The sequence below is a fragment of the Ambystoma mexicanum genome, chromosome 1p, assembly GCF_040938575.1.
Source record: "Ambystoma mexicanum isolate Mex_15411 chromosome 1p, UKY_AmexF1_1, whole genome shotgun sequence".
Lineage (NCBI taxonomy): Eukaryota > Metazoa > Chordata > Amphibia > Caudata > Ambystomatidae > Ambystoma > Ambystoma mexicanum.
In genome coordinates, this window is record NC_090921.1 from 832,231,409 (window position 1) to 832,303,497 (window position 72,089).

Here is a 72,089-nt window from a genome sequence, read left to right on the forward strand (position 1 = left end):
TATCAAAGATTTTATTGGTTTTCAAAGTTAAAACATCATTACAAACATCTCTCAACATTCCAGGGAGAGGGAAAGGGAGGGAGGAGGAAGGGAGAGGGGAGGAAAGGGGGAAGAGGGAGAGAAGGAAGGGGGGGGACGTGCCAAGAAAGGGGTGTGGTGGGAAGAGAGCAGAGTAATCAAAAGAAACAACAGTAACCATTACGAACTCAGCTTCAGGGACCTTGGTCCAACAGACCGTCAAATATCACATAGGATGATTTCATGGCACATGGTGCTCTTAACAGAGTTAGTATTACCTTTTCAATGGGTTTCACACAGTCACAGCGGATAAGTGCCAGTGTTTGTTAATCGTGCTCTTGATGAGGTTGCTCACTGGATTGAACGTAGTGACGCAGACAGTTCTGTCGATGGGATCCTTTTCTTTGGTGGTGAGACAGATGGAGCGGTCGGTATTTGACGCTCTTTTCTTGGCCGTCCTGATGGATTTATTAGGGTAGCCCCTCTGCCCTAGGCGTGTTTGAAGTTGCTTGGCATGTAGATCGAATTTTTCCTTGTCAGTGCAGTTCCTGCGGATGCAGAGGAATTGGCCGTAGGGGAGATTGTATTTCAGCCCTTGTGGGTGGTAGCTTGAGAAGTGCAGCAAACTGTTTCTATCGGTCGGTTTCCTAAATAGTTCCGTTTTCAACAGTGCTCCAGATCGATAAATGTGCAAATCAAGGAAATTGATGGCTTGGTAATCCCAATCTATGGTAAACTTGATGTGGGTATTCTGTGTGTTGAGCCAGAGATGAAATTCCAGTAGTGATTCTTTGCTGCCTTCCCAGATCAAAAGGACGTTGTCGATGTAACAACGCCAGATCTCGATGTGTGATCTGTGGGGTAGTTGTTGTGGTAGATGTTGTCGTCCTCATACTGGGCCATGTAGAGGTTGGCCACGTCTGGTGCGAAAGTTGCACCCATACTGACACCCTTAATCTGCTGATACATCTGTTGTCCAAACATGACAAAGTTTTCTCCCATGGCTATGCGAATGCACTCCAGGAGGAAGTTAGTAGGTATGGTGGTTGTGTCTGTCGTTTTCTCGAGGCAGGTGGCAAGTGCTTGTAGTCCTTTCAGTTGTGGGATGGAGGTGTACAAAGCCTCGACGTCCATGGTGACGAGGATCAAGTCGGTGATCAGATGGACGGTGTCCAAGATCTTAATGGTTTCTGTGCTATCCTTAATGTAGGATGCCATTATTCCGACGAAGGGTTTCATAAAAAAGTCTGTGTATAATGAGAGAGGTTCAAGGAGGGAGTCACGTGCAGAGACAATAGGTCTGCCTGGTGGTTTGGTGGCATGTTTATGTATTTTTGGCAGAATATAAAATGCCGGGATCCTGGGGTGCGTTTTGTTCAAAAAAGTCTGTTCGTCCTGGCAGATCCATCCCTCTTCTTTGGCATGTTTGGTAAGGTTATTGATTTCTTCTTGTAGACGCTGCGTGGTGTCCCTGTTAAGTTTCTTGTATGATGTTGTGTCGTCCAAGAGGCGCTGGCACTCTTGGTTGTAGTCTTCGGTGTTCATGACCACGATTCCTCCGCCCTTGTCGGCTGGTTTGATGGTTATGGTTGTGTCTTGATTGAGATCCCTCAGGGACTGTCTTTCTTCCTTGTTCAAGTTGGCTTGATAAAAGTTTTTTTGTGTCAAGCCGTTGGTGATAGTCTTCAAGACTATTTTTTCAAAGGTGTCAAACTCGCCCGGGATGGTATGCGGGGGAAGAGTGAAGGTAGACTTGGGTTTGAAGCCTGTCATATTGTCTAGCGGTGTCTCTGGTTCTTGGATGGTGATGTTTTCAGAGCCCTTTTTCTCTGGTAAATATACCTCGAAAAAATATTTGAGTCTCAAGGTGCGAAAGAATTTTCTCAGTTCAGTCTCTGTCTTAAAGGGATCAGCCTTGGTGGCTGGGACAAATGATAACCCTCTTTCAAGGACTGTATGTTCCGCTTTGACTAAGCCACTCCAATTGACAATTTTGTCTTCAATAGGCACAGGTTCCACACGTGTTGGCGTGTTGCCAGATGCAATTCTGACACCGTTATACACGTGTTGTGTAGCAGATCCACACACCAAATAATACATCCCCTGAGTGCATCTGGCCACGCGCTGCGGCAGTGCACCATCCGTACCATTTTTTTGGGTGCATATCTACTTGTCCCTCCGTTTTGAAATGTCTCTGAGTAGGTGTTCCATGAGTATGGGGCTACCTATCCCATGATGCTCTGGACGCCGAGTAGTCCAACTCCTGAGGTCACTTCTCCTTCCCCACCAACCAGCTCACGTATGATAGGCTTAGATATCAAGCATTAGGTGATTGGCTCAAGCGTTCGCCTCCCCTGCCTACCGCGCACCCCCATTGGTTGTCAGGTATCCTGTAGCAACGCTTAAACACCCGGAAGCAGGTTGATTTCCTACAGCAACCATTGTCAGCTGAGGACCCCGCGTTAACGCCAGCACCAGACACACTGCGGTAAGTTTTCACATCAGGGACCGCCGCATTTGTATTTACTTGTGTTTTATTAATTCTCCTTTCTAGTGAGTACCACGCACTTTTATAGTCGCGTATGTCCGTTTATCAAACAATCAGCCGTTTAGGCATTTTCACTTGTAAGAGCGCACCTGCCATCCCACTGTACCTATGCGCCACCCGCTCTAGACTCCTAGGCACCACCGCAGTCCGGTGACTAGCCCACCATTACCACTAGATTTTTCACGCATCTGGTAAGCCTTTTTTACCAACGTGTCCATTGTCATAGACGCTGCAGGGATCGATGCACCTCAGCACTGCATCCCGGATTCATTAAAGCTCACGAGCACCATGTGCAGTCAACAGATAAATGGACAGCACTGCCTCATCTGTGCGCCACCTCTCACACCATTGGCAACTGTGGACGCCGCACGACTCTGCACAGCTGCAGCATCCCGCTTGTAACTAATTGAACACAGCGCCTGACCAGATTTGGATTTACACCACCCTGAGGGGCTAGCTCACTCTACTTGCCGCCAGGGACACCACCACGGTCCAAACTTAAGAAATTGCTGCTTCCAATCTCACAAAGCCATACTACAAATATCCATCTACCCCACAATAGGTTTAGCTCACCTCACGGGCCTCCACGGATAACCACCACGGAGTATTGGGGTAACAGACCCCAGATAGTATTCTTTTTCCACCACAGAATCCATCACAGATAGACCACCATAACTTAATTGGATCATGCTTCATGGTCCACCTTTGTTTTCCTCTCAGATATGGGACCCACTCTGGCACTTTCCAGCTCGTGGGACCCTGAGAGATGTCGGGCTTCAGGAACCTACAGCCCACTCTAAGTGCATTTCGCACACGCAATCCAGCAACCATTTGAGGATTTTCCACAGCTTCCCACTGCTATTGCAGCAGCAGGTAAGCTGTACACCGATACACCACGTGATGTATCATCATGGCACCACTCAGCCAATGTTAAGTATTTTCGTGAATCAGTCAACTACCTCCCTAGATCCTCACAGCCTTCTCTAACCCACAGATTCTATGGACCACACCGCAACTGGTGTCCATCCTGATGAAGGCCAGCATATTGACAGGCTCCAATCAAGCCCAACCTGGCCGAAACACACCCGTGTCGATCCCCCCTGACACAACTGTACCATCCCCCTCTCGTATATGTTTTGTAAAAACTGTTGTGTACACCTTGTGTGAACCACGCCTGGGACCACTTTCAGTCCCGGGCGCACCCTCTTCCAACTGTAGGTCCTTCCTACCTCATTTTGTGAATGTGCCTCTATGTGGAGTTTTGACCTCAATATTTCTGAGGTTGACACTTACCTGTGTCACCACTGTTTACAATCACTCTTGTCCGTTTGTCTCAAACTTTCATGCTTATCGAAAGTACTGTAAAGTAACTATTGAGTCACCAAAAATGTTCTGTGTCGTTTTCAAATAAATATAAACATTCAGAACCACACAACCGCCTGTAGGATCTTCCATCCTGATTATTTTTCTTATGTATATATGTACCCACCTGGGTAAATTAGGACTCCGCCAGGTGCCCTAATTTTCTATTCGTTTTTGCTACTACTAGATGCATGCCTGCTGCAAACTCGCCATCCCACTGATCTCCAGTCTCCAGAAGGGCCAGTCCAGTGCAGTCCAGTGCAGTCCGGTGACCTGAACAGCACAGATGATCCTGTCCCGCCAGATTTGCCCAGCTGTCCTTGGTTATACCCGATCCGTGTGATGACCAGAACCCTTGACGGTCCAAAATCCTATATTAAAGTGGACTGTAAGTATTAATAGGAATCATAGAAAACCATAGCATACCTTGCTTTGCTGTGTCTCATCCCAATCTCTCAACCATCCTATCATTGCCTTAATAACTTGTAACATTGTCAGAATCCTTATTGCAACCCTGTTCTTGATTTATCTTGCTAAGCACCATTTAGTCATTTTTATCTTGTGTAAATCTTAAATTATCAATCCTACTTCGAGTGATCCGACTGGTTCCGCCGGTGCGGGCATTGGGGATCTGGTGTTGAAGTCATGAATCAACTCTAGAGCTTACTGTGTCCCTTCTTGGTATTCTGGCCAGAATGCTTTAGCATAGAGTAAAACTTTAGTAAATATTTTCTTGTCCAAACTGAGTTTCTTTTCTGTTTTCACTGACCGATTTTTCAAAAACCACCTCTCATTCAACCTTGCATATCTTCCTCAGTTTAATAGCTAGAGACTTCATTTCAACTCTGGATTATAACTAAGACCTATAGCTACATCCCAACCCAAAAACCGCACTCCAAATCAGTATGTATTAGTAAATGTATTTGACCCGTTTTTCTTAAAAACCGTTTGGTTAATTTTCGACGGGAATCCACAATTTTGCAGTTTTACATGTGTGATTTTCATTCTGAATTATTTTCAACCTTCGATTCAGATTCAAAGTGTTTACGTTTGCTCAAACTATAGCTCACGATTGTTAGGATCTCTTCAATGTTGCTCCCATAGAGATTTGTACTGATTTAAGATTTTTTTCAGACATTCATTGTTTTATGCAGCCATTTCCGAAATGCCTTTTTAAGTGTAACATTTCAAATCCGTTTTTCTCTCTTGTTTGGGAAGGGAAGGTTGTATTCCAATTCTGTCTTTCATTCCTTATTCCTGATTACCGGCTGCTTCCTTATATCTATTTAGAATTGTTTATTTGTGGGCTGAGGAATATTGCTGGGGGAACTCCTAACTTAAGTGCTATCTTTCCAAACAAGCCAAAAGTGTTCTTTTCTCTGGTGTTTTATATTTTGTGTTGCTAGAGAGTGAATTCAAGTGCCTTGCCTACCTTCTTATCTGTTATTGTCACCACATTGGTGATTGCTGTTCCCTATTAAAAAGTATATGTTTGATTTGAATTTTAAATAACTTTTACCTTTACCAACCAGCCTGATTCCTGGTCCATTATGACCTGGGTATTTGAGAAGGGGTGTGATATGAGTGGTATAACACTCAGAATATTTAACCTATATATATATACTGCATACTAGGCTGGGACCAGGGTGTATCGCCTGATTGAAATACTTAACAGTACAGAGGGAAATGGCGATGCTCGAAGGGATGGATGGTGAGGGTAGACCATGAAGAACAGTAACAGCTCTCGAAGAAGGGTACAGATTGACTGATGATGATATGTTTAGGGAAGACCAAACAGACAATGAGGTTGTGTTCTTTATGAGCATCACATATTGGATAAGAATAGAGAAAAGGGAGGTCCCATAGCAAATGGCGATAATGCGGCAGCGTCCAGCATTTTTTCAGGAAGACTTGGAGAAGGTGCCAAGCATCCTGTGGACCACAGACCCTTATGATATAGGCCTATTAAAGGGAATAGGGGAACTAAAGATAAAACTGAAGCCAGGAGCGATTTTACCTCGAGCAAGACAGTACCCCATGTCTCGAGAGGCTGATGAGGGAATATATCAGACTATTTCAGCACTGATGAAACAAGGTATTTTGGTGCCATGAGAATTATTGTGTAATACTGTGGTGTATCTGATAACACATCAGAGGGAGGGTCATGCAGATTTATACAAAATATGAGTGTTACGCTCACCTGGTATCCACAGGGACGCCACCCAGCCGGGTTACTCGCTGGTATGCTTCTCAGCTTTGCCCTGATGTGGTCTGCGGGGAAGGTTCTGCCTTGTGGTAGAATTAGGCGTGCTCTCCATCCTGCCTTCTTTGCAGGAGCGCGTTGTCTTTCATTGGCAAGTGCGGTCCAGTTACTTTTTATTGTTTTTTCGTAATAGTACTGTGATTGGGTGCACAACCTGAGAGAAGTCTGAGATGAACCGGCGGTAGAAGTTCGCAAAGCCAGCATGCTTTGTACCCCTTTCAGAGACGTTGGTGAAGGCCATTTCAGAATGGCATCTACCTTGTGCACGTCCATTCTGATGCCTCCTGGAGTAAGGATAAAACCAAGAAATTCTACTTCGGTGACGTGAAAAAAACATTTTTCAAGCTTTGCAAACAAGCGATGTTGACGGAGCTTGGTGAGGACTGAACGAACGTGCCTGACATGATCTTGTTCCGAGGCTGAGTATACTAAGATGTCGTCTATGAACACTAAGGCGCACACATCAATTAACTTCCTTAAGACGTCATTCATGAAATATTAGTGTGCCGCAGGAGCGTTGCATAACCCAAAGGGCATGACTTGATATTCAAACAAGCTGTACTTAGTACGGAAGGCGGTTTTCCATTCATCTCCTTTTCTGACTCGGACCAGGTGGTACGCTCCTCGAAGGTCCAATTTGGTATAAATCTGGGCATCTTTAACTTGGTCTAGCATCTCAGGGATAAGTGGCAAGGGGTAGCGGTTCTTCACGGTGATCTGGTTCAATGCGCGGTAGTCAATACAGGTTCTGAAGTCTCCTTCCTTTTTCGGTACAAAGAACAAAGGACTGGCTGCGGGGGACTTTGAAGGACGGATAAATCCGTTTGCAAGGTACTGGTCTAAATAGGATTTCAAATGAAGGTTTTCTGGTTCTGTGAGAGCGTAGATCCTGCCGCAAGGGATTTGTGCACCAGGAACAAGGTCGATCTGACAGTCATAGGGCCTGTGCGGCGGCAATGTATTGGCTTGGTCCTTTTGGAAAACATCCTGGAAGTCATGGTATTCACTTGGCAAGGTATTAGTTGCTCCCTGGGTTGATACTGTCGCTCCGGGAGTCATGGGTATACAGACGTCGGGTTTCTCCTCTTGGTAATAGCAGGCTTGGGAGCAGTCACCCGGGAAGGTTAATTTTCATGCCAGCCAGTCTATCAAAGGGTTGTGAGCAAACAACCATGGCATCCCTAGTATTAGCCTGAACTGAGGTGCCTTGATGAGATCGAATGAAATAGACTCCCGATGTCCTTCCTGGCACAGCAAGGTTACCCTGGCTGTGCACTGGGTTACTGGTCCGGAAGCGATTTCTGTCCCATCCACGGTGGTTACCTTGTCCATAGTTGGCTTAGAACACAAAGAAAGCCCCATCTCTGCTGCCAGTTCTTGATCAATATAATTTCCAACTGTTCCGCTATCGATGTATGCTTCAACGGCATGCATTCTTGACGACTGTTGGTGGTTAATTAAGATCACTGGTATTGCAAAGTGCAAGGTCAGCAACTCTTTCTTCTCACTCGACAAACTGACCTCTACGTTTGTCGAGCTTGGTAGTTTTCCGATTCCTTAGCTTCATCCTTCTCTGTGGCCCGACTGTTCTTCTTGGGGGTTTTACTGGACAGTCCTTCAGGAAATGTCCTGGTTTCCCACAATACAAACAAAGCTGTTGTCTTCTTTTGTCCCGCTCTTGTTTTGTTAATGGAGGCCATATCCCTCCAATCTGCATGGGTTCTACAACATTTTCAGGTACACAGGGTGTGTTTTCCCTTGGTCGAACATACACGGTCCGAGGGTCCGTCTTAGACCAGTCTGCCTTTCGGTCCTGCAACCGGTGGTCTAGCTGCACAACCAAATTTATGAAGTCTCTGGGTTGATCAACCACCTGGGCTAAGACGTCCTTTAATTCGCCTCGTAAGCCTCAATGGAATAACGTGGTTCTTTTGTTTTCTGGCCACCTAGCTTCGGCAACCAGTCTGTTGAAGGTAGCAATGTACGTTAACAAGTCCTGATTCCCCTGTCGAAGGGACAAGAGTTCATTGTCTACTGCATGTTCCTGGGTATGGCGAGCAAAATGTTTTTCCATTTCTCTCTGGAACCCCCCAAAGTCATGTAATACAGGATTGTCATGGGTTACCAATGGCACCGACCAATCTGCTGCACTACCACTCAGGTATGATAAGACAAAAGCTACCCGAGCTTGGTCATTTTGAAATGCTCCAGGCCTACAAAGAAAATGAAGGCGGCACTGATTGATGAATATCGCATACTTCCGTGGGTCGCCTGAGAACCTTTCTGGTGGTGCCAGGGGCACTGTTCTAGGTAACGTGATCTGTACCAGAGTGGGTGGTATGGCGGGGTTTTGCATCATTGGATTGCTTCCAGGAAGAGGCGTCTGTCCTGCCTGTGATTGCAAGTATTGCCTGCTAATCTCTTCAGTGCGTTCTTTGGTCACTGTTAGGTCTCTCCGGAGGGCATTAGTCTCTTGTCGGGCAGAATGAACCTCAGCACGAAGCTCTCCTAGTAATTGGGCCAATTGGTCCATTTCTGATGTCTTCATGGTGCCCAGGTGGATTTGTTATGGTAGGCTTCGCGTTCTGTTATGCTCACCTGGTATCCACAGGGACGCCACCCAGCCGGGTTACACGCTGGTATGCTTCTCAGCTTTGCCCTGATGTGGTCTGCGGGGAAGGTTCTGCCTTGTGGTAGAATTAGGCGTGCTCTCTGTCCTGCCTTCTTTGCAGGGGCGCGTTGTCTTTCATGGGCGAGTGCAGTCCACTTACTTCACTGACGCCGGCCTGTTTGATATTGTTCAGGTAGGTCTTATTGCTGTTCTTTAGTTTTGTTGCTATCCTTCATGCCTTTCTTTGTTTAAAATGTCTCTTTTTCCTCCCTTAGGTATGCAGAGCTTCAGCGCGGCGAACTGGCTTGGTTGAGCCCCGCTGGTAAATGATGGCGCATTAAGAACGCTATGATGCGGTAAGTAAGCACTATGCGCAGCGCTGCGAAGTCTTGCCTTTGCTAACCTGTGTTTTCCTTCCTTGTAGGTCGCAGTGTTCTTCAGCGCGAGTGGACTGTCCGCAATGGTGCCAGCCGAGAGGCGACCAGCCAGGTAAGCCTTTTGAGCAGTTGGTAATTTATATATGTCTCTACTGCTTTCTTTAATGTTGCCTCTATCTTTCTCTTTCAGGTCGTTCTGGGGAGGCATGCAGATTCGAGGAAGCTGTTCTCAGTAGCTGCAAGTGTTTAAAGATGAAGACTGCAGGTAAGATGCTGCTGCTAATGATGTTCCTTTTGTCTCCTTGCAGGTTCTGCTTCTCCGAGGTTCGAGGGAATAGCTGGACACGGTGAGCGTCACGTTGCAAGCTGCAAAGTAACGCAAAGCGTGTTGTCTTGCTTGGGTGTGGTTTAAATAGCCCCAACAAAATAGTCCAGGTAAAGTAGTCCCTAGGCTACCACATCCAAAATACTAGACCGCATAGCTTGGTTCCATGTTGGCTGACAATGCAATAAAGTAGTTCCCAAGCACATTGTTTTTCATGGTGTATGAGCCTGGCGCCATAGGTGCCAGGACTGGCCCCATCAGGGTTTTTGAAGAGGATGCCAGGCTCTAGAGGCCCGAGTCCTGACTCCACCTGGCCAATGGGTTTGCCAGAGGGGGTTTTGGGCAAGGGTCGTGACAATGAGACCGATTAACCAGATTGTAGAAGCAGATTTTCCTCTAGATCCCAACCCAGCGACGTACTATGCAGAATTCCAGTGGAAGCTTGAAATATCACAGTGATCAATTTGAAAAATGCATTTTTCTCAATCCCATTGCATAAACACTCACAAGACTTGACTTGTTTTACGTTCTGCCAAACTCGACTGAAACCTATTCCTTTGCCCCAGGGGTACTGAGAATCCCTATAAATATTTAATAGAGTCTTGCAGATGTACTTAGGCAATATTGATCTTAAGAGTGCAGTGATACAGTACGTAGAGGACATTTTAATTTGTAACACCACAGAAGATGAGTGCAGACAAGATTCTATTCAGTTGATGACTATTCTAGCAGACAAGGGATACAAGGTAGGTAAAGAGAAGTTACGATACTGTCAAGAAGCTATGTTATACATAAGGCACTTGCTTTCACATGAAGGAAAGAAGGTGAAACCTGAAAGGGCTGAGGCTATTATGAAATCCACAAAGCCAAACACAGTAAAACAGATGCAACAGTTTCTGGGGCTAGGCAACTATGTTAGTGCTTGGGAGTTTGATTACAATTCATACACAAGACCCATTTTGCAAGCTTTACAGAAAGCACAAGTAGATAAGGGGAAAATAGAGTGGACTGAAGAAAAGGAGGTAGGGTTTTGGGAATTCCCAATTATGCGGAGGAATTTGATCTGTTTTCACACACGCATGGGACAGTCTTGACAGCAGTGCTGACACAGAGAATTACATTGGGGTACAAGCCTTTAGCATATTACAGTGCAATTTTAGACCCAGTTATGAAGGGACACTTTCCTTGTGAACAGTCATTGGCAGCTGCTTCATTCACAATTGAGAAGTCTACAAGTATTGTCATGGGGTGCTCTATGACTCTCTTTGTGGAGCATGTTCTGTTTGCCCTTTTGCAGAAACCTAAGGGTACACTGATAGCCCAAAGAGCTCCAGCCTATGAGGTAATGATTTGAAATCTGATGATTAAAATTGTCAGATGCAAAATAGTGAATCCTGCCACGTTTGTAGTTGAGCCAATAGCTGGCGGCGATCATGTACATGACCGTGCTAATTATGTTGACTTTTATGATGATATATCCCATGTGAAAGAAAATGCTTTGTCAGGAGGGGAAATTCTCTTTATTGATGGTTCTTTGAAAATTGATCAAAATGGTGGGGAAAGGCATTCAGGCGCAGCTGTATTAAGGCACAAGTTACATGGGGAATTTGAAGTTGTAGCAAGTGCAAGGCTACAGTCTCACTTTTCAGCACAAGCAGGTGAATTGGTGGCGCTTATTGTCACGCTTGGAAAACACGAAGGGCAGGAAATGACTGCGTACAGTTACTCCGCCTATGTGACGTCAACCGTACATGCAGAGATAGCATGCGGACGGCACTCCAGAACAACACGCATCCTTATTGGACAGGCTTATTAAGGCACTACAACTTCCAGTGGCTATAGCGGTCATTAACTACCCAGCTCACACTAAGCAAACAGATTTTCTCTCTTGCGGGAATGGAGCCGCAGACGTAAAATCCAAAAGGTTTGCAGATTCTCCAGATATTTCATGTTTTGGTACTCCGAATGTTAAGGGAAAGATTTTCACGACTATGGTAATACAAAAAGGGTCTAATAAATTATTGATGACCCAATTAATGGAGATTCAGGGAGTGCATCAAAGGAAGAGCAGAAATTATGGAAGCGAAGGGGATGTTCTTTATCCCACACTGAAGCATTATGGCGACAAGATAGCAGTGGAATGCCGGTGATGCCAGTAGCATTGTTAAAGGTTGCGCTTGGATAGCTGCATTACCCCGCGTATGTAACTAGGGAGAATCTTCTGCGTATGTAACTAGGGAAAGTCTTGCTGCAATGATTGCGGAAGACTGGTTAATTTCCGGATTTGTTAGAACACGTTGCATTCTTTATGGTGAATTGCATTGTATGTCAAACGTTTACTGCTGGGCATACACTGAGAACAATTAGAGGGGTAATACCTTAACCGAATGGTCCACTTCAGCATTTGCATATTGACTAGGTCGATATGCTGCAGGTATGTAATGGATATAGGTATCTATTAGTGGTGGTGTGTCCCTTCTTTAGGTGGATTGAGGCAGGTCCATGTACACACCCTGATGCTGATTGCACAGCAAAGATTGTAGTGTGCAAAGCCTTTCCAAGATGGGGTGTGTGTGAGGTGCTGAGATCCAACAATGGGCCACATTTAGTGAATGAGCTATTTGAACAGATAGGGCAGCCTCCTTAAAGAAAGGATTGACAAGATTAAATTAACATTGAAGAAGGGATGGCTATATTGCCTTCCCTTAGCTTTATATGCCCTTCGGAATCAGCCTGGTTCGGACAACCACCTCACCCCCCATGTACTAGTGACAGGGCGAGAATGAGAACGACTCTTACACCTCTGTCTAGGAGTAGAAGTGGTGCCCAGAGTGTAGCTAAGACTTTAGGTAATGCACTGCATGATTATTTGACATGTATGACCTCTAGCATCTCTCTCATTTCAGATCAAGTCAAGTATCAGGGGAGACGGTCTCAGAACACAGATGAAGACAATTCCACAACCGGATCAAAAGAACTTTTATCGACACCCAGGTTGTTTGTTGGAGATTCTGAATTAGTGAAAAACTTCACCAGAAAGTGGCAAGAACCACATTTTCATGGGCCGTTGTCATAACCACTGTGAGGGGGCACAAGTTGTGCCACAAGCAGGCTCCCTCCAGAACCCTGAGGGCCTTAAAACCACTGCAAAAGTGCTCCTGGAGCCAGTCCTGGTGCCTTTGGCACCAGGCTCATATGTAGGAAGGAAGGGCTGTTCAAACTAGGTCCCATTTATGTACATGGGACTTTAAATCCAAAATGGAAGCACCCACACAATCTAGTTCATAGAACCAAGCCATGCGGTTTAGTGTTTTGGGTGTGGCAGGCCTGGAACTACTTTCCCTGGTACTACTTTACCTGGGCTACATAAACCACACCCCGACTGAAGAACATGCTTTGTGTTATTCTGCAACCAGCAGCGTGACGCTCACCGTGTCCAGCTCCTGGTCTTCAGCATCTTCCTGTAATCCCGCAAGCACAAGATTATTCTGTTTTACCTGAGAAAACACCATCCAGCACTCAGCATCTCAACTGGGCTGCAATCTGTGGAAACCGTGAGAAGAATAAACATCACTCACCTGTGAGTACTAGCTTAAGGACTTCCGGCGAACCGCTACCACAGCTGCTGTTCGAACATTGCGACCTGCAATAACGAGAAAGGGAAAAACAATATTAGAATGCGCGCTTCCAAAACATCAAATTCCATCAGTCTTACCTGAATTCCATTGCGCTACGCCACGTTTCCATCCGGAGCACAACAGCAACATCTGCAAAGGAAAAGAGACATATTCAGGTTTGCTTTCAATATTAAACAATCGCACAGCACTGTACTTACCTTAACGGATTCCGGGGGCCTGTTTTTCATCGCGCTCTCATCCACTCGCAGCACCACAGCGGCCTGTGAGGAGAAGAAGAAAACACAGGTTAGCTTTAAAAGACAATAAAGGCGCTGCGCTTCACGCTTTTTCTTACCTAGAAATGTGCCTCTGCATCCGGCACGCCAGCATCAAGACCTTCGCACCTGAAAAGAAGGAGATAAAGACATTAACAAATTCCCATCATAAACAGAACAAAGACTTAAAATGAACAAACCTATCTGCCTACCAGCAGATTCGGGGTCACAGCAGGCCTGAGCCCAAGGAAGGCGTACTGCACCAGTGAAGCAACTCGGGCAGCTCGCCAACAAACGTCAAGCATCCCTGCACAAGAAATGCAGGACGGATAGCTCACCCTACAAATAACTAAGATTCATTATTCAGCACTGGGCAACTACGGATCCAGGGTTCCAGATCTCAGAGCCTTCCAGACGGCCCCGGGGATATCAGGTGAGCGTAACAGAACACAAAGCCTTTAAACCTTATCCACCTGGGCACCATGGAGACATCTGAAACTGATCAGTTAGCCCAGCTTTTGGGACAATTACGGGCTGAGGTACATGGAGCCCGGCAGGAAACCAATGCCTTAAGACGAGAGTTAATAGTCACAAAAGTCTGTACTGATGAACTAAGGAAACAGCTACCACAAACACAGGCGGGGCAGGCTCCATTGCCCGGATTTGCCCCATCCCTCGCTACACAATCATCAGTCAATCCAGTACAGATAACGTTGCCGGGAGCAGTACCCCTGGCACCACCAGAATGGTTTAATGGAGACCCCAGAAGGTACGCAACATTCATGAACCAGTGCCGCCTTTTACTCAAATGATCAGGCGAGGGTGGCCTTCGTGTTATCATATTTGAATGGAAGTGCCGCAGACGACCCATTGCTGCAAAACTTCAGGGGTTTTCAACAGGAGATGGAAAATGTATTTGCTTGACACTTGCATGGACAAGCTCTTGATAACGAACTCCTGTCCCTCCACCAAGGGAATCAAGATTTGCTGACTTATATTGCCACCTTTAATAGACTGGTTGTAGAAGCGGGGTGGCCACAAGATAAAAGAACCATGTTGTTTCATTGGTGCCTACGAGGAGACCTGAAGGATGTCCTTGCTCAAGTGGTAGACCCACCTAAAGATTGTGCAGAGTTTATCAACCTGGTAGATCAGTTGGACCACAGATTACAGGATCGAAGAACAGACCGAAGTAGACTCGAAAATCGTGCCATGTACGTACGTTCAAAAGATAATGTTCAACGTCCATCAGAAAATACCACAGAACCCATGCAGATTGGAGGAGTACGACCCCCTTTAACCAAGGTTGAAAGAGACAAGAGGAGACAGCTACATTTATGCCTATACTGCAGTAAATTGGGTCACTACCTCAAAGAATGCCCAGTGAAACCTCCAAGGAAGGTGGTAGGCGCTACAGAGAAAGAAGATGATGGAAAGGATTCGGAAAACTACCAGGCCCGGCAAGCGTAGAGGTCCACTTGTCGAGCAAGAAGGCTGAGTCGTAGACCTCACATTTTGCCCTACCAGTAACTTTGATTAATCACCAATGACCATCACGGATGCATGCCATAGAGGCATATATAGACAGCGGAGCAGTTGGTAATTGCATAGATTGAGATCTAGCAACAGAAATGGGACTTCCCTTATGGACAAAACCAACAACTTTGATGCCATCTCGTTGAAGTGTTGGCGCGGCTATCGGACCGGGATCGGACGGTGAGAAAGAGGGCCCCTTCTTGGATGAGACGCAATACCTCAACAGTACTGCACGACCCAATCCCTGAAGGGTGAGCCCGCGGCCCGAGACGGCATCTTGACGAGGGTCCATATATCGAGGCGGGCAGTTTTGCTGAAATCACCAACCACGAGGGTCCTTTGCTGTCCTTTGTAATCCGATCGGACCTCCTTTAGTTCTTTGATTAGTTGAGTCGTGACCCGATTCTTAAGTATCCGGATAATTTATTTTGGCGTATTGTACTTGCAAGCAGAATTATTGACCAGGTAACACCAGGAATCTGATATGCCTGCAAAATTGTCTGCCTGCTTTAAGGCATTATTCCGCAGAGACAGACAATCTTTGGAATTTGGCCGTCCGGCGCCACAGGAGGGGTGGCCGGCGTGTACTATGTACTGTAAGCACAGCATTGGTCGTATAGTGTGTAATGATATTTGGCACAGACAAACTAGACATGCTTCCAAACTTCAGTGGCCAACCGATGGTAGCTTTGAGATTCCTCCTATAGAATATTTAGAGTCTATAATGTTGAAGAAAAAAGCGAGACCTGCAGGATTTGATGTATTACAAAATTGGAAGAAAGAAACTATGCAGCAACTTAAAAGTAGAGAGAAACATGCGCGCCGACATATGTCCAATGCCGAAAAATCGCTGTTGTATGATCAAAGTAAACAGTCAGAGTCAGTTAGAAATATGGATAGGGCTTTTCAACTTGGCATTCAGAAAATATATCCGTCTAAAGATTTTCATGTGTCTGATGAATTTATTGATAAGCTTCTAAATGAATGAAGGCCTGGTTCCACTGCGCTACCTCCGTATGTACCTATTCCTGTTGTTTTACCTCTTCCTGCTGTCGTTCCTCCTCCCGTAGTAATTCCTGCTCCTCCTATCATTCCTCCTATTGCTCCCCTTCCTCCGGTTATTGTTCCTCCTCCTATCATTGCTCCTCCACCTGCACCTCCGCCTTTGCCTACTGCTACGGGTCTGGTAGATTTTTCTTCTGCACCAATGATAGCACCTTTGTTACCAATTGTACAAGATTTGTCTACTCTTCCTCTTCCGAATGATTCTGTCCCACTTGTAGTTGATAAGGGAGCGGAATCAAAGATTGTAACTCGCAATACTGTGTCTAAAGAGAGAAAGCGCGATTTGACTGCATGGGCTAGACAGTGCATGGAGAAGGGTGAACAATCTGATGTTTTTGCAACACTCTCTAATCTAGAAAGTTTTCCTGAGAAAAATGTTTTTATCGAAGCACTCGGAATTCATTTATCTGTAATGTGGAACAGACTGAATTATGTAGACCTCCCACAAGGGTTGAGGGATTTGAATGTTTTAGCATATTCAGAGATACTGCGGAGAAAGTATATGAGCACGTCGAGAGGGTTTTCGAGTATAGAAGGGAGTTGGAAAAGTTAAAGAATGAAGAAATTGATGGTGATAGTTTGAGCGCTATTTTTGTACAGAAACGGTTCCTTCCTCTTTGTAAGTCGATGAGTGAGGAAACCCGAATTTGTACAAAAGATGCGATTAGATGGATTTCAGACATGTCGATATCTCCCGTAGAAATATATGACACGTATAGTCAGTATACGCCAGAAGTGCAGAAGAAAGTGATACAGGTTATGGTAGAAAACCTACAGGGTGAATGTATAAATAGAAAGATTTGTTGTCCCGCAGAATTATTGAATATTTATAAGAGAGCTTTTTCATCTGGCACTCCTTCAACTTCTTTAGCGCTCGATTTAGCTCTGTTGCTCAGTAAGCGTTCGGAGTTTCCTATCTCTCAGTTGCCTATGAGAGAGGCTCCTCTGACATTTGTCCCAAAGGTTGAGGTTCCAGCTAATGTCGTAGCAGGAACTGCTGCTCATGACATTCCTGCAAATTATGTATCACAGTTTGTTCACGTCCCATTCTCAAGACAGGAAGTGAACACCATCAGACAATCCATCCCAGATATTAGAAAGAATCCGACAGGGTTCATTAAAGAGGTAGAATCTGTCTTGCAGTCGTCAGTATTCACTCTGAGCGATATAGATTTGTTATTTCCCAGGCTCCTACCCATTGAAACAAATTAGGACTGTAGATGATGCAGCAGGGTTAGGGGACACATGGAATAATATGGTTAGACAAGATAGAGATAGATCAGCTGGCGAGAGACCGCCACAGGTAATACTGACTTTGCCTGATGAAATAGTGACGAAACTAAAAGCCATAATTCCTTAGAGACGGATTGTTTGGGACAAACTTACTGCTTGTGTCCAAGGGAAGTCTGAGGGTGCTACCGAATTCTTTAATCGGTTTGAACAAGTGTTTTCAGATTTCAGTGGATAAGATTTGAGCACAGAGTCTGGAAAACATTTGTAGACAAATTTGTGCGTGGATTGCTACCTGACATCCAGTCGCAAATTATGACCCCTGAGAGCGCTTGGCAAGCTAAGTCTCAGTCTGAAATATTGCACATGGCTCAGTGCTATGAAACCAAGTCAATAATGAAAAAGAGAGGGTCGAAAAGAGAAAGGGAGACCTGAAAACTAAGGTTTTGTTGCAACAGATTGTTAGAGGTTCTAGAGGGGGTAGTGCACAGTTTAGGGGACAGTATGTTACACAGGGTAAGGCCGTTGGGTCCTGTACACGCAAACCAATGTGCCTATTGCAGACAAGAGGGTCATTGGAGAGCACAATGCCCGATCCTCCATCAGAGGTCGAATAACACATTTGGTACCATGGGTAGACGATCCAGAGGCCGCCCTGGGCTAGGAGGTCCTGGCAGAAGCCAGTTTTCTCAGAATTCACAACCTTTTTCACAAGACAATCAGTCACTGAGTGTGGATAATAGAAACATTTTTGATCATCCTTCTACTGCATATCTCTCTGAAGACCTCCCTTTTGATGATATATTGTTTCGTTAGGATTGCCCGAATCAGGGTTTGGAACCAACGCCTATTCTTGTTAATCAGAAAGGTCCCTACGTTGAAATGATAGTGGGAAATAGCAAACATCTGTTCTTGATAGATACAGGAGCGCAGAAGTGTTCCATTGACCATTCATGGCTTTCAAACATTCCATTGTCAGGGCAAACCAATGTTTCTGTAGGGTTTTCTGGTACACCAGTGGTTACTCCGGTTTCTTCGCCGGTACCGATTACACTGGGTCCTTTCACGGATCACTGTCCATTTCTTTTGACAATGATCTGTGGAGAGAATTTGTTGCGGTTGAATCAGTTGAAGGAATTAAATGTGGTAATTCATTGTTCTTCGGATGGAGTGCGTTTGATGATTTCACCACAGCACTTTCTGCCTCACAGTTCCTGACTAGACCTTTGCCACCGGAATTTAGTGATGTTCCAGAGTGTTTATGGGCAATTGATGACAATGATGTCGGTGTTCTACAAATTGAGCCTGTTAAAATCATTTTGAAACACAGAGTAAAGTTGCCACGTATTCCTCAGTATAAGATTTCGGTTGATGTCGAGCAAGCTTTGAAGTGTATAGTCTCTGATTGTGTACACCGCGGGTAATTGAAGAATTTGCAGGTAGTTTGTGCAATAGTCCGATTTTGCCTGTGTATAAGAAAGGCGATAATGCAATTCCTTTCATTTCATCATTGATTTACGCGCTATCAATAAGATTGTTGCTCCAGAATTTCCTATTGTGCCTGAGGTAACGACGATACTATAATCCCAGCTTCTGCTACTCACTTTAGCATTCCTATACACAAGGATAGCAGATATTTGTTCGCATTCACCTAAAGGGGACGCTCATTTACATTTACCCGTGCGCCACAGGGGTACACGGAAAGTCCGAGCATTTATGGTAGGGCTTTGAAAGAGCAGCTTGATACACTCGAGTTGCCTACCACTTGTACATTGCTTCAATATGTAGATGATCTTCTTTTAGCTGCTGACTCAGAGAGTGCCTGTAACGAGCACCGTGTTTTTGCTTATTCACCTAGCAAAACATGGACATAAAGCTTCACTGAAAATGTTTCAATATTGTCGACAGGAGGTCGCCTATTTAAGCTATATCCTGTCAAAGAAGGGAAGAAGGTTGACTCCTGAACGGATTAAAATCATTTCTAGCATGTCTGTCCCAAATGCACAGGAGGAATTCAGAGCCTTGATAGGAATGGCTTCTTACTGTAGGCAGTGGATCCCCAACTTCTCACTAGTGATTAAACCAATGTTGGCTTTGACAAAGAAGGGCATTTCTTTGCCATTGCCGTGGAACTTGGAACACCAGAAAGCATTTGATCTGCTCAAGACTGCACTATGTTCAGCACCAGTTTTGGGCACACCAAATTATGAAAAGGTCTTCGAGTTGTATGTGCATGAACGTGATGGATGTGCTTTGGCTGTATTAACGCAGGAACATGGAGGGAAGAATATGCCGCGCGGTTACTTTTCTTCCGCCCTTGATTCTGTTGCATGCGCTTTGCCAAGATGTTTGAGAGCTGTCGCTGCTGCTGCTGCATCTGTAAAACAGAGTAATGGTATGGTCCTAGGCCATGCTTTAACCTTGTTGGTACCTCACTCTGTAGATGTTCTATTAAACAGAACACAAACACAACACTTCACCTCTGCACGATTAACGAGATACAAATTGATCTTGTTTGCACCGCACATTAAAATTCAGAGGTGTTGTGTATTGAATCCGGCTGAACTATGTTACACTCACCTGGCTCCCACAGAGGCGTCGATCTGGACTGGACTGCTGCGGTCTCCACCAATGTGACGCATAGGGCCGAGATGACGGACTGGACTGGCCCACCTAGCTTCGTTTGCTTGGCCCGTAGGAATATTCTTCTGCAAGTAGAGAAAGGGAATTAACCACCCGTGGAGTTAAGCGTTAATCCCCCAACCCGCTGTTCTCCCCACTGATCACCTTGGATGTTCCCTCTTATAGTCTCACCTGATGATTTGAAAAGATGAGCTCTCCATCCTGCATTGAGCGCAGGGGCGCGTAGATAACCAGTTGCTTCACTGGCTCGAAGGAATTGGTGAGTTCCAGGGCAATATTGACTCCGATATTCCCGGCAAGATGCCATAAATATGTAGTTCGTAAGAGTTCAAATGCCTGACTTTCACGCTTGTCCGATTCCTTGCAGGTTTCAGCTTGACCCTACTGAAGAGTTCCTCATGGCAACCGGTAATGTTCTGGTAAGGATTTGTATTATCCAACACAGTTCGATAAAATAAAGTCCATATGTAACCTGTTGCTTTCTCCCTTATTCAGGCGCTGAGAGAAAGTATGAAGTCTCAGGGAATAATGCCTCCGGCGGTAAAATCAGGTAAGTCTTTTGTGGTGAGGAGGGTTCCCCTTGTTAGTCTCTTGTTTCACCATGCTGTCCTTTTGTTTCCCCTTAGGGGCCGGGGTTCGGCTAGGATGCAGTGGAAGCTGCGCCGACCCGTGAAGAAGAATAGTACCCCCGGTGGTAAAATCAGGTAAGTCTATGGGGGGTATTCCTCTGTGTATTCCCTTGGCTCACCTTGCTGTTCTTGTCTTCTCCTTAGGTGCTGGAGTGCAGCGGTAACATGCAGGAGGATGCGGTGAAATGTGAAGATGCTGCAAAGGCCGGTGAGTTCAGAGCGGCGCTGCAGCAGGCGAGGCGACGCGCATAAAATAACTTCTTCCTTCCAGCTCGAAGGCGCGATGGATCGGGAATTCAGGTAAGGATCAAAGATATTGCTCTTGTGCTAACCCTTTCTCCTTCTTTCTCCCTTTTTCTAGGAGCTCCAAACTCAAGGCGGGCGTGGCAGAAGACTGGATGCAGGCTTGCAGGCATGGTGAGCGTTACGCTGCTGGATGCAGAATAACGCGAAGCGTGTGCTGCTCTTTGGGCGTGGTTTAAATAGCCTCCAAAGTAGTCCCAGGTAAGTATTCCTCCCTAGCCCCACCCGAGTAAAAAAATAGTCCCTAGGTAAAATAGTCCCTTCCAAGCCTCGTTTGGCTTGGAGCTCTTGCAGCATGGTCTGCATCAGGTAAATTTGCAGCATGGTCTGCATCAGGTAAGTTTTAATCTATGAGCCTGGCGCCTATGGCACCAGGACTGACTCTCCATGTGAGCCTGGTGCCATAGGCGCCAGGACTGCACCCAAATAGCCCCTAGCGGGGGTTGTTGGGCTTGCTTGGGGTAACTTGATGCCTGCTTCCGAGGTTGCTGGACTTGGTCTGGGTCCCCGAGGGTAGACATCATTACAACTATTACCTTTCCCGCAAAATACTGCTTGCAGTGATGAAGTGTCAAATGACTGCCTTTACACCACAGAGCAAGAGACTAAAGGCAGGATCGACCTGAAAGATATGCCTTTGAACAACCCACAAGGGGAGCTGTTTTGCGATGGCTCCTGTTTCAAACTTCCAGATGGTACATCCACGGCTGCTTATGCCATCACCACACTGAGCACGATTGTGGAAACCAAGAGAATCACGCATAAGTCCGCGCAGGAAGCAGAGATTATTGCATTGACTCGAGCTTGTGAACTTTCCGAAGGGCTTAGAGTAAACATATACACTGATAGTCAGTATGCTTTTGGGGTAGTTCACAACTTCGGTAGATTTTGGGCAGAATGATGTTTCTTGACCTCACATAGAAGGAAGATTCAATATGGCTCCTTGATAGTGTGGTTACTTTTAGCGCTTGCACTTCCCACTCAGTTAGCGATCATGAAATGTGCAGCGCTTCAGAAAATCATTAATGATTTAGGAAAAGGGAACGCTTTCGCTGACCAGATAGCCAAACAAACTGCCATTGATCTCTACTCAGAAATGTACACTACAAGGGAAGCCACAAATATTTGTACCATAGATGAAGGTATTGAATCTGTAAAAAATATCCAAGCCGATGCCACTCTAGAAGAAACTAAGCAATGGGCTGAGGGTTTGGCGAGGTTGGATGATGATGGGTGTTGGGTGGATAAGTTAGAGGGAAAATGGATGCTGCCAGATGCATACATTACTATGATGGTTGCAATGGCTCATGCGCCCACCCACATCTGTGCAAGGAAAGTTTGCAAAATGTTAGACAATGTCTGGGTGAATGATAAAATCTCAAAAACAGCTGAGCGTTTTGTCCAAAGTTGCATGATCTGTCTACAGCATAATATGGGGAAAGGCACATCGCAAATGGAGCATTGTAATCATTTTAAATTCATTTTGGTTGTTATTTGCGCCTTTAGTAAATGGGTTCAAGCCTTTCCTGTGAAAGATGCCACAGCAATGACAATGGCGAAAACCATGCTTAAGGAATATTTTCATAGGTTTGATTTGCCAAGGGTCATCTGGTCGGACAATGGTCCGCATTTTTATCGCAGCTGTAATTCTGCCGATCTGCACGGGATTGCAGATCGATAAACGGTTCCATTCGGCTAGACATGCTCAGAGTGCTGCATTGGTAGAGAGACATAATGGAATTTTGAAAAACAAGCTCGCTAAGACGTGTGCCGGCACCAAATTGAAATGGCCGGACGCCTTACCGATAGTGTTACTGTCTATGCGCACCACCCCACAGACTAAGACTGGGCTCTCCCCATACGAGGTGGTCATGGGTAGGCCAGCTAACATTTGGAACGTCCCAAAGCCCGGGGTCCTGAGGGATATTGAATATGTACTTCTTTCTGATTACTGTGACCGGTTAACTAAAAATCTTTATTTGACTTACCAACAGGTGCGAGAAGCACTTCCAGTAAAATACGAGGGGCCAGGTCACAGTATCCGACCTGGGCAGTGGGTGCTCGTGAAAGTGTTTGAATGAGCATCCTGTCTCGCACCCCGGTGGAGAGGCCCACACCAGGTCCTCCTGGCCACACAGACGGCGATCCGGGTGGAAGGAAAGAGGCACTGGATACATGTGTCACATGTCAAGAGGATTCCCTTCCCTTTGCCACACAATACAGAAGATACAGAGAATCTTATCTGCTTTGCTCCCAACGATCACTCAGCATTGAGTAGTACTGAGAGTGCTTCGGAGATACTCCCTGAGCCTGTGGGGCCTGGGGAAACTGCTGCTTCATCTCCACACTCTCCTACAGATCCTTTTTCACCACTGTTAGGTTTTGTTGCAAATTCATCACTTCCATCAGGAAGCAACGACACGTTGATTGCAGATCACACTGTACCAGGAATTACAAGGTACAATCTGCATCCACGGAGCTAGACTTACTGCACGGTTCGGCTGTGCCACCAGGAAAATCATCATAGGGCTTGTCTTTTGCCCTGTCTTTTGCATACAAAGGAAAGTTGTTGGCTAGGGAAAGGGAAGGACTAAAAACGCACAATCAGGAGATCGCCATCAAATGATCTACGGAGCTTTTTGTTTTGAAGAAACAATGCTTGCTACCGCCTCCACCCATAGGGAACAAATAAGTAATTGTGTGGCCAGTATAGACAATGGACAATCAAATACATAACATATTGCTTTTCTTGTAATCATGTTAACCAGTTTCACAATAGTAATTGATTTAGGATTTTGGTACATGGAAGAAGTACGTCCTCTTGAAACACTTTTGCCCACCGAAAATGTACCCACTGTATCTACACCTTTCGTGCATCTGCACACTATCTCCTAGAGACTCTCAACACAGACAGAGTTACCACAATAACACATTACTGCTTATAATGAATGCAACACACGCCATTTTGAACAGGTCTAATTGTTAGGTCTGCTCTCATTTACAGCAACATGGAGGCAAGGGGTTGGGCTGGTATATTCATCCTTTGCCTCTGACTACTGCATGTTATGCTTCCCTAAGGGCACTATTCTTTGGCCGATGGAATGATAGCATCTCAGGGAACTTGGATGGAACAAATTTGAATGAGTTTGAAAGACGGGTTTTAATGCCCCTGGGATGCTCGCTTTTTGCAAATAAGAGCAAGCTTAATGTTGCTTACATTAGGCCTTCTGATAGACTGTCTCGACCTTTTCAATCTCTGATCTCTTTCAAGATGGCTCCTATAGGTAATAGGGATGCCACGCCACCTTCTTACACTGTTAACCATAGTCCCGATTCAGTTTCTTTCTGCATACCGAGGAATAGTACTCAGTCAATGGGTGATTTCAAGGGTTGCACCAATGTTGCAAACTTGACCAGTGAGGACAGACCTTTGCATGTAGGCGAACCTGTCTACTTTGTTTGCGGTAATAAAGCTTTCCCATGGATACCTAGGGATTGGCAGGGAACCTGTTATTTAGGAATTCTGCTACCAGGGGTATTTATAGCTAGTACCACAGAAATCTCTAAAGCTTGTCCAAGGCGGGATGAGAATGGCAATACTTCATCACAAGTTCTGGGTGACCTAGCGAAATCCTTTGTACCTTTCTGGGGACAAATACTAAACTCTGAGGATATTAGGAGACTAGTGAGAGTACTGGAGAGAACCATCAACCGGACCACTGACATACTCTATAACATGACTCTTGAACAGAAAGCGATAAGGTTAGTGGCACTACAGCACCGGATGGCATTAGACGTCATCCTGGCTGAGCGTGGTGGAGTATGTAAATTAGTGGGGTCCGCTTGTTGCGTTTTCGCACTGGATTCCCGCCCAAACATCTTTAAGGCTATACAGAAGTTGCACGTCCTTAGTTCAGAAGTGCACGTTCCCGAGCGAAATCGGGATCTTAGTGCTTAGTTATCGAACTTCTTACGATCTTGGGGATGGAAGCTACTTTCGGTCTTATTGATTATTCTGAGTATTCTGTTGTTCTGCTGTTGCTGTATACAATGTCTTCCTGCCATATGTTCAGTGCTAGGGGGATGTTGTGCACAGACTATAGGGACATTAGGACAAAAGGTATGCGCACCAGAAAGAATGACCAACGAATTTGTGTTGAAGGAAATTTCCGTCACAAACCTTATGGTGATCGATATCTCCGATGATTGTGATTCAGAGTGTATGGACATTGAGACGTGGAGTTACTCGTAAAGTGACTAATAGTAGTTTAGCGCTTGGCTTAGGCCAAAAGGAGGGTTTGTTAAACGGGAAATCATATTGTGTCTCCTTCTGATATATATTGGCCTAAGCCTAGTCGCTCTGCGAAGAAAACCGCATTGCAAAGTTCCGATTTTGGATCGACTTCACCGCCATTTTAGGATCAGCCGCCATTTTGATTTCTGTTCGTATTTGATTCTCTGTTCTAAAATGGTGGACTGTATTTCTAACTTGTATCCGAGCCTTCCCGGATGTCAGGGGCAGACCTGGGGGGGCACGCAAAAAGCATGCAGCGAAGCATGCAGCGAAACCTATAGTGAAGAAACTGGTGGGTGCCCTGCACTATGGGCCACGTGTTGTGAATGTGTGTAGTGTTCAGGTAGGATGGGGAAGGGTGCTGCCATACAGGAGACTGCTTTGTCCTCCCTGTAGGCTGCAGGCACTGCAAGTGCATCGAGACTACACTTCCCAGCATGCCTCGCGCACAGCCAGCCAATCAGGGATCGGATCGGGCGTGGTACGCCCCAACGCGCATGCGTGAAAACACCGGCACGGGGCTTGTGCTCGAGATCGCTGTGGAGAAGAACGTGAGACACCGAGCTCCGCAGGAAAACTCGTGCGAGGGGCCCCGCCCCGTCTGATTGGGAATCCGGCCCCTCGCCTATACTCAGATAAGTTTGGGACGCATACCCGGGGAATCGAAGCCGCGCAATACTCAGTCCTGAGAAAGCCCGTAGAAAGAGTTTTGGGAAGCGCAGGGGGCACAGTCTCCCAGTCCATATCGCTCGCCCCTGCGCCGGCATACGAGATAAGTACAAGCCCTGGGATAAAAAGTGTTTAGCAGCGCGAGTCATGCAGATATGAGGAACGCAACATTGGCATCGTAAAACGGCGAATACCCGCGCCCCAAGCCACGCGCGGCGAAGCTCGCGCTGGCATTTTTACTAACGACTTGTTTGCTAAAAAGACAAGCACGGCGAGTGACATAGTCCGTGGGGAACCGTATCATGCCTGGGAAGAAAGTATGAATGTGGCATGGAGTGAATGACCGTGTGTATGTGTGACCAAGAATAACACATATTCTTTCTTTGTAGCGGAAGACGTGACCAGTCTACACCGTTTTCAGAGACGCAGCACAGACTGACAGCTTTCCAAGGACCGAGCACTTGGACCGGACAATGAACCCAAGCTAAGTGTTGCATGCTAGTCTAACTGTGACAGTGGTTGCCCACTGCCAATTGAACTGCTCAAAGGGGTCAAATGTTGTTTATGCGATTCATACTTCAGAAAGCGTACTGTTTGGCCCAGCCTGTAGGCACTGCAGGAATTATCATGTGGTGTGTTATGACGATGATGATGAAGGTGTGCAGCAGTTGAGCCTCACCCAATTTCCCTCTACCTACCCATTACCTCGCCCTACTCCTTTTCCCGGTTTTCCCACAACCCCCCAACCTATCCAATCAACGAGACCCTAACCCTCTTTCCCTGCCCTGGTCGCAAAGGCCTGCGTAAGCTTCGTCTTGCAGGTATCAAGACCAGTGTGGGGGTAGTTGGTACATCCACTCCTGCGCCAGGTACCGGTGTGCAATCCTGACAGAAGCACAAGCCCACGAATAATTACGGCGCCTGAGTGGGTTTGATACCCTCCCCCTTTTCTCGCAACATGGAGGAGATTGCTAAGGTCCTGCAGGATCTGCAGAACGAATTGGCAGCATCTCGACAGGAATACGCTGCCTTATCGGTTCAAGTCCGAAGTCTGGCAGCGCAGACCTCGCCCTTACCTGGTTCAGCCCCGGTCCCCGTCCAAGTGCAAGTGTCACCAGAGCCCACAGTTCCTCTTGCACCCCCAGAGCGTTATGCTGGGGACCCTCAGAAGTTTACTACCTTCATCACTCAGTGCCACCTCCAGTTTCTTACTAAACCCATGGCCTTCCGGTCCACCCAGTCTAGGACGGACTTCGTCATTTCGTATCTCACGGGGGATGCTGCTGCATGGGCCAATCCTTTGGTGCATAAGGATGACCCACTACTCTATGACTGGGATAGGTTTCTGGGTGAGTTTGAGAAGGTATTCAATCGACGGGCAGCCACCCTGTATAAGGATAGAGAGCTTTTGGCGCTCAGGCAGGGCAACAAGGAACTGGTAACTTACGTTACACACTTCAACCGCTTAGTAGCGGAAGCTGAGTGGCCTGCCGACAAGCGAATATCTCTATTCTATCAAGGCCTGTGGGACGATCTGAAAGATCTAATTGCCCAGGTTGATCCACAGCCGGTGGAATGCTCCGACATGATCGATCTTGCCTTACGGTTGGATCATCGCCAGGCTGAGAGACGGGGCGATAAAAGAAAAGGTGAACCTCGCCCGATGGTCCGGTTAGATCAGTCTCGTGGACCTCGTGGGCCGGTAGAAAGGTCTGGTGGGGATGAACCCATGCAAATAGGTTCTGTCCGAGGACCCTTATCCAAGGAAGAGAAGGAGCGACGGAGGAAAGAAGGTGTTTGCCTTTATTGTGGTTTAGCCGGGCATTTCGTGCGAGAGTGCCCCACAAAGCCTAAGAGTCAGGGAAACGTATCCGCTCGGCGGTAGTGGGGGTCACCCGACCGAGCTTTCCGGAGATTAGGGCCCCAGTCACGGACAATCCCAATTATGCTCCCCATATTAAGATAACGGGTCAATTGCGCTATTCAGGGCACCAGAGGATGGTATCCATGCTGGTGGACTCGGGAGCAACGGGAAATTTTATTGATACCAAGTGTGTTGTAGCAATAGGGATCTCCGTTTACCCAAAAGAAACACCAGAGCCAGTTCAGGCGGTTGATGGCTCCCCTCTCAGTTCAGGTCCTATTACTCATTGTACCCAAGAATTGACCCTACAATGTGGGAAATCACAATGGGAAGAGATCATCTTTGACGTGATTGCCGCCCCACAGTTCGGGATTATTCTTGGACTACCTTGGTTACGTAAACATGATCCAGATATTCGGTGGCTTACTGGTCAGGTCGCATTGAACTCCACTTATTGCCAAACACATTGTAGACCAAAACCCCTCATAGCTTCGTGCACAATTGGTACTGAAGAGGACCAGCCGGCCAAGACATGTTTCACAGATCTACCCAAAGAATACTCCGACTTTGCGGATGTGTTCAATAAAAAGGCTGCAGAGACTCTGCCTCCGCACAGATCGTTCGACTGCAGAATAGATCTTGAACCGGGAGCTGTTCTCCCGTTCAGTCGTATCTATGCACTGACAGAGGCAGAAAATGAGCATCTTCGCGAGTATATTTCTACAAACTTGCAGAGCGGTTTTATTCGTCATTCCAACTCGCCAGTCTCTTCCCCCTTATTCTTCATTCCCAAGAGGTCCAGGGAGCTCCGGACTTGTATCGATTACCGCGGGGTAAACCGGATTACCATCAAAAACCGTTACCCCCTTCCTCTCATACCAGTTCTGTTAGACCAGGTACGAGATGCGGTCATCTACACTAAGTTGGACCTTAGAGGCGCTTACCATCTAGTGCGGGTGAGTGAAGGGGACGAATGGAAAACCGCCTTCCGTACAAAATTCGGATTGTATGAATACCAGGTTATGCCATTCGGCCTCTGTAATGCACCCGCAGCCTTCCAACACTTCTTGGACGAAGTCCTCCGAGAGTTTCTAGGCATCTGTGCAGTTGTCTATATAGATGACATTTTAATTTACTCTCGTAGTCCTCAGGAACACGTCCAGCACGTTCGCGCCATATTATCTAAATTGCGGGAACATCAACTCTACGCTAAGTTAGAGAAGTGCGAGTTTCATCGTACCACCGTTGAATTTTTGGGGTATTTCCTGACACCCACCAGGGTACAAATGGACCAGAAAAAGGTGCAAGCGATACTAAGTTGGCCATCCCCTACTAACGTGAAAGAGGTACAATCCTTCCTGGGATTTGCCAACTTCTATCGGCGCTTCGTAAAGAATTTCTCGGAATTGGTAACACCAATCACCAAATTACTACGTAAAGGATGTACCTTTGTGTGGGATCAAACCGCTGAACAAGGTTTTCGACTACTTAAGAGCGCTTTTACTAACGCACCTGTCCTGAGGCACCCTGACCTTGCTCAACCATTTATAGTGGAGACCGATGCCTCCAGCTATGCACTAGGGGCCATATTGTCTCAAAGGAATCCAGAATCAGGCCTACTCCATCCAGTGGCCTACTATTCGCGAAAACTGTTACCAGCTGAGGCAAATTACACCATTGCGGACCGTAAATTACTTGCCATCAAAGCCGCCTTTGATGAGTGGCGACATTATCTGATGGGGGCTCGGCACACAGTGACTGTAATAACCGATCACCGGAACTTGCAATTTATCCAGACTGCTAAAAACTTGAGCCCGCGGCAATTGCGTTGGGCCCTGTTCTTCGCAGAATTTGATTTTATAATTACATATAGGCCGGGCACTAATAACCGAAAGGCTGACATTCTGTCACGGTATCCTGATCCTGTCAATAAGACAGAAAGTGTTCCACAGACCATAGTTCCACTAGCACGCATAGTTGGTGCTACGACTGGACTATTTGAGATGATTCAGCAAGAATTATCCATGCAGGATTTGCACAAGTGGTGTGCAGAAGACCCGCAACATCAGGTAATTGCTGGACTCCCATATCACGGCCAGCAACTCTTCTTACCCGCTACCAAACTCCAGAAAAAAGCCATGTCTTGGTGCCACGATTCCCCTCTTGCGGGCCATCCAGGTAGGACAAAGACCCAAGAACTGGTATCACGGTATTTCTGGTGGCCTAATTGGCGGCGAGACGTACAACAGTATGTGAGTGACTGCGATACGTGTGCACGTAATAAATCCGACCACGGTAAACCAGCAGGGTTGTTGTGCCCATTACCAACCCCTTCTGCACCCTGGCGCTCCATCACTATGGATCTCATAGTAGATTTACCTGCAGTCCAGGGGTTTACCTCCATCATGGTGGTGGTTGTTACGTTTTCTAAAATGGCACACTTTATCCCTTGTATGGGAGTACCAACCACAGGTCAAGTCGCAGAGCTATTTCTTCAGCATATAGTACGCCTCCATGGACTGCCCTCCCACATAATAACGGATAGGGGACCACAATTCACCTCTCGCTTCTGGCGTGAATTCTGCAAAATCATAGGAATGGATGTGAGCCTGACATCGGGCTATCATCCGGAAACAGACGGCCAAACAGAGAGAGTCAATCAGGGGCTAGAACAGTACCTATGCTGTTTTATTGCCAGTCGGGAAGCAACTTGGTTGCAACATGTGTGGTTGGCAGAGCTAGCGTATAACAACGCAAACCATACTTCCACAAAGCAATCACCCTTTTACTGCCTTTATGGCTACCATCCCATGGTACTCCCTGTTGCATTGGCAGAATCCAAGCCGACCCTTCCAACCATAATAGGACGGAGGAAGTGCATGGAACAAGTGTGGAAAGAGGCGCAGGATAATCTTGTACAATCCAAGACCATCTACAAAAAGTATGCTGACAAACATCGTCGAGCCTGCCCTCAATATCAAGTGGGAGACATGGTTTGGCTCTCCACTCGAAATATAACTTTACATGGACCACGTAAATTACAACCACAATATCTGGGCCCATTCCCCATAGAACGAATCATCAATCCAGTAGCCGTGCGTTTAAAACTGCCCCCTCAAATGAGAATACATCCAACGTTCCATACCTCATTATTGAAGCCAGCCCCCAAGACCACCATGACCCAAAAACCACCACCTGTCCTAGTACAAGGAGAACCTGAATATGAGGTCCAAGCAATCCTAAATTCTTAGCGGGATAGGGCAGGACGGGTTTTGTATCTGGTAGATTGGGTCGGGTATGGGCCTGAAGACCGCTCTTGGGAGCCATCCGCTCATATACATGGCCCAAGACTGCTGCGCACCTTCCATCGCAACTTCCCAGATAAACCCCGGCCTCCACCGGCCTTCCGTGAGGGGGGGAGTGATGTCAGGGGCAGACCTGGGGGGGCATGCAAAAAGCATGCAGCGAAGAATGCAGCGAAACCTATAGTGAAGAAACTGGTGGGTGCCCAGCACTATGGGCCACGTGTTGTGAATGTGTGTAGTGTTCAGGTAGGATGGGGAAGGGTGCTGCCATACAGAAGACTGCTTTGTCCTCCCTGTAGGCTGCAGGCACTGCAAGTGCATCGAGACTACACTTCCCAGCATGCCTCGCGCACAGACAGCCAATCAGGGATCGGATCGGGCGTGGTACGACCCAACGCGCATGCGCGAAAACACCGGCACGGGGCTTGTGCTCGAGATCGCTGTGGAGAAGGAAGTGAGACACCGAGCTCCGCAGGAAAACTCGTGCGAGGGGCCCCGCCCCGCCTGATTGAGAATCCGGCCCCTCGCCTATACTCAGATAAGTTTGGAACGCATACCCGGGGAATCGAAGCCGCGCAATACTCAGTCCTGAGAAAGCCCGTAGAAAGAGTTTTGGGAAGCGCAGGGGGCACAGTCTCCCAGCCCATATCGCTCGCCCCTGCGCCAGCATACGAGATAAGTACAAGCCCTGGGATAAAAAGTGTTTAGCAGCGCGAGTCATGCAGATATGAGGAACGCTACATTGGCATCGTAAAACGGAGAATACCCGCGCCCCAAGCCACGCGCGGCGAAGCTCGCGCTGGCATTTTTACTAACGACTTGTTTGCTAAAAAGACAAGCACGGCGAGCAGCATAGTCCGTGGGGAACCGTACCATGCCTGGGAAGAAAGTATGAATGCGGCATGGAGTGAATGACCGTGTGTATGTGTGACCAAGAATAACACATATTCTTTCTTTGTAGTGGAAGACGTGACCAGTCTACACCGTTTTCAGAGACGCAGCACAGACTGACAGCTTTCCAAGGACCGAGCACTTGGACCGGACAATGAACCCAAGCTAAGTGTTGCATGCTAGTCTAACTGTGACAGTGGTTGCCCACTGCCAATTGAACTGCTCAAAGGGGTCAAATGTTGTTTATGTGATTCATACTTCAGTAAGCGTACTGTTTGGTCCAGCCTGTAGGCACTGCAGGAATTATCATGTGGTGTGTTATGACGATGACGATGAAGGTGTGCAGCAGTTGAGCCTCACCCAATTTCCCTCTACCTACCCATTACCTCGCCCTACTCCTTTTCCCGGTTTTCCCACAACCCCCCAACCTATCCAATCAACGAGACCCTAATCCTCTTTCCCTGCCCTGGTCGCGAAGGCCTGCGTAAGCTTCGTCTTGCAGGTATCAAGACCAGTGTGGGGGTAGTTGGTACATCCACTCCTGCGCCAGGTACCGGTGTGCAATCCTGACACCGACCTTTGAATCTTGTTAATGGTTAGACTGTCCGAGGGCTGAATGTTTAGACTAGGTCAGGGGTGCACAACTGATTTTGACAGAGGGGCGAAAGTACCTTACATGAGGGCTATAGTGGGCCGAAAAGTAAATGTGGGCGGGGCGGTAGGCGGGGCGTGGCAGGAGGCTTTTTAAACCCCCAATTTGTACTAAACACATGGAAAAAGAATGTTTTTGAGGGGTAACGATTTTTATTTGCATTTCAAACTTACATTTTGTACTACACATTTTCCATTGTTATAATTTATTTCTATTTAGTTATTGTATCTCGACTGTTTAATTAACTTATATATATTTTATTGACCCTAGATTGGACATGCCGTTATTTTGGACTGCTACAGTTTGCTATTTGGGTTGCCCAAGAGGAGTATGGCCTTCGTTGAGTCAGGTTTCCTCAAAAAGCCAAAGATGAACATCTCCTAACTGTGCCTGTTTTAGCTTTATTATTGGGTTCACTCTTGGAGTGCAACACTATGCCCCAAGGCCCCCTCACCCCCAACCAAACACTATGCCCCATGTCCCTCACCCCCAACCAAACACTATGCCCCATGGCCCCCTTACAGCCAACCAAACACAATGCCCTATGGCCCCCTCACCCCAACCAAACACTATGCCCCATGGCCCCCTCACCCCCAACCAAACACTATGCCCCATGTCCCTCACCCCCAAACAAACACAATGCCCCATGGCCCCCTCACCCCCAACCAAACATTATGCCCCATGTCCCTCAACCCCAACCAAACACTATGCCCCAAGGCCCCCTCGCACCCAACCAAACACTATGCCCCATGACCCCCTCACACACAACCAAAAACTATGCCCCATGGTCCCCTCACACCCAACCAAACACTATGCCCCATGGCCCCCTCACCCCCAACCAAACACTATGCCGCATGTCCCTCACCCCCAACCAAACACTATGCCCCATGGCCCCCTTACACCCAACCAAACATTATGCCCCATGGCACCCTCACCCCCAACCAAACACTATGCCCCATGGCCCCCTCACCCCCAACCAAACACTATGCCCCATGGCACCCTCACCCCCAACCAAACACTATGCCCCAGGGCCCCCTTACGCCCAATCAAACACTATGCCCCATGGCCCCCTCACCCCCAACCAAACACTATGCCCCATGGCACCCTCACCCCCAACCAAACACTATGCCCCAGGGCCCCCTCACCCCCAACCAAACACTATGCCCCATGGCCCCCTCACCCCCAACCAAGCACAATGCCCTATGGCCCCCTTACCCCCAACCAAACACTATGCCCCATGGCCCCCTCACCCCCAACCAAACATTATGCCCCATGTCCCTCATCCCAACCAAACACTATGCCCCAGGGCCCCCTTACCCCCAACCAAACACTATGCCCCATGGCCCCCTCACCCCCAACCAAACACTATGCCCCATGGCCCCCTCACCCCCAACCAAACAATGCCCTATGGCCCCCTCACCCCCAACCAAACACTATGCCCCATGTCTCTCACCCCCAACCAAACACTATGCCCCATGGCCCCCTTACACCCAACCAAACATTATGCCCCATGGCACCCTCACCCCCAACCAAACACTATGCCCCATGGCCCCCTCACCCCCAACCAAACACTATGCCCCATGGCACCCTCACCCCCAACCAAACACTATGCCCCAGGGCCCCCTTACCCCCAACCAAACACTATGCCCCATGGCCCCCTCACCCCCAACCAAACACTATGCCCCATGGCACCCTCACCCCCAACCAAACACTATGCCCCAGGGCCCCCTCACCCCCAACCAAACACTATGCCCCATGGCCCCCTCACACCCAACCAAACACAATGCCCTATGGCCCCCTTACCCCAACCAAACACTATGCCCCATGTCCCTCACCCCCAACCAAACACTATGCCCCAGGGCCCCCTTACCCCCAACCAAACACTATGCCGCATGGCCCCCTCACCCCCAACCAAACAATGCCCTATGCCCCCCTCACCTTCAACCAAACACTATGCCCCATGGCCCCCTTACCCCCAACCAAACACTATGCCCCATGGCCCCCTCACACCCAACCAAACACTATGCCCCATGGCACCCTCACACCCAACCAAACACTATGCCCCATGGCACCCTCACCCCAACCAAACACTATGCCCCATGGTCCCCTCACCCCCAACCAAACCCCCCACCCCCCAAATCAGCACACACAAACCAGCACCAATACAGACCCGAACCCCCACCCCCCAACTCAGCACACACACAAACATGCACCCATAAAGACCCGAACCCCCCACCCCCCAACTCCAAACCCCCCAACCCCCAACTCAGCACACACACTCTCAAGCAGGCACCCATACAGACCCGAACCCCCCACCCCCCAACTCAGCACACACACAAACATGCACCCAAACAGACCCGAACCCCCCACCCCCCAATTCAGCACACAAAAAACATTCAAATCAAAACATTCATACACATCCGACACCCCCCACCCCCGCACCTCAACATACACACAAAAAACATTCAAATCCAAACATTCATACACATCTGACACACATCCGACACCCCTCCACCCCCGCATCTCAACATACACACAAAATACATTCAAATACAAACATTCATACACATCCGACACCCCCTCCACCCCCGCATCTCAACATACACACAAAATACATTCAAATCCAAACATTCATACACATCCGACACCCCCCCACCCCCGCATATCAACATACACACAAAATACATTCAAATCCAAACATTCATACACATCCGACACCCCCCCACCCCCGCATCTCAACATACACACAAAATACATTCAAATGCAAACATTCATACACATCCGACACCCCTCTCACCCCCGCATATCAACATACACACAAAATACATTCAAATCCAAACATTCATACACATCCGACACCGCCCCACCCCTGCATCTCAACATACACACAAAATACATTCAAATCCAAACATTCATACACATCCGACACACATCTGACCCCCCCCCCCCATCGCAACATACACACACAAACATAAAGCAAAACAAACCTGACACACAAACACAAACAGACCACTTACCGGAGATGTGCTGGAAGGCAGGCAGGTAAGCAGCAGGTAAGCTGGAACGCTGGAATCGTACTATGGCTGGCGTGGTCCAAGGCTGAAATGTCTTCCGGCATCAAGCCTTATGGACCCCGCCAGCCGTAGTGCTGGCCCTCCATTGGTGCATCACACATGCATTACGTGGCTCGTAGGAGCGACGTGGTGCGTGTGTGTGCTGAGCCAATGAGGGCCAGTGTTTTGTCCGGCCCGGAAGACAACAAAGACTTTCCTAATGGAGGACGGCCGCGGGCCGCCCTCCATTAGGAAAGTCTTTGTGCCTCGCGGGCCGGACAAAAGAGCATGGCGGGCCGCAACTGGCCCGCGGGCCGTATGTTGTGCACCCATGGACTAGGTAATGAGACCTTGCCCCGAGCATGACTTGTGGTCATAGGATTGTCTGCACTAACAAGCCTCATCCACGAACACACATCGAGGGCAATGTAATGCAAATGTCAAGTGTGGACACTGGCAGAACTACATTGTGAAGGGATATGTGCTAAAGCTCACTGTTAAATCCAGGAATACACTTTGCCATTGTAACTTGTTGGAAACGCAAACCTATGTAATCCATGTGCATATTATTGTATGAGCTATATGTGAACTTGGCACAAACTCTAGACAGCAGATTATTAACCTGTAGAGGGGTTGGACAATATTGCAGGATATGTATAAATAATGCAAATGTTTAGATGTCCGGTACCTCTCCCTCCTCACTCTGACGGGCTGGTACTCATTGCGGGGTATCAGATCTGTGTTTCTTTGTAACTGCACAGTATTAAAGATCTGTAAATCTTTATAACCCGTGTTTGGTGTATTTCCTTTTGTGGTACTCAGCCTCGATATTTCTTTGCTTTTACATGCTCAGCTTTGCGAATTTTTATCGCCGATTTATTCCAGATTTCTCACGGATACTCCACCCAATCACATTGTTACTGAGAAAAAACAACAAAAAATTCCAATGGACTGAAGAGGCAAAATAGGCCTTTCAAGAACTCAAGAAAAGATTCACCTCTGCGCCAATTTTATGACATCCTCGCCCTGATCTCCCCTATGTAGTGGAAACTGATGCTTCCAGCATAGCTATGGGAGCAGTTCTCTCTCAAAGAGATCCAGAGGCAGGCCAATTACACCCCGTGGCCTTTTGGTCACGTAAATTCTCACCACCAGAACTTAACTATGCAATTACAGACAAAGAATTGTTGGCAATAAAATCAGCCTTCAAAGCCTGGCTGCAGTATCTATTAGGTGCCAGACATACCATCACAGTAATCACAGATCACCAAAACCTTCAATACCTAAAGTCAGCAAAAGCCCAATCGTCACAACAGTTGCGGTGGGCTCTATTCTTTGCAGAATACGATTACGTAATAAAATACCGACTGGGAGTTCGGAATGGGAAGGCAGATGCCTTGTCTCGTATGGGTGTTGAAGAGAAAATGAACAGTACCCTGGACCCTGTTGCCATCATCCCAAGTGATAAACTACTGGCACTCACCACCACATTGACTCTGAGTGAACTTCAAGATAAGATTCTAACCTCAATGAACCCCGAGATCTTGCAGAAATGGAATTCCCAAAATGAACATCACACGGTTCTGGATGGATTACCCTATTTCAGGGAACACCTATATCTACCAAGTAAAGATCTGCAAGAATTGGTCATGTCTGGTTATCACGATTCCCTGATTGAAGGCCATCCCGGAATTGCTAAGACTCTAGCCAAGGTTAAACAGAATTTTTGGTGGCCAACCTGGTGTAAGGACATTGCTCGATTTGTTCTATCCTGTGGGATATGTGCACAGAATAAATCACAAAAACAGAAACCAGCTGGCCTCCTACAACCACTGGATATTCCACCGGCTCCCTGGTATACTCTTTCTCTTGATTTTATTACGGACTTACCCCCCTGTCAAGGTTTTAATACCACTCTGGTGGTTGTAGACCTGTTTTCTAAAATGGCACATTTCATTCCATTCAAAGGACTTCCTAACGCTACCGGTCTGGCAAAAGCATTTCTTGAACAGATTATAAAACTGCATGGTTTCCCCTCAGTCCTGATCTCAGATCGTGGAAGCCAATTTGTATCCAACTTCTGGAGAAAATGTTGTACCATGGCACAAATCGATGTTCGATTATCCACTAGCCATCACCCCCAAACGGATGGACAAACAGGAAGAACAAACTAGACATTAGAACAGTATCTACGTTGCATGCTGCATCAAGTGGAAGAGAATTGGTAAGACTTGTTATGGATAGCGGAATATGCATACAATAACTCCATACACACCAGCACGAGACAAAGCCTGTTCTACACAATATACGGAAGACATCCACATACCTCTGTACTAGACTCCCCCATGAACTTGGAAATGCCAGCGGTAAAGACTCTACACACAAGCATAACCCAAGCCTTCAAAAGGGCAAATGAACATTTACTGCAAGCCAAAGACAGACAAAATAAATTCTCGGACCGGAATCGAAAGAAAGCTCCCGATTACCAAGTTGGAGACGAAGTCTGGTTGGCATCAAAACATGCGCCCATAAAAGGTACCCGGATCTTTCGTCCAAGATATCTAGGACCCTATACCATTGAATCGGTGATAAATCCGGTGGCCGTCAAGTTAGCCTTACCACCAAGCATGCAAATTCATCCGGTGTTCCATGTGTCTCTTGTAAAACCTGTATAACCAGGAACCCGAGTCTTAACACCACCAAAACCTGTGCTAGTTGATGGAGAGCCTGAATTTGAAGTTAAAAACATCCTGGATTCGAAACGTACCAGATCTAAGCTATACTATTTAGTGGATTGGAAAGGGTACGGGCCTCAAGACAGAACTTGGGAACCAAGTGAAGATATTCACTCACCACATCTGATTAAGAGGTTTCACCTGGATAACCCCACCAAACCCGGACCGGAAGGATACCATGAGAGGGGACTTGGGGGGGGGGGTGCTGTCATGACCACTGTGAGGGGGCACAAGTTGTGACGCAAGCAGGCTCCCACCATAACCCTGGGGGCCTTAAAACCACTGCAAAAGGGCTCCTGGAGCCAGTCCTGGCACCTTTGGCACCAGGCTCATCTGTACCAAGGAAGTGCTGTTCAAACTAGGTCCCATTTATGTACATGGGCCCACACAGTCTAGTTCTAAGAACCAAGCCATGCGGTCTAGTGTTTTGGGTGTGGCAGGCCTGGAACTACTTTCCCTGGTACTACTTTACCTGGGCTATATAAACCACACCCTGACTGCAGAACATGCTTCGTGTTATTCCGCAACCAGCAGCGTGACGCTCACCGTGTCCAGCTCCTGGTCTTCAGCATCTTCCTGTAATCCGGCAAGAACAAGAACAAGATTATTCTGTCTTACCTGAGAAAACACCATCCAGCACCCAGCATCTCAACTGGGCTGCAATCTGTGGAAACCGAGAGAAGAAGAAACATCACTCACCTGTGAGTACTAGCTTAAGGACTTCCGGCGAACCTCTACCACAGCTGCTGTTCGAACATTGCGACCTGCAGTAACGAGAAAGGGAAAAACAATATTAAAATGCGTGCTCCTAAAACATCAAATTCCATCAGTCTTACCTGAATTCCATCGCGCTACACCACACTTCCATCTGGAGCACCACAGCAACATCTGCAAAGGAAAAGAGACATATTCAGGTTCGCTTTCAATATTAAACCACCACACAGCGCTGTACTTATCTTAATGGATTCCGGGGGCCTGTTTTTCATCGTGCTCTCATCCACTCGCAGAACCACAGCGGCCTGTGAGGAGAAGTGTTATTCGTTTAAATCTGTCGTTAAACCCAAGTGTAGTACCAAAGGTTTCAACAAGCTCACCTTGACAAATCGAAGAATCCAATATGGGAGAATCAAATGCGGCAGTGAAAATTCCCCTGTAGCAGCCCTGGCCCCTCCGGCCCAGAATGGGGAGAACCAGGGGAGAGGAGAGGACCGCCAGGTAGACCCTCAAAAGGGATGAAAACCCTGGTCGAGTCCGGAAGTTCCCTGGATCAGGAGGATGTTGAAGCTGAGGTGCCCCTGACGAGTGGTAGTGAGAGGATGTCAGACGGGAGGCTTCTTCTGGATGCACGAAAGGAGAAAAAATAGAAGAATATCAGAGAAGAAATGGAAGTAGGACAGTATACTGGAAAGCGAAAGAGAAATCCTCTCACCAGCAATGGATCAAAGTCGGGGGTTGAATATCCGGAACTGAGACTCCGGAGAATAGCAGATGGGCGACAGGAGCTCTACAATAAACAGACAGGTAAGTGCCCAAGTCGCAATAAAGGGGGGAACTCAAAAAAGAACACACTTACTCTTAGCGGAAGCCAAGGAGAGATCAAAGCCGGGAATAGTTTCTCGAATAGACTGGGGAGAAACAGGGCTTGCCGGGTTAGTCTGACAGCGAAGGGAACAAGGGCTGAAGAGGGCGACTGGTGACAAGCTCTGAGAAATATGAAATGACAGGGTTAGAATAGTTGAAAAGATTGAAGTGAAGTATCTAGCAAGTAATCATAAAGGCTCAGTAACGAACTCACGAAGCGTCATTAGCAGAAGCGACGCAAAGAACCGTCAGCTTCGAGTCTGGATAAAGGAAAACGTGAGCGGTCGTTGGTGTCTCAGGTAGATGTGGAAAGACTGGACCGCTGCAGTTCACTCGGAGATTACAACGAGCATCCATCTTGGAAATACTTTTCCGTAGGGTACTGCACAAGCGGGTACGAAACCACAGAGAGCATCTACTGCAATGTGTAACAAGAAGAAGAAGAAGAAAACACAGGTTAGCTTTAAAAGACAATAATGGTGCTGCGCTTCGCGCTTTTTCTTACCTAGAAACGTGCCTCTCCATCCGACACACCAGCATCAAGACCTTTGCACCTGAAAAGAAGGAGATAAAGACAATAACGAATTCCCACCATAAACAGAACAAAGACTTACAATTAACAAAACTACCTGTCTACCAGCAGATTCGGGGTCACAACAGGCCTGGGCCCAAGGAAGGAGTACAGCACCAGTGAAGCAACTCGGGCAGCTTGCCAACATACGTCAAGCGCCCCTGCACAAGAAACGCAGGACGGATAGCTCACCCTACAAATAACTAAGATTCATTACTTAGCACTGGGCAATTACGTATCCAGGGTTCCAGATGTCAGAGCCTTCCAGACGCCCCCGGGGATATCAGGTGAGCGTAACACCGTTGAAAATATAACCCCTTCGGCAGTGAAGGTGCAAGGCAGGCGAGCTTGACTTCACTTAAGTGATGTGAAAACATATAAAGGCGAGACCTTCCCTCCTAACCTTGCCAATCCAGAAGCGACACAAGAAGAAGAATTCAAGCGCGTGCAGACTCGATCGATCGATGACCAAGGAGAAGGACGATAAGGTGACCAGTTGATAAATGCAGATTTTGCATTTGGACTAAGAATCATACGGACACTACTTATAGATACTTTGGTAGGAGTGAAAACCCTTGCTAAGAGTCTTAGGAATCTTGAAAAATGAACTTTAGAATTACATTGACATATCAAAGTTATGCCTAAAGGTCAGTTCTTGATCAGGAATTGTAAACAAGCTCAATATCCAGATTCATTTCTTGGTGCATATTTGTTCTAAGTAGCTAACCGCTGTGGTCCTCACAGACAGTGATGTGCATAGGCTTTTGCTTGCTGTTTTTGTATTTATCCTTGAAGTTTATCCTTCTCTTGTCAGAAGAGATGTTGATATTTACACTTTTTTACAGGTTCCTAAAAATGGCCCTGTGATTAGAAGGCTGCTAATTGCGATCATTGAACAGATACTGCAACTGCAGGTGTAAAATAAAAAAGTGTATTAAAAATTAGAAAGTTAGAAGTTGACATGGTTCTATAGAATGGACATGTGCAACCAGCACCAGAATGACGCGAGAGGTGGATGTTGATGGTCTTGTGCATAGTATATGCCTGTACGATTACTCTTGTTGTCTTTCTATTCCTCCTCTTTCACACTCTCTATTACACTGGTATGTCTGCTGGGACAAAGGCCTCTATGGTTCTCCCCACTATAAAAAACTGCTTTCGATTCACCTTTTGGGCAGTATACAAACGTGGCGTATGGGAGAGATAGGAGAAATGCAGAGGAAGATTGTGGGGGGATAAATACATATCTAGACAATGCAGCACACTTGGGTAATAACATGTGGTATCAGCACATGAGAAAAGTGGGAGAGAAAACATCTAAGGAGAATTGCTACATCTGCGCTCTCATACCCTATGCCTTGAATACAGTACAAACTTTCATTTCTAGAGAAGTTTTAGAACACAATGTCAGGTGCCTCGTTCATCTTGCAGCATGTTTGACCACAGGACAATTCCAAGGAGTTGGGGATACTCTACCATGGAGATCAAAATGGTTGTTTCCATTCCAGGATGATTATATCAAGACTACACAGTTGGAAAAGGAACCTGGATGGAAGAGTAAGATGCTTACGTATCCGGTGACAGGACAGGAAGAGGTAGTCATTAAAGAGATGAAGAGAATGGACTGCCTTGATAAAACAGAAATAGCTGGATCACCTAGATGTTGGGAACAAACTCAATTCTTAGTCTATGGACGAGTGAAATCCAAGAAGGGATGGGAAGAGGGACTGATGTCCTGTGCAGCTCATCTACTAAAGCCAGAATATGTGCAAGAGGTGCAGATAGTAAACAATGGCTGTTTGAAGTCATGGGCCAAGTATGCCAAGCTGCTGACATGGATATGAATCAGGTCCTATGGTTGTGATCCCATTGGCGAATGCAACATTGTGCTTCCGAAGACATGGAAACAATTATGTGGGAGATAACAAAGACTGCAAAACTACAGTTGATGTTACTAGAATGGGGGCAGGATCGGCTATTCAGATGGATCGATATTGGGCTTGGGGGCCTAGGGCCTACATGAAGCTTCCCAAGGATTGGGGAGGGAGGCGTTCCTTGGTGCTCATTCATGTTCCAGCGTTAGTGATTCCTCAGAGTGACTTGAACATTGTAAAATGTCCAAAAGTGGATGCCCATTTGAGAAGGAGAAGATCACTTGAATTTCTCAATTGAACAAAGAGAGAAAACAAATTCTCAGACAAATCAGTAGAAGCATACGACTCTATTCCATATGAGGATAGGTTGTTCAGCAAGACTGCTTCAATCTTCACGACTATCTTCATGCATGGGATCCATACGATGGCTAATGCCAAATTGTTGCAGATTACCAGATGAGAGCTTCTGCAGACAATCAACACCACCATAAAGGGATTCAATGCTATCAAAGAAGAGCTAAGGGCCATACGATTGATGACCATGACGAACAGATTTGTCCTTGACATGATCACTATGATGGAAGGAGGTGTGTGTGCCAAAACTGGGCCATCATGTTGCACATTCACACCTTCTCACAACAAATGGAAGATGAGACAGAGGACATTGTAGATGACAGTCGGTTTGCGTCCATATTCTCATGGATTCCGCAGTGGATAGCGAATATCTTCAAGTTTCTTGGAGCAGTGTTAGTGATGGTGATGATTGGATTCTGTGTGATCAGAATAATAATTGCACAGTGTAAGAAGACAGCAAAGAAGGCAGTAGGAATGAAGATCATGATCGATGTCGTATCAGGGTTTGGACCCAAGGAATTGACAAACAAAGATATCAGGAAATACATAGAGGCCAGCATCGTAGCACCTGTGGGATAGAGGTTCCTGTACCCAAAGAATCACAAGAAGTACATGGGATGATGAGTTTATTGCAATCCGAATGGACCTTGCAGTTACATGACCTGGAGTGTGGATGAACATGTGAAGTCAGCCGGGTCCCTGAAGGGAGTGATGAAGATCTAGACTCCAAAGAAGCACTTCTTCAAGAGTAAGTATCAAGATGTTGAGACTGGTGAAGGTGTGGTAGATGGCTCGAACAGAGGGGGTAGTGTAGAGAGCAGCCAAATGCCTCTGCAGGAAGTCCCGCCATCTCCCACATGTATGTTGGAGGCCTGAGATTGTGCCATGCTTGACACCAGCAGTTGTGACCATTCTGCGGCAAATGTTTGAGAAAAAGGTATGCATTAAGAAAACCCTATCAGATGTACTCTCGAAGAGATGACAATCTAATGGAGGAAATCCCCGAAGGAATATGAAAAGAGTAACAAAAGTAGCTGGTGACGACACAAGAAGTGCAGTATTATGCACAGAGAAGACTGGCTGAAGAAGATGCATGACCCTTATAGAAACTGATGATGACATAAGGAATCAAGTAAACTTTCATATGCAAAGAAATGAGTGCGCATGTGAAGAGCACTGCAGAAAATACAAGCTGTTTTTATAACTGTACAGATGCAGCAACGCAAGTAGACTAAGTGATCATAGAAGCTGGCTACACGTAGTGAATAGACTGCAGGCAAGGCAGTCATTGTATAGAAGCTGGACATCCGTGTCACAATTTTAGTAAGCTCAGACCCATGGAGAAAGAAGGTCGACGACTGCGTCGCAGTAAGAATTAGCTGAGTTCACGGACGTGAATGATGAAGCTGTCTGGCCTAGTATCAGGGCTGAAGGCAGCCAAAAAACTGGTTATCTACTCGTGAAGGTGGCAAAACGTGAGAAGCTGAATCATTCCCTGTTAAGGGGCGAAGAAAGAACACCACGCGTGCAAAGTTTTATTCATTTAAGACAATTAAATGCAACAAAATGGTCCCAAATGTGGTCTCCTGTCACGTGAGCCAAGGATGGCAATAGAGTTGGGCTTGGAGTTCTCGAACAAGCGATAGTGCATGTTCGCACTCCCTTATATTCCCAGAGACAAGAATACACTGCAAAGCCAAGTTCAAAGACAATCTTCATGGCAGAAGACATGGGTGATGAGACGTTGGGCTAATTGGGTGGGGAGGTACTATCAAGTCCACCTCCTGGGACCTGGGGTATGAGCTTATGTGCTGCTAGTGAGCCAAATGTTCCAGAATGGCACGAGCGTGCCAACCATTGTAGAGGGCCATATAACGAAGGGCCTTGTAGTTTGTGAGCCAATGATATACAGTGTACTTAATAAAGTTGAAGATGACTTGCACTAGAGGTGGGCACAAGATGTCCACCTGACAGAGATCCAATCACAACCCAACCCCTTATAGAAAGTGTACTTAGATGTTCCCCTTGAACTTATCACAACTTGTTTTAGGGTTTTTTTATTTGCCACATAGTATGAAGTCACGTATGACGAATGTTTGCTATATAAATGTGATTTTTTATGAAATGTATGAGAGACTCCAGCGAACGTCCGATGATGTCAATTGTAACTCCCTGTTTTAGACAATTGATATTAAAACAGAAACACGTTTCCATATTCCAGAGTTGGTTCGATTATTTGGTGTCAGAGTTATTCTGCATCCCATCCATTGCATGCGTGTTGCCAAAAGGACTCTAAGCGCAAATGGTTTATACCGAACCTCCAGGAACTGGTAAGTACGTTTGTAGGAAACTGTATAGTTTGTAGGGAATTCAATCCTGGGAACACCATGAGGTCAGTAAGGGAGGTTTTTCCTAAGCCCTCTATTACAATGGATTTCTGAACTCTGGTTGGCAGAAGTTTAGAAGGCACACCTAGTTTCTTGGAACAGGGTAACCTTCTGGACAAGCCAGACCAATCAAGGTAGCATTGGCGCCGGTCAAGACTACGTCTCAGGAGTGGTGAGGGTGATCAAAAGTGCATATGAGCACACACAGTAAACAACATTTATTAAAGACCTTGTAACTCAAAACACAAGGTGAAACCACAGGAATATTAACAATACCAACACAACCCTATACTAGGAAACAAACACAGTAACTATTAGTCTAAAGCAATATTCAACAAGTAGAGTTCCACAACCTGAAAGAGAAGGTGGCCATACAGTGCAAATATACTTTAGGCAGGCCTTCAACAACTCAAACCCTAACTAATAGGTACTCTAATCCCTACAAGTGTGGAGATTTGTGCTCAAAAGTACATTCAGCGTGGGAGAATTTGATTGTGCAGTTAAGTACAAAACGTGTCTCTTCAAGAGGCTATAGTGACTCAGGAAGGTGGGTGAGGTGGAGGGATGAGGGGATTCTCAGAAGAAGGGGTGGCATGTGTGAACCAAGAATGTTGAAATGTGTGGCAAATGGATCTACAACACCTGACATAGCTCAATGAACCAGAAAAACCTGTTAGGATACAGACACTCACCCATTTTTCTCTGTGTTTTAAAGGTGATGGCACAGTGCCTGTTGGCACAAATTTGAACTGCAGCCACACGCTTCGCATCACCGACTTGGCTGGAGGTACATCTGCTCTTCTGGACATTTTTGGGACTTGCCCATCGAACGCCTCCAGCCTGGTGAAGTGTCTGCAGTTCCACCACTTTACACGTGCCTGTGCTTGTCATTACTGAGGAACACTTGACCTTGCCCGTCCAAAGCTCAAAGCCACATCTGTGCCCATTGTGTCCCCATCATCACACATGGACATATCAATGACTATCTGACTAGGGAAAGGAGGAACTTTTACAACAGACCAGACAGTCCAATTATGTGTAGGCGACACCATCAAAAGCTTTAACGAACATTCCTGAACAGTATCGGATGTTTAGTCACACAGAGACATTTATCTGGTCCCTCCTGGCAACTGACATCCAACCCACAGCAAATCCAAAGTGGCTCCAGGTGACCCGGTGTTAACTTTTGCTGTTTGTCATTTTGTCCAAATCAGCTTTTAGTGCCATAAGGAATCACTGCATGCCCTGCGACGTCTAACCTTACAAAATAAGTATATCCTCGACCTCCTAACAGCCATGGTGGCAGAGGTCTGCCAAGAGATAGGGTGCATGTGTTGTACATTTGCGCCTCCCAATGATTTGGAGAATGGGTCCCTGATTCGGACTCACAGTGACCATGGAGAACGAGACAGGAATTACTAATGATCCGTGGTTGGACTCTTTTTTCTTGGGTGCAGTCCTGGATGAGCCTAGCAGTGAGAATTCTACCTATTTTTGTCTTTTTTCTTATAATTATTATTTGCTCTTGTCAAATGCTTTTACGATGTTGTTCTGTCTGGGTAACAAAAGCAGCTGCCATGATGACTGTGACTCTGCCCAAAGCTAGAAACACTGCCATTGTATTTCACATGGGTACAGACTGAAGCGGTCTTGTGTCCTCCACCAAGTTGGCATCATTGTGTGGCGCAGAGGGTAGATTGCGGAAACGGTGGGGGCATGAGTTGGTTTTGTTCAGCAAATGGGTATGCCCAAATTGGGACCAATATGAGAGATCATTCTAGGGTTTTTTCCTTGAGAAAATGGTTTTAAAGAATAGGAATATCATTTAATAGTTGAAGTATTAACTAAAGGGGGGATTGTTGGGGTGGTCAGGAAATGTCCCAGTGATGAAGAGGGGTTTATGCTGTGCGCGCCATAATTGTGACTAGGGTGCAGCGAAGTTGGCACAATGTTTTGATTTTATATGCATCCAGTGTAGTTAAATATGAATGGGATGTGTTACTTCAAGTGTTACTTTGTGTTCGAGTTGATACATATTAGATTTGCATATTAGATGTGGACGTGAATGGAAAGATAGAATGGCAAATCTGCCAAATGAAAAATGAACACGATCCAGATATGGTGTGCTGCAAAGTGTCTAGAGGCTAGGCAAAGAGGCGTTTCATAATGAGCATGCAAGGGAGCGGGTTTGTCATTAAGAACCCATTGTAAAGAAGAGAGAACAGTTATTAAATATGCATGCACGCTGATATACATATACAGAGAATTTATTAATCTAAAAATGCAGTTTGCTCTCTTCATAAATCTATTAAAACTCTGCAGCCAGGAGTTTGCGGAGTACATTCTGTGTGTCTACGAACAACTGGTTTTGCAGGGTTGGAGCGAAGGAGAAGTCATGATTAACCAAGCAGATGGACAGGGGTTTATGACCTGGTAGTTTCGCAGAAGGTAGATGTAATCTCTTTTAAGTGGATGGGTGCATGGGAGCTTGCATGGAGCTTCCATGGGAATCCTCCCAGTTGCTTTGACCAACAATAAACGTAGGGTGAAGTGACACTCGAGGCCAGAGTGACTGATACTCTGGGGTTTTGAAATGGAAAAAGAAAGTGGTAAGGTGCAGTAATTGAAGAGTGGGTGCAAATCCTAACTTCACCTCTTAACCATTGTGTGACCCCGCATTTAATCCTGCATTGCCTAACCTGTCATAATTGCCAATCCTTAAATCTTTCAAAATTGTCAGCCCTTCAGAGTGATTTCATTCTCAGGGTATGAACTTCAAATAGCCTCACTCATGTTTCCACTGGCTACAGTATTGCTTCCTCTTTAATAACAGTGAGAGTGAGCATTGATATATTGCACACCAGAGCCACTTGTTTCTTTGCTCTCTAATGGCAAAACTACTTGAAAACCATGTCTCTCTTCTAATCTCTGTCTGCCTGGACATGGACACCTTCCTGGTAGCTTCTAATCTTCATCTCGGGAGGATAGCTCAGGGGCAACGCGCTCGCCTTAAAAGCAAGACGGCACAGAGCAACACAGGCTCAATCCCCGGGTCCACGGTTAGAAACCTCTGGGTATTAAGTGTTTTATAAATAACTAATTATAATTTGAATCCACTATCTATGGTATGTATAGCTTTCTCTTAGCTTCCAAATTGGTCTCCCATGTCCATGCCTGAGCACTTTTGTATTCTGAGAGGCAGCTAATCTGAGCCATCTATCTGTTCTGGATTATGTGTACCTTTTCATGATCTGTGCCCTGAATTTATACTACAACCGGTGTACCATCCACGTGGCTGCTATTGATGAAACGTCCTGCACCTATACTAAAAGACAAGTACCATTGTCGTCGACTGATAATGTTTGCCTTGACATGCACATTTTTTATTATCCTGATTACAGCACAAATGGAGAGGGTATGGGGACTGAACGGAGTACCCATATTTATTTTGATTACTGCAAGGCAGCATATCAAGATATGGGCTCTGATTGCGATGAGGGGGATGCAACAGATATTCTGGACCCCTTCGTTCATTTGGTTCGGTAGAGGGGGGTCCCAAAGGTCTCCGTGCCTCAGGACCCAAAATTGCTTAAGATGGCCCTGATAATACTTTTTAAATTTGTATGTATACTTATAAAGAAATAATATTCATTATTTACTAATTTAAAATATGAAATGTTTTGGGATTCTCGTTTTATTTGATGAGCACGGGCCTCACCTGCTACAAAAACACAAACACCACAAAAATTTACAAAGTCATGCTAGCTAAGAACAAAACCCAACCCTTACCAACTGCCACACAGATAAAAACCATTGGATGAGTAACAACAGCCCCAAACTCAACCTGGACAAAACAGAAATCATGATCACACCCAATGACCTACCGAACCATCACCACATTCCACAGCCTACTGAATTGGGAAACCAACCAGAACCATTCAAAGTGGTCAAAAACCTTGGCATAATAATGGACGACTTAACACTCGAATCGCAAGTCAACTCAGTAGTAAATAAATGCTGCTTCCACCTACACAGAATCAAACAGATACTTCCCTTTGCACCTTCCCATTTAGTACACTCGCCGTCACGTCTCTAGTCATGGTAAGAATAGACTACGCCAACAGCATCCATCTCAGAATGCCAGACTATCTTATCAAAAAACTACAACAAATACAGAACGCAGCTGCAAGACTACTCCTCAGACTCACTGAGAGAGAACACCTCGCACCAGCACTGAGAACCCTACATTGGCTATGAATTTTCTTCATAACGTTCTGCATAACACACAGAGCAATCCATGGGCAAGGAGCAGAATTCAAACGGAAAAATGTCATCTACAAACCAAACCGAACATTAAGGTCTAGCAACGACACTCGCCTCGAACCGAAAAAATACCGAAAGCAGAAATTTGTAGGAACAACATTCTCCTGTATTGCGGCAAGAAATACAAACCACATAAGATCACCAAAAGTTCTGAAAATTGCTGAAAACACAGCGCTTTAACTCACTCAGCTAAATAGGAAACATCACTGAAGGGAAACTGCCAGTACAACATAATAGAAACCCCAAAACAACTGAAACCTGATGAACCGAAACAGGGCCACCACAAGAAATAAAGCATTCTACCACAAATCACCGCATAATAACATTAACTTGACGGATCAACATATCCTCACACAAAAGGACTCAGACGACTCCCCCTAACCCTACTAATACCTCTCTAATACTCTGCAAACTCCTCCTCAAATGTTGAACAAACCACACTCCTACCTCCGCCACAGAGACAAAACCCTAAAACAACTACAAACTACACATACTCCACAACAGCCAACAAGAAACTAAACCAATCACACACAAATCATCCCATACGCACTCATACACCAAACACCACATAACGACTACCAACTAAAAACAAACCAGCACACAGTGACGTTTTTTCTGAACTGAAGCTACCACCAGCACATCAAAGCTCTCTTGCACTTTTCCCTCTCAATCCCACTAAGTAAGCCCTCCCAGCCCTCCTTCGTTTTCAGATCTGCCAGAGCGCATGGAGACCATGAAAATGCCAGCGATGCACCATATAAATCACAATAACTTAACATAAAGCTATACAGAATAATATTGTAATTAAGGATAAACAAATAATGGCCAAAAAAGAAGAGACGTTAGGAAGAAAGGAGGTAAGCCTTTAGGCTTCAGCAGAAACTAGAAAGCATAGAAGAACGAATAGCAAGAGCAGGTGAGCTCCAATACTTGGGAGTCAGTAAGGCAAAGGAGCAAAAACGAGATTGTGTGCATGGAGGTTTAGGAACTGTCATGAGAAAGAGACTAGGAATGAAAGGAACAAGTATGTATATATAAGGACCCAAAGAAGCAGGATGGTGGACTCAAGGGGGACAGGCAGTGAAGAAATTTAAAAGCAATACAAAGGAAATGAAAACGAAGCTGAGATTTGAAGGAAAGCTAGGAAATCAAAAGGCGAGAAGAAGAGATCAAGTTATGAGGGGAGAGAGAAAAAGAGGATGTGGATAGAGGAATAAAACATAGAACATAGTCGAGCAAGTTGACAAACAGGTAGACCAATGAATAGGGCAGAGCAGTAGTGGAGGCAGGATAAAACATGAGAGTACATAAGAAGCTTGGGGCTTGAAAGGATATAGAAAAATTGGAGGTGACAAGAACACGCAGTGTTGGAAATGTGGGATGAAAATGAAAGCGTGGAGTCAAAGGAGATGCCATAGTTCCGGGCAGATGGGGGAAAAGGAATAACAGGAGGGGAAGGAGATGCCAGAAAGGGATGGAGAAATAGCATGATGGAAGGAAAGAATAGAATTTCAGTCTTAGCAGATTTTAGATGGAGTAAGCGAGAATGCATCCAAGACTGGAGAGGAGATGAGCAATGATAGTTAAATAAAAATTGTCAGAGATGGAAGAGAATGATAGAAAGATTTGAGTGTCATGCACAGAGATGTGACATTAAAGGCTAAAAATTGTGATAATGTCAGCAAGGGAGCGGTGCAGATGGAGAATGGAAGAGGACTGAGAATAGAGCCGTGGGAAACACTGCGGCGCATAGGGAAAGTATCAGAGAGCTTCCCAGCCAAATAAACAGAGAAGGAGCAATTCAAGAGGTAGGATTGAAACCATGCAGGTACCGAACTAGAAACACACAACTAAGCGAGAGAAGATAGGAGTAGATGATGATCCACAGTGCTAAAGGCAGCAGACGGATCAAGTAAAATCAAGATAGAGGAATGCTTAGTGTGACAGGGGGTGCTGTCCCAAAGAATCACGCTGAGTCTTAACGAAAAGTACAAGGGTGTTTATTACAAAAACAATTAGTCAGAATGGCTGGTGATGTCAAGTTCATTGGCTTTCTGGGTCCTGTGGGGTTGGTGCTAGGGCTCACCCTTTCCTCTCATTTTCCCTTGGCCTGGATCCACTTTCCAACCCCAGACGTCCCTGCCGGGTTGTTTGTAGCTCAACAATTGGAAACCCCTATTTTTCTTTCTCTTCTCTACACTGCAGGTGTTTACCCTAAGATGTTGGTTATCTGACTTCAGAGGGAATTTCTAGCTTTCCCTCTCCTATTCTCGCTTAGTAGTCTCAGGAAATGGGGAATGATGCCTTCTCTCGCCCGGTGTCCCTCTCACTTCTTTCAGACACTCTCTCTCCTGACCCTTTCATTATACTGGTCCTTTCCGCTGTTCTCCTCCCACCACATCATTGTCCCTCCAAACTCTCACTCTGCCTTCCTACCTTCACCCTTTTTGATCTTACTTCCTTTCTCAGTCCTATTCCAATTGACACTTCGTGGAGTCGGTGCTGAGTCTCGAGAGTCTGCTGTGTGCTGTGAGCAGACTCTGTCCTCTTTCTACCTCCATTATCATTTGGAACATTGTATTTGTGCCCATAAAGACCTCAGCAACCTGCGCAGCGGCGCAGAGTCGGTGCTGCGTCTCAAGAGTCTCTGGAGGCTTGTGAGGCTCTCGAGACTCTATCCCCTATTAACATGACCCAGGATAAGCAGCAAGATCGCAAAGTTCGACAGCCGCGCACACGTCTACAATCACTACTGCGACGTGTCTGTGAGGGGAGCCGTGCTCAGAATGCTACACAGGTAAATTAAATCAACAGTGACTGCATTAAACCACAAGTAAGAGCTAAATGCTTTTTTAGTGATTCGAATCTCGACACCGACAATCACATGACCAACCAAAGCCAGTTTGATCAGAATTTGCTTGTTGCTGTTGTGAGTGCGAAGGCAAACTGCAGCAAGCCAATGCATAGTTGCCCTACAAACTACAATGGCGAGAATGCTGAGCGACAAGAACGCAACTATCAGCATGAATGTGAGAGTGCATGTGGAGAGGCTTTGAACAAAAATTAAATGAACTGGATATACGAGCAAATGCGTGAGCTTGATTTCGTACTAAACATCAACACTGATGTAATGTCCTTAGCCAGCGACATTATGAACGACATCTCGGATAAAAGAGACCCGAGCTTGTTAATGTTTCCCCTATTACGGTTACTTGCGTGGGTAAAATTATCCAACCATAAAATGCCTGAAGTCCAGAAGCATACTGTAGCATCACAAAGGGGCTGAGGCTGAATATATATATATATAACTGGGGTTTATTTGGTAGGTCTACATAAAGGGATAGGTATTTAGATAAATATTTAAAGGGGATATAAATGAGGAGTCTCTGAAGAGAGGTGCTTCAGTATCTCCAACTGTCTCTCCAATGTTCTCCTTCCTCCTCCGCATTCTCCTTCTGGAATCCTTGTAGATTCCACATCCATGCAGCTGATGTCACCATGCTGCACATCCCTCTTCTTTCTGAAGAAGCCGCTACTCTCCGTAGTCAGTTAAATACAACGGTCTCTGGTACCTTCTTCCAAACCTTGATACATATGTCTTCATAGCAGTTGGAACATGTATGGAATTATCTAGTAAGGAAGTTTTCTGTTTCTCTCTTTTCTCAACTACATCACTTTTATCCATACTCTCACCATTGACTAATCTATTCAATTCCATAACTCTACCGTTATTCCAAACCTTTCCATCACTGGTTCGCACCGCATGTTTGAACACCTCAATCACTTGAATGGGATCTGACCACTTAATACCTTTCACTCTCAGAACTTCTGGCAACTTCACTCTCACATAACAACCTACTTCCAATGCCTCATTACCTCTGAATCTTTTCTTGTCATGCCATGCCTTATTCCTACTTTGTCTCTGTCTAATCATATCAGCCGCATCACTGGTTTCTGCTCCCATTTTTACCACCTCATCCATCCAGGACACAATTTAGTGATGGCTTTTCTACCTCTGCTTAATTCAAATGGTGATACACCAGTAGAACTATGTGGAGTAAACCTGTGTGCCATAATGACATTCCTAACTGCTTCTTTCCAGCACACTCCATTGGCCCATGCCCATCTAATAGCATCTTTCAGAATCCTGTTGTACCTTTCTACTACACCATTTGTCTGTGGTTGATAGATCGCACTAGTCTAGTAACATGTTTTATCGACTTCTTTTCTAGATAATCCTCCATCTCTCTTGACACAAATTGTGGACCATTGCCAGATAGGATAACTCCTGGATATCCTTCCCGACCACATACCTCTTCTATGAAACTGATAATATTTTTAGTCGTGACACTCGACATCATCTTCACTTCTGCCCATCTCGTTAGAATGTCAATCATAACCACACAAAACGTTTGACTGCCCTCACTCCACATAGGACCCATAATGTCCATTCCAACTTTCAACCAGGTCTGTTCGGCACATCAGTCATGACATTGCTCACACACCCCTTATCCGATTTACTACAAAGGATACAGTTTCTTGTGACTCTCTCGATCTCTGCATCACATCCTGGCCACCAGTACATATTTCTTATCCTGGATTTGGTTTTGGAGATCCCTTGGTGGCCTTCATGACCCAGATCAATAATCTTCTTTCTCAAATTTTCAGGTGGAATCAATCTATCTCCTCTGATCAAATATCCATTTTGCACACTTAATTCATCCCTAACACTCCACAGTCCTTGTACATTCGCTTCCTTGATCTTGTTGAGAGGTACTTGTCTTCTGTGTATGTTTTCTATCACAAATTGTAACTTGGCATCTTTACTCATTCCTTCAAACCACTCCTCCTTAGTAACAGCTGTGTCCTGTACAACACATATAATTTCCTGTTGGTTCTCTTCACAATCACTTTTGTTTTCCTCTTGGGTATTCGTAAGTCTAGATAAACAGTCTGCAGCATAATTCCTGACTCCTGGAATATACTTAACTACCACATTGAACTCCTGCATCCTATGTACCCATCTCTGTATCCTTGCCGACACTTTGTCCAATCCTTTGTTCATAAATAGTTCTACAAGTGGCTTATGGTCTGTATTTATTTCAAATTGCGTTCCCCAAACAAAGCTCCTGAACTTATCCACTGCCCAGACAATGGCTAGGGCCTCTTTTTCAATAGTCGCATACGATTTTTCTGCTCCTTTTAATAATCTTGAAGCAAACGCAATTATCTTCTCCTCTCCATTATGCACCTGTGCCAACACCGCACCTAGACCAACATTGCTGGCATCTGTCGTGATTACTGTTCGCTGCCCTCTTATAAAATTCTTCAGTGCCGGTGCAGTTGTGAGAGCATTCTTTATGTATTCAAAATCTCTCTCACACTCTTCACTCCACTCATATTTTACATTCATCCTGGTGAGATCCCTCAACGCAGCAGTGTGATCGGCAAACTTCCTGTCATATTTAGAGTAATACTCAGCCATTCCCAAGAAGGTTCTTAGTTCTTCCTTGTTACTCGGCTGGGCCAAATCATTAATTGCAGTCAACAAATCTGGCTTGGGTGCAATTCCCTGCTCCGATATTACATGACCTAAATACTCAATTTTTTCTCTGTAAATCTTAGATTTCTCTTTACTCAATGTCATGCCCATTTTATGCAACTTTCTTAATGCTCCATCCAAAATCCTGTCGTGTTCCATTTGATCTCCAGCAAATATTAGAATATCATCTTGAAAAAATATAATGCCTTTATCACCATCGAAAATGTGATGCATGGTCTTCTGAAATACAGATGCTGCTGATATAAGGCCAAACGGCATTCTCTTATACTGGTATAAACCCTCCGGAGTTATGAATGCTGTCAAATGTCTCGAATCCTTGTGCAAACGAATTTGGTGATACGCTGAAGTAAGGTCTAGAGTCGAAAACACTTTCGCCGGTCCCATCGTTGATAACAATTCCTGGATGTTAGGAAGTGGGTGCCTCTCGGGAATTATGCACTTGTTCAACTCTCTGAGGTCGATGCATACTCTTACTTTTCCCGAACTTTTCCTCACCACAATAAGCGGTGACACCCACTCTGAAGCGTCAATCTTCTCTATTATACCTTCTTCCTCCAGCTTTTTCAGTTCACTTTTGACCTCATCTCTCATTGCCAACGGCACATTTCTAAGTCTCTGTGCTACTGGGGTACAGCCTTTTTTTAGCTGTATTTTATGCGTAATCCCTTTTGCACACCCTATTTCATCTTTGAACACCTCCTTCTTTACTGCTTCTGTAGATATCTCCCTGGATTCAATTGCATAAACAGACTCCTCGGCACTGGCATCCAACTTGACCTTCAGCCATGCCTGGTGCATCCAGCTGAGCAGAGGTGTTTCTCCTCTTCTTGTTACATACACCTTAGCTTTTGCAGATCTATTTTTGAAGACCAATTCCGCTTCAAACCATCCAAGAATGTCTATCTTGATACCTCCATAGGCATTTGGCTTAATATCCGATTCATTCAGCCACCTTGGTCCAATTCTCCTCCATATTTTTTCAGGTAATAACGTGTATTTTGCTCCTGAATCAGTAATCTTTCTTACTGGCTTATTATTATCATAATAATGGACTTCGGACTTTCCAACTCTACTCCGTCCACTGTGCTACTGACAGCAAATACACACTCTTCTTCCTCATTTTCTTCTGAACCACCAATCCAGTTCATGTTTGCTTTATCTATCCGGCAACATTTAGCCATATGGCCCTTGCCATTACAGTTTTTGCAAATGATGTGGATAGCTGGACACTCAGGACTGTTAGCCCAGTGTGTGGCACTGTCACACCTGAAACAAGTCCTGATTCTTCCTCTACCTCTCTGATTCATTTGGAACCGTCTATTATTGGCAAAACGTCCTCTGTTATAGCTTCCATATCCACGTGCAAATCCTCTGCTTTTCATATCACCACCATATTTGTAAGTACCTTGTGCTCTAGGTTCCTCCTTCCGTCTCACAACAGCACTTTGATTGTTGGATTCGTCAGCTTTTGTCATTTGAATTGCATTGACAGCACTTTCCGATTTCACTGTAGAAGTTTTCACGTCTCTCCCTGATCTTAGCACTATTGCACTCCAACATAAATTGATCTCTAAGTCTCTCATCAAGTTGTGGTCCGAACTTGCAATTCTTCGCTAATTTCCTCAGGACCGTTATGAACTGCTCCACGCTTTCTCCACTTTCCTGTGACCTCTTGCCAAACTTATATCTTTCCAAAATCGTACTCAACTTCTTCTCATAGTGTTTATTCAGCTTGGCAATACACTTTTCATACTCATTCATATCCCCTTAACCATCAGGTAAATTAGGCAAGTCCTCAAACTTTTCTCGTCCCGCTGGTCCCAAACAGTGGAGTAACAGTGCTTTCTTCCTCTCTACACTGTAGTTTGCTCCACAAACCACTGAGGCATAGTGCTCAAACGACTTCAACCATCTCTTCCATGGTAGATTCGGTTCCCCAGCCTCCAGCAGAAACATGGTTGGTGGTGGAATAGTGTGCATCGACATGTCTTCAGCTGCGGACTGGTCACCTGCCCCTCTATAGGTAATGATTACCGCAGACTCCTTTGCACTTCACTGTACTATTCCCTGTATGTCTTTAGCTGCGGACTGGTCACCTGCCCCTCTATAGGTAATGATTACCGCAGACTCCTTTGCACTTCACTGTACTATTCCCTGTCCAGCCACTTTCTCTTATGATTGGTGCACAATTTCTCCAATATGTGTTGTTGCCTGTGAATGGTTTGCACTTCTTTGTAATAGTCCCTTAATTTCACATCCAGTACTATCTCTTACACTGTCCATGTACTGGGACGAGTAGGAGCGGATCACTCGATCCTCATTCGCAAAAATAATATATATATTTTTTTTTTTTTATAGTCTAAATTAGCACCGCCACCCGCTCAGCAGTCATAAATTAAATTTATTCCAAATAACTGTTTCAAACGGTCATAATCCGTACTTGAAGCCTTGGGCCTTGTTACTACGGTCGCCGTAGATCCAACCATATTTTTGATCAATTTTAAGATGGCCGCCCGCACGCAACGTACGTCATGACGTTGCGGGTCCTTTTCTTGAAAGCGCTTCGCTTCCCTTCACACTGCGAGCTTGCGATCAGCTCGACTGCTTAGAGCGCTCGCACGTACCCCCAACTGCAACCGTGAGTTTTGCCACGCATATGTGGTAAACACAGCGACTTGCTTGCTGATTGCCCTTACTCATGAACGGAGGGGGTGGGCAGGGTTCAGGGATCACGCTCACCTGCTCACCCGCAGTTTCTTCTCCTCACTGCCGTAGTTGCTGTATCCCATCCTCGTCGCCACATGTAGCATCACAAAGGGGCTGAGGCTGAATATATATATATAACTGGGGTTTATTTGGTAGGTCTACATAAAGGAATAGGTATTTAGATAAATATTTAAAGGGGATATAAATGAGGAGTCTCTGAAGAGAGGTGCTTCAGTATCTCCAACTGTCTCTCCAATGTTCTCCTTCCTCCTCCGCATTCTCCTTCTGGAATCCTTGTAGATTCCACATCCATGCAGCTGATGTCACCATGCTACTCATCCCTCTTCTTTCTGAAGAAGCCGCTACTCTCCGTAGTCAGTTAAATACAACGGTCTCTGGTACCTTCTTCCAAACCTTGATACATATGTCTTCATAGCAGTTGGAACATGTATGGAATTATCTAGTAAGGAAGTTTTCTGTTTCTCTCTTTTCTCAACTACATCACTTTTATCCATACTCTCACCGTTGACTAATCTATTCACTTCCATAACTCTAGCGTTATTCCAAACCTTTCCACACTGGTTCGCACCGCATGTTTGAACACCTCAATCACTTGAATGGGATCTGACCACTTAATACCTTTCACTCTCAGAACTTCTGGCAACTTCACTCTCACATAACAACCTACTTCCAATGCCTCATAACCTCTGAATCTTTTCTGGTCATGCCATGCCTTATTCCTACTTTGTCTCTGTCTAATCATATCAACCGCATCACTGGTTTCCGCTCCCATTTTTACCACCTCATCCATCCAGGACACAATTTAGTGATGGCTTTTCTACCTCTGCTTAATTCAAATGGTGATACACCAGTAGAACTATGTGGAGTAAACCTGTGTGCCATAATGACATTCCTAACTGCTTCTTTCCAGCACACTCCATTGGCCCATGCCCATCTAATAGCATCTTTCAGAATCCTGTTGTACCTTTCTACTACACCATTTGTCTGTGGTTGATAGATCGCACTAGTAACATGTTTTATCGACTTCTTTTCTAGATAATACTCCATCTCTCTTGACACAAATTGTGGACCATTGCCAGATAGGATAACTCCTGGATATCCTTCCCGACCACATACCTCTTCTATGAAACTGATAATATTTTTAGTCGTGACACTCGACATCATCTTCACTTCTGCCCATCTCGTTAGAATGTCAATCATAACCACACAAAACGTTTGACTGCCCTCACTCCATATAGGACCCATAATGTCCATTCCAACTTTCAACCATGGTCTGTTCGGCACATCAGTCATGACATTGCTCACACACCCCTTAACCGATTTACTACAAAGGATACAGTTTCTTGTGACTCTCTCGATCTCTGCATCACATCCTGGCCACCAGTACATATTTCTTATCCTGGATTTGGTTTTGGAGATCCCTTGGTGGCCTTCATGACCCAGATCAATAATCTTCTTTCTCAAATTTTCAGGTGGAATCAATCTATCTCCTCTGATCAAATATCCATTTTGCACACTTAATTCATCCCTAACACTCCACAGTCCTTGTACATTCGCTTCCTTGATCTTGTTGAGCGGTACTTGTCTTCTGTGTATGTTTTCTATCACAAATTGTAACTTGGCATCTTTACTCATTCCTTCAAACCACTCCTCCTTAGTAACAGCTGTGTCCTGTACAACACATATAATTTCCTGTTGGTTCTCTTCACAATCACTTTTGTTTTCCTCTTGGGTATTCGTAAGTCTAGATAAACAGTCTGCAGCATCATTCCTGACTCCTGGAATATACTTAACCACCACATTGAACTCCTGCATCCTATGTACCCATCTCTGTATCCTTGCCGACACTTTGTCCAATCCTTTGTTCATAAATAGTTCTACAAGTGGCTTATGGTCTGTATTTACTTCAAATTGCGTTCCCCAAACAAAGCTCCTGAACTTATCCACTGCCCAGACAATGGCTAGGGCCTCTTTTTCAATAGTCGCATACGATTTTTCTGCTCCTTTTAATAATCTTGAAGCAAACGCAATTATCTTCTCCTCTCCATTATGCACCTGTGCCAACACCGCACCTAGACCAACATTGCTGGCATCTGTCGTGATTACTGTTCGCTGCCCTCTTATAAAATTCTTCAGTGCCGGTGCAGTTGTGAGAGCATTCTTTATGTATTCAAAATCTCTCTCACACTCTTCATTCCACTCATATTTTACATTCATCCTGGTGAGATCCCTCAACGCAGCAGTGTGATTGGCAAACTTCCTGACATATTTAGAGTAATACTCAGCCATTCCCAAGAAGGTTCTTAGTTCTTCCTTGTTACTCGGCTGGGCCAAATCATTAATTGCAGTCAACAAATCTGGCTTGGGTGCAATTCCCTGCTCCGATATTACATGACCTAAATACTCAATTTTTTCTCTGTAAATCTTAGATTTCTCTTTACTCAATGTCATGCCCATTTTATGCAACTTTCTTAATGCTCCATCCAAAATCCTGTCGTGTTCCATTTGATCTCCAGCATATATTAGAATATCATCTTGAAAAAATATAATGCCTTTATCACCATCGAAAATGTGATGCATGGTCTTCTGAAATACAGATGCTGCTGATATAAGGCCAAACAGCATTCTCTTATACTGGTATAAACCCTCCGGAGTTATGAATGCTGTCAAATGTCTCGAATCCTTGTGCAAACGAATTTGGTGATACGCTGAAGTAAGGTCCAGAGTCGAAAACACTTTCGCCGGTCCCATCGTTGATAACAATTCCTGGATGTTAGGAAGTGGGTGCCTCTCGGGAATAATGCACTTGTTCAACTCTCTGAGGTCGATGCATACTCTTACTTTTCCCAAACTTTTCCTCACCACAACAAGCGGTGACACCCACTCTGAAGCGTCAATCTTCTCTATTATACCTTCTTCCTCCAGCTTTTTCAGTTCACTTTTGACCTCATCTCTCATTGCCAACGGCACATTTCTAAGTCTCTGTGCTAGTGGGGTACAGCCTTTTTTTAGCTGTATTTTATGCGTAATCCCTTTTGCACACCCTATTTCATCTTTGAACACCTCCTTCTTTACTGCTTCTGTAGATATCTCACTGGATTCAATTGCATAAACAGACTCCTCGGCACTGGCATCCAACTTGACCTTCAGCCATGCCTGGTGCATCCAGCTGAGCAGAGGTGTTTCTCCTCTTCTTGTTACATACACCTTAGCTTTTGCAGATCTATTTTTGAAGACCAATTCCGCTTCAAACCATCCAAGAATGTCTATCTTGATACCTCCATAGGCATTTGGCTTAATATCCGATTCATTCAGCCACCTTGGTCCAATTCTCCTCCATATTTTTTCAGGTAATAACGTGTATTTTGCTCCTGAATCAGTAATCTTTCTTACTGGCTTATTATTTATCATAATAATGGACTTTGGACTTTCCAACTCTACTCCGTCCACTGTGCTACTGACAGCAAATACACACTCTTCTTCCTCATTTTCTTCTGAACCACCAATCCAGTTCATGTTTGCTTTATCTATCCGGCAACATTTAGCCATATGGCTCTTGCCATTACAGTTTTTGAAAATGATGTGGATAGCTGGACACTCAGGACTGTTAGCCCAGTGTGTGGCACTGTCATACCTGAAACAAGTCCTGATTCTTCCTCTACCTCTCTGATTCATTTGGAACCGTCTATTATTGGCAAAACGTCCTCTGTTATAGCTTCCATATCCACGTGCAAATCCTCTGCTTTTCATATCACCACCATATTTGTAAGTACCTTGTGCTCTAGGTTCCTCCTTCCGTCTCACAACAGCACTTTGATTGTTGGATTCGTCAGCTTTTGTCATTTGAATTGCATTGACAGCACTTTCCGATTTCACTGTAGAAGTTTTCACTCTTTCTTCCAGTGTCTTTACACAATTCTCCATATGCTCCACTTCCTTGGCTATCCGGAGTACCGTATCTAGATCAGGATCATCTTCTCCCCATAGTCTCTCCCTGATCTTAGCACTATTGCACTCCAACATAAATTGATCTCTAAGTCTCTCATCAAGTTGTGGTCCGAACTTGCAATTCTTCGCTAATTTCCTCAGGACCGTTATGAACTGCTCCACGCTTTCTCCACTTTTCTGTGACCTCTTGCCAAACTTATATCTTTCCAAAATCGTACTCAACTTCTTCTCATAGTGTTTATTCAGCTTGGCAATACACTTTTCATACTCATTCATATCCCCTTCACCATCAGGTAAATTAGGCAAGTCCTCAAACTTTTCTTGTCCCGCTGGTCCCAAACAGTGGAGTAACAGTGCTTTCTTCCTCTCTACACTGTAGTTTGCTCCACAAACCACTGAGGCATAGCGCTCAAACGACTTCAACCATCTCTTCCATGGTAAATTCGGTTCCCCAGCCTCCAGCAGAAACATGGTTGGTGGTGCAATAGTGTGCATCGACATGTCTTCAGCTGCGGACTGGTCACCTGCCCCTCTATAGGTAATGATTACCGCAGACTCCTTTGCACTTCACTGTACTATTCCCTGTATGTCTTTAGCTGCGGACTGGTCACCTGCCCCTCTAAAGGTAATGATTACCGCAGACTCCTTTGCACTTCACTGTACTATTCCCTGTCCAGCCACTTTCTCTTATGATTGGTGCACAATTTCTCCAATATGTGTTGTTGCCTGTGAATGGCTTGCACTTCTTTGTAATAGTCCCTTAAGTTCACATCCAGTACTATCTCTTACACTGTCCATGTACTGGGACGAGTAGGAGCGGATCACTCGATCCTCATTCGCAAAAATAATATATATATATATATATATATATATTTTATAGTCTAAATTAGCACCGCCACCCGCTCAGCAGTCATAAATTAAATGTGTTCCAAATAACTGTTTCAAACGGTCATAATCCGTCCTTGAAGCCTTGGGCCTTGTTACTACGGTCGCCGTAGATCCAACCATATTTTTGATCAATTTTAAGATGGCCGTTATGACGTTATGACGTTGCGGGTCCTTTTCTTGAAAGCGCTTCGCTTCCCTTCACACTGCGAGCTCGCGATCAGCTCGACTGCTTAGAGCGCTCGCACGTACCCCCAACTGCAACCGTGAGTTTTGCCACGCATATGTGGTAAACACAGCGACTTGCTTGCTGATTGCCCTTACTCATGAACGGAGGGGGTGGGCAGGGTTCAGGGATCACGCTCACCTGCTCACCCGCAGTTTCTTCTCCTCACTGCCGTAGTTGCTGTATCCCATCCTCGTCGCCACATGTAGCATCACAAAGGGGCTGAGGCTGAATATATATATATAACTGGGGTTTATTTGGTAGGTCTACATAAAGGAATAGGTATTTAGATAAATATTTAAAGGGGATATAAATGAGGAGTCTCTGAAGAGAGGTGCTTCAGTATCTCCAACTGTCTCTCCAATGTTCTCCTTCCTCCTCCGCATTCTCCTTCTGGAATCCTTGTAGATTCCACATCCATGCAGCTGATGTCACCATGCTACACATGCCTTTCAAAAAAGTCAAATGCAGCGACTAACATCGGAAAATACAGGCATTTGGATTGAAAGTGCCAACTTCCCGTTAAAAGGTGGCTCATCAAAAGGATATGTCCACAACGAAAATGCTGTGAAGTCCAGCAACAGTGAGTGGCAAAATAATGCCAGTGTGACTTCAACCAACAAACAACAAGAACTATTGTCTGAATGTTGGGATCACACCGATGAAATAAACGAAGTATTCGTCTTAAATGCTGAAAACCCAAGCCTGCTCCTTCATGATAATGCGGACACATTAGAACAAGCAAAAAATCCTGATATAAACAATGAAAGTACATGTAGAGAACCCAGCCCAAACAAACAGTGGGACTCTATAGTAGTTGTAAACAAATTACTAAAAGATCTGACAAAAATGAATGGCGACCTGAATCGCAAAGAGGCGACATATGAATCGCTTACATCTAGCAATGATGAAAGCCAAAGAACTATGAACGAGCTGAAAATGATCCCATTACCTCATAGTACCACCGTCGAGATCACCAGCCTGAGATTCAAAGGGGTGCCTGGAGCGCGAAAGCGACGTCGTCTGAACTCAAGTCCTTCGTCGGAGGTGGCTTGCTCTCAAAAAAGAAAGTTGGAATTGAATCAAAACACAAAAGCTAGAGAATCCTTGAGCAACAACATCGTGAACATCCCCCAACCTCACTCTGATATTGACTCACCAGAGCAGCCTGAAGAAACTGTGTCCACTTTGCCTTCATCTGATGAATCTTCACTTGACTCTTCCTTAATGGATCGCCAACACCCTAAAATAAGACGACATCAAATCAGGGCACATTGTAATCAGAACTGCACAAAAAAAAATCTTTCTCAAAACTTCATCAAAGAGGCTCTAAATGAGCTCAGGCCTTACATAATGTCTTCATTGTCGATCGCTATGGCGCCTATGATGAAACTATATGAACAATTAAATGACAACATAAAAGATTTATCAACACTATCCGCATTGATGAACACAAAATTAATAAATGGTGAATCCAATGACAGCTCTGCAAAACCCAAAATATGTGATACGATAAGCAGAATAGGTGGAGCACTGAAAGAACTTGCTGATCAAAAAAGAAACAACAGTGAAGATAAGAGATTGCTGGCAGAGATAGCCAGAGAAGCATTAGGGGTTTTCAAACATAATCAAAGCACACACAAAGTAAGACATATGGACACTAGTGCAAGTCAACATCATGAAAATCCTTATGCAAATAAAAAAAGGCAACTATGACAAGCATCTTGCACACCAGTGAAAATAACTTGACTAAGAAAGAAAGTGTGATAATAATAACAGATGCAGCAACGTCTGCAAAGGAAGTAATTGATTTGGAAAACATTATGGACACTTCAAGAAATGCATCCTGATCCATTGTCCACTGGAAATATACATGCAAAAGCCGCACAAAAAGCGAGAACCACAAATGATGAGGAAGACCCTTCTTCCCCAAAACCATCAACGTCTGCAAATGGCGAAGGCCTGATTGGTAATCCAGATCTTAATATCCAACAAACAGTCGAGGATAAAGACAAAACATATTCAATCTTTCAAAAAAATCACGCCATAAGAAACAACTTGCCACAAGGAAAAAAAAAGAAAATCAAAAATGTACAAGGAAGAAGAACAACTTAGGCTCTCGAAAATTTCTTACAAATTTAAAAGCAGTAAATGTGTTTGTCAATTCCAAAAGCTTGTGCGAGAAGCCCAAACGAAACAAACAAACAACAAACCAACTTGTGGCAGCCCAAGCTCCTGTGGATCCAAAAAAATTGGAAACCTCTAATGACCTTTTGAATATGTCTACTTATGAAGATGAAATTGACGCAGATGATACCCAGGAAGAGTGGGGAAAATGAGCCTGTGGAACCTCCAATACATACCTTAAAATCCGACAACAATACAAAACCAGAGATGCCTACAAATAAGGAAAGTAATACTCTAATGCAAGAGAGAACCTGCAAACTAATAGTTCCACTGGTGAATCATAGGTTGCCGAATCCAACAGTAGCAGAGGTAAAGCTTTTAACTATGGATGAGAAAAGAAAACGATTGGCAATAATAACTAAGGAAAATGGGCCTCATTACGACCCAGGCGGTAAGTTACCGCCTGGGTCGTACCTTTACCACCATGGCATAAACTACGTTTACGCCATGGTGGTTGGCGGACTTACCGCCCCATTCCGAGGTTGGCGGGGCGGTAAGCCCCCAATCCCCATTTACCCTTCCCCATTCCCATTTTTGCCCCATAGGGCATAATGGGAGTGGGGAAGGCGTTAATTACGCCACTGTAAATTACGGTGGCGTAATTAACAACAAGGTCCCTTAGCGCCATGGATTTTAACACCTGCTAAAAGCAGGTGTTAAATCCTCCATGGTGCTAAGGGACCTCGGAATCAGGCGGTAAGGGTCGGCGCTGTTTACGCCACCGTAAACCCCTTACCGCCTGGGTCCTAATGAGGCCCAATGTCTTGGCAACTGACAAGTATAGTCTGAGACCGGATGGAAGAGAACAACATCTTGAATTACCATCATTCGATGGAATTAAATATAATGCTAAACCACCGGATTTCAAACAACTAAAGCCAAAAACACATAGCTTCTCAAACAAGAACACCAAAGATGAAGAAAACAGAGGGTTCACAAACCAGGCGCAAAGGAAACCCCCAAAACGACTGCAAAAAACGGCAAAATATTGATTAATATTGGAAAGAATTTTGACAGCCAAAGATGATCTGACTCTTAATCGAAACAACGTTCTACGCTTATTACATCATGTACCTGGTCTGAGATCCATCGAATCCGGTGACATCCAAACTGTCGAATTTATAGATGAGCGTTATAATGATCAAGCACGCCTACATGTTGATTCCAGACTAATATGTGAACTACTCATAAAAGCTGTCCCCTTTCTCCTATCATTGGGATTTGATATTCACGAAGAAGCGGCTGAATGTCTTGAAAAAGTGACCGCTAAACATGATGCCCCACCCAATCAAAGAGACAGACCAAGAGGTGCGGAGACAGTTACTAAACAAGTATACATTGAATCACCTAAAACTGCCACTGAGAATAAAAATAATATAGGATGCACACAATCATCTATCAGTGAACTTAATAAAACAACAGATAAAGTGATTCCAGGTGAACAAATTAAGATTACATTTAAATGCAAACATAACTCTAATGAGCCAAAGGAGAATCAACTAAATGCAACCAGCTTAACTGAATCATCAACTCAGTGAAGCTGGTTAGCTGGCGTGCTGGGAGGGCACCAAAGCTAATGCTAAAAAAGCAAGACATTTGCAAATTTAATATCCTATCCTGGAACACCAGAGGAATTAATCATCTATTTAGAGACTGTTCAAAATGGATTGAAAATCTAACCTTTATATGCCTTCAGGAAACGTGGATGGCCAGCTGTGCTACTTCAGAGGATTTTGAGATATCAATTAACACAGCCATAATGAGAAAAAAAGGACGTCCCTCTGCAGGGTTAATGACGATGATCAGAAAGAACTCAGGGTGGAAAACTATTTCATCAACCAATCACTCTGCTTTTATACAGCACACGATCATAAAATCAACAGGAAATAAAACCAACAAAGAAAACCAACTTGATTTGATCAATGTATACTGGCATCATGGCCTGGCAGACACAACTAAATTTATAACGACAGTCTGCTAGATAATTGATGATATAAACAGTGAGCAAGATGCACCAAACATCGTACTTTGTGGGGATGTAAATCTAGAGTGCCTAAAAATAAACACTGACTGGAATAACACAAAGTTAGATTCCCGAAAACTCACATTCAGATGGGAGACTGCAATGGACGACCGCAACCTAACAATCTTAAATGGCAACACCAAGTGTGACATCCCTGTTCATTCAACGTGGAATGACAGGGCGTCGAATTCGACCATAGACTTCTTCTATGTCTCGAATAAACTCACACAACAGGTTAAGTCGCTCGAAATCACAAAGATGCAGACAAGTGATCATAGCCAATTAAAACTATCTCTAACACATGATAAGACTGCAAAGGCCGACTGTTGGAATCAGAAAGTCTTGGTGGAATCAAACAGGAATCAACTGAAGAAAAATGCCAAAGAGGTAAAAACGTTGGTGAATGCATATAGTAGTCACGCAAGTAGTCACCAACTATCTCAAGTAGAGTACTCTCACCTATTGCAGCAGTACATACATCAGAAGAACGGGCTAAAAAAACGGAGCCTTTAAATCAAAACATCAATACGATAACAAACTCGTACAGAGAAGTCAGCAACTGCGCAAGGAGCAGAGACTACTTAAAGCCCCTGTGAACAAAGAACAACAAATTGCTGTGAAAAAATTGAAACAAAAATACAAAAACTGGTTAATTTCCCACAAGGTATTGCTTCAACAAAGAGATGCAGAAGCAATGATGCGCAGCTTGACAAACAACAACTCGCAGGATTTTTGGAAATTAATAAATCAGAGCAGCGGTGACCAGCATGCCATTCAAACCAACATGGTAACTGAAGCTCAGTGGGTACTGCACTTTACAAAAGTGTATGAGAAAAAGGAAATCACAAATGATCCTGACTTTCCAGAACTCCAACATTGGAATATTCAGTTCGATGAAGACGATATTCTTCAAAGCATCATGCGTTGTAGTTCATCATGAGCACCTGGTTTGGATGGCTTGACAAACTACATCTTGAAACAGAATCCTAAAGAGTGGGCGTCCTTGTGTCTCAACCTCTTCACAACCATAGCCCGCAAAAAAACTATATCTGTCTCCTGGAAGAGTGCGATCGTTGTCCCGATATTCGAAAAAGGAAATCAGGCCGATCCTAAGAACTATAGACCGATCGCCCTCTTGGATGTCCTGGGCAAGATTTTTGTGGTGCAATTACAGAAATATCTGTCAAACTGGATAAAAACCAGTGGACACTTGGATCCTCGCCAGACTGGCTTTGTGAAAGGAGTTGGATGTGTTTTAAATCTGCTCACTCTTAATGTTCTAAAAATGGAAGCCATTAGAACTGAACAGAACGTATATCTTGCATTCATAGATCAATCGCAAGCTTTTGATAGTATCGACAGAGAGCTGTTGTGGCAATAGCTAGTTGCATGGAAATGTCCGGAAAGCTTAATTATGGCAATAAAAGAGCTGCACACCGACACTCACATAAGGGTGAGATTGACACAAATGGGGCTGCTGTCCAAACCAATATGCATTAGCCGAGGAATGAAACAAGGCTGCACGCTGGCGTCAGTAATTTTCAACCTATTCATCTCTGACATCGGTGAGGCGTATATTGGAGCCAAAGTCTTTCCTCCCAAGATCAATGGTAAAGAAATCAACTGGCTACTCTACACAGACGACCTTGTCCTGTTAGACTTAACACCGATTGGTCTACAGCGAAAGCTAAACATCCTGCAACAGCACATTCGACAAAATGGTCTTAATGTAAACACAAGTAAATCAGAAATACTGATCTTGCAAAATCTACTGAAGATCAAACATACACCAGTTTCAAAGAGGTTCAGCTGGAAAATTGGAACAGATACCATTAAAGTAGTAAAACAAACCATATACTTAGGAATGTGCATTAGTTCCAGTATTCCAGTATTAATGACACCCCATGGGCTCATAAAACAAAGGACAAATGTAAATAGCCCTCGGTCCAAGCTTGCCTTATAAACAAAAAGTATGGGAAATGTTCCCTAACGCCAGTGCTGAACTTCTATAAACAGAAGTCTGTGTCAGCCTTAATACATGGTGCTGGGGCTGCACTTGGCTGTAAACCTGAGTTCTGGAATTCATTAGAACATGAATTCTGGACAAGAGTGTTGTGGTTGCCTAAAGGTGTACCAACTGCATGCATACGATATGAGTTGGGACTAATATCCATTAATGCAAGAATATCATAGAATACCCTAAACGAATATGGTAAAATGAAGATGCAGCAGTCTGCACCCCAATACTCAATATTGCAAGATCTAGACTCTGGAAACCGATTGAATGTTCTTACCACATGGGCAAAACGTTGTGATAAAATCTTAACCGACATAAGCACGGATTTCCTAACATTAGAAAGTAATCCAAACAAAGTCAAGACCATGTTATGGACTCAAGACTGGATTGACACCATCGATATCCGCAGTCAACACAGAGCTATGAACACAGTTCCCGTGGAAGTGAAAAGATACAACATGGCTGAACACTATCTTGAAAAATTCCTGGGAAAGCTTGCAGACTGTTCTTTCTAAAATTTCGGCTAAACCAGCTTCCAACAAGGAAGTAGCTAAACTTTTGGTCCAAAGAAAGGTCTGTAGTCTCATCATGTCGCTTGTGCGAAAGGACTAATGAAACTTTAATACATCTAATTTTAAAATGCTCTGGCTTAACTCAAGAAAGAAATCAGCACTTTGCCAAATACGTAGCCATGAGGCCATCGGTAGACATAGAAGATTGGTGGAGAAAATTATACAGTGACTCTGATCGAAAATTAACAATTGAATTGACATTTGTCCTGGAAAAGGTAGTAGAAAAACTAAAAAACATTCCATGAAAAGCTCAATATGGACTTAGTAATTAACGAGTTCACTGATACATTTTTCAATGATGGTCTCTGGTTTATTGGTAAACCTTGGCTTTTGTTTTAAATGTTTGTTTTTCTTTTATAAAGGTTTGGAACAAACCAATTAAAAATATATTTTTTTTAATATTGACACTTGTATCCACAACTGTTCTATACCTCTGTCCCTCCTTCTCTCTCCTCCCTCTCACTCTACTCCATGCCTCATATTGTGCCTCCTGCCCTGCTCTACCTCTCCTACTCTCTTTTTTCTGCCACCACCTTTCTACTACCACTTACCTCAAGGAAAATGGTCCCCGGCTCACCCATCTATTATTGACTACCACTCTACCAGTTCTGTCCTTCTTTTACTACTCCCACCTCCTTCTGTCTTTACTCCCAACTGCTACTACTAACTCCGCCACTACCTCTGTTCCACTCCACTATTCTTACTCTCCTACTCCCACTCTTCTCTCTCACACACAAACACTCCATAGACCCCCTCTCACCAATAGTTTCTGCACTGCTTTCTGCTTTCACCTACTCTGGTATCTTGGACATCCTTCTCCACTGCCTGCCCTCACCCAACTAACCCACACATGCACACTCAGACACACCTAGTTAAACACTGCAACCCCTTCACAGGATTGGCTACTCATCCTACTCATCCTGTCCAATAATTTTCCTTGCTCAAGTGGGCATTGCAGGGGGAGTGCTTAGGGAGGCTTCAAAAAGGGTGTGTAATCCCTGCCCCCTTTTCTGGAAGCATCTCTGTCAAGGAAAGCGAAAGAGTTTCTGAGGAACTGGAGTCCCTGTGTTATAAGGCCTTCTGGTGGGCCTTTCAATCTTAATGTCTCTAGTAAGCTGGTGAGAGCTTCATTAATAAGGCCTCCTTTTTTGAATGGCGTGTAGATCCCTGGAGATGTTCAAAAAAGGTGTGCAGGATGGCGGGAATTAAGAGTCGAAAGGACCCCAGAATTGACAGAGGATAATGCTGAGTCAGCAGAAAGGTGGTAAAAGTCAGAAAGCGATGAAAGGGTATTTGATAAAAGTGGTCAGTGCTTAGCTGATGAAGACTGTGACAAGAAAAGTAGAGGAACAGGATGATGGAATGTTGTGGGGTGGGGAGAAGGAAAAATAAATAAAGTAGTGATCTGAAGAAAGGAAAGGCAAATCCGAAATGGATTGACCGGGGGATGGTAGAGGATGAGAGGAGAAAATAAGATCAAGAAAATTATCAGAAGCGTGGGAAGGAGGTGCAGGATATCGAAGAAGGTGATAGAATTGAATTATGGGAAGGAAATAAGAGGGAGCAGGAGCAGTAGAGAGATGTAAATTGAAGTCACCAAGTGAGAAAAAGGGTTGAAATATTCATAGGAGAAAATATAAGTAACATTTTTACATGCATCCCCACAGGTGGGCTGATAGGAGGCACTTTGAGGTGATATGTATAATTGTGTGTTTCCCTTACATATATGGGCGTTTGGGTTTGGTGTTAACACTTAGTGAACTGTTATAAATAGCATATGATACTTTTATATGCAATACCTCATACCCGCTTTGGGGAGTGTGAGGGGGATTGTGTGGAGGGAAAGCGTGGGGGTTGTGGGGAGGAAAAGTGTGGGGAGGGAGGACGTGTGGGGTGGGAGGAAGTTGAGGGAGGGCGGAAGTGTTGGGACGGAAGTGTGGAGGGTGGAAGTGTGTGGAGGGAGGAAGTGTGGCTGGAGGAAGTGTTGGGAGAGGAAGTGTGAAGGAAGGAAGTGTGGAGGAAGGAAGTGTGGAGGAAGGAAGTGTGTCTGTCTGTCCTAGACCTGGATACTTCAGGTGTACAGCAAAGTTGACCTAAATATGAAATAGTCACTGAGCTATAACGGGTGGAATAAGACTAATGGATGCAGACCCCAGCCCATATATGTACAGTGTTGTGAAATGTTATCTCGGAAAAGTAATTACAACAGTAAAAAGAGAGATAGAAGGAAGAACAGAAAACAGAGCCATTAAAGGGAAGGGCAAACCAGTTGAAGCATGAACTACGACATCCTGCAGTTTTGGATAAACTCAACATTGGGAAATGCAGCGACCACATGTAGAAATAATGTAATCCAAGCAAAGATCGAACAGGTAAGAACAAATATGCCATGAATCCAATAAAAAATTCTTAGTAGACATTAATGATAAAAGCAATCACAAATGATGAAGTGGCACAAATGTCTAATAATAGGCACCATTGTTTCACTGGCTGGGGAACCTCACATTAAGGAAACCGGCCGGCAGATCAAAATTGGCAGCCACAAACCTGGACTTTTCAAACAGAAGCAATCATCGCATGATAACG